The following is a 69303-nucleotide window of genomic DNA, read 5'->3' on the forward strand; positions in this document are numbered from 1 at the left end:
CCCCAGGCTCCACCTCAGCTGTCAGTTGTCCAAACGTCCCAGGGATTCTTTTTAATGGAGTTACCAAGAAGAAAGTTACCGCTCCTTCTTGTCTGCATGTGCCTTTTCACTGCCTGACTTCAAGATGTACACACCCACCTTTTTCTGCCTTGTGTCAGCTGTTTCAGATGGGTCGAAAAGCCAGAAAACCGCAATGAGGGTGTTTGCACATCTAAAAGTACAGATCAAAGTTGGAAACAAGGTTCATGTTTTAGTTATATTGCATCGTTTGATCCAGTTACTTCTGGTTTCACTGCAATTTTGGGAGTGCACTAAAGAACTTTGCCCATACATACCTATGGTCTGTCATCATCACCCACGTGTGCTTATATTTCTCATTGATTGGTTAATAGGCGGGTGCAGACACTCTCTCTTTAATCCTGCCTCAGATTTCTTGGAGTTTCTAGTTTATTAGATTTATTTGCATCAGGGACAGTGTACAAAATACACAAGTCTGAGTAAGAGAAGAGATGCTTTGTACCAGATCTAGCTACATGCTCATTTTCATCTGTAGTCCCCGAGTGGGTGTGAAAGTTCCAATCCTCCAAAACGGTGTTTTCACACTGCAAACAAATTGAACAATTGCACAAAGAATACATTCACTCATGTTTTTTTTTTCAGTGCTGTGTGGACATAGAAATCTGAATTCAGTTATGATTTTCATAGATATACTGCACATGGCCATGCAACATGAGTCAGAATGGACATATTGAAAGGTAGGCCACTTTTCTATATCTTATCTATAGCTCAAAGCTAAATAGCAATGGATGGATGAGTGTGCACATGCATGTTTAAGGGGAATTTTACTTGAGAGTCAGATGCAAGACACTTGTATGACTGTGAACAATCAAATCTAATCTGTATTGAATCAGAAGTGAATTGGAATTGGACACAATGGCAGTCCAAGACCACTGTAGTGGCAAATGTAAACTTAATTCCAAAGTCATTAGCTGTAGGCAGGTTCTGATGGGCTTGACTCGTAGGTACACGACTTTCACTTCCTCAATCACCAAGGCAAGAGAGAGTCATGTAAAGGGTTGGCACATTTTTTCCCACTTAACATTTAACAGTAACATAACGGTGACAAAAAACCTCTTTGCATAAACTTAGCGCTTAGCTTCTAACGCACACATCCATCAAAACAACTTGCTAGTACATACTGTATATCTTACCTATCCCTCGATCTATCACAGCTATCAAGGGTCTGCTCTACCCTTTATAAAATAACATCAAAGGTCCACAATACCATGTTCCTTTCCTTATAAGGATATTTACTTAAAGGCTTAAGGCCAACTGTAACTACTTGGACTGTTCACATATCACTGTAACGAGTAATTATGCATTAATCATTTAAACTAAGTCTAAACTAAATGAACTCAATACTGGCTCCTACAACCATCTTGGATCATGGTGCCAGGTAACTTTCACACCTGATATCTGAGTTCATCCAATCCAGGTCTAGACCATGCAATTGATGTGAAGGCACCACGAGTAGTAATGTGAGGTTTTGACCGAGGATACAAGTGGGAGGTCATTTAGTTCAAATTCCACAGATCACATTCTGGTTCCACTTTGTTCTGTGGGACCACACCACGAAGTACAAACAAAGTTTCACGCGATGCCCTTCATCACAACGTTCTCCTATTACTGTATCACTACGACGCTTCACAATGTTGATCTGACCCCAGTAAAGTACTCCGGTTTGATCTGCGCGGCGACTTACACGACTTGCTGTGCCGTGTAAGAATGCTTTCTGCTTTGAAGATTAATTAGTACATGGCTTTTGAGAGAGGAAGCCTAGATTGTGGCAGGGAATATTGTTTATCTATCTCAATTTTGTTATTGTATTGGCCAGAGTCTGTGCTGTCATATTACAGGAATGAATCATTGTCATACAAGATAAGACACCCCGGGGAGTTTTATGGATAATGTTTCGTTTCCTTTCAGGTCGTTCATTATTTATAATCTGAATATAGAAATGACTGTTTCTTGGCAAGATAGGAACAAAAAGCACTCATGCAAACATTCACACTCTAGCAGGCATAAGCAGAAACTGGATCACTCTGCTCAACTAGCCTCTGTATCTCTTATCTTTCCGTTGCAGATGAATACAAAACCATGCTCAGAAAGGATTGTTTATACTTCCTGCCCTCCTCCATATATCCCATTATCCCATTTCTGTTCTAACACATTAGACATGTTTTTGACCTCCCCTGTGACTGCGAGGTATGTGCTTACTCACAGAAGACGGAGCTTTAACTCTGATGTAATCCAAGAGAAACGGGGAAACGAGAAGGGGGGACTACTCTGGTGGCAGGTAATCCTATCCCTCCTGGTGCAATTAAGCAGCTCACAACAATTCTGGTCGCCCAGAAAATCACCATCAGCTGCCAGACATCAGCAATGAGGGCTCATTAGCAGACAGTGATGTGTCTAAATGATCTAAGTGTTTAGTAGGTCACTACCAAGGCCGAGCTAATCTGGATCAGGGTTTGGCAATGTTGTGTTCACTGCTCGGGCTTGAAAGCCTCCGCAGATGGCACAGTGTGGGAGACTGAAAAGCCAGGTCGGTGATTCATAAATAGTTGCTGTCAGTCCAACTGAAGGATTCACAGGCCAGAAATCTGCCAGCAAGGTGTGTTGGTGAGGCTCCTCCTCTTCCCACTCACCTCTTCCTGTTCAGACCGGGTATTATCATCTGTCCTCAGTGATCCGATCACAAACAGTCAACCCGAACTAGGACTGTTCTCTCCTGGCATCAAAATGCATCCTAGATGCTTCTCCTGTGACTCCAGTCGGCTCTCGCATCACCGCCCTGTATTCAAAAACACACTCGCATTATGATGTTTTTAATGAGTAACAGATTGTATGGATGTGTCTGCTGTCAATGTGTGTGTGTTTGTGTGTGTGTGTGTGGGTATTACTAATGTTGTGGGGACCTAAAACTGTTTACACAGTCACATTATGGGGACTTGTCTTCCTTGTGGGGACAAAAATCAAGTCCCCACAACGTAAATGACTACATTTTAAGGTGAAGATATGTCTTAAGGTTAGGTTGAGGTTAGGGTTAGGGTAAGGTTAGGGTCAGGGTTAGGATTAGGCCAGTAGTAATTGTGGTTAAGGTTAGAGTAAGTCTCCAGGAAATGAATGTAAGTCAATGCAATGTCCCCTCAAGTCATGAATGTCCAACATGTGTGTGTGTGTGTGTGTGTGCACGTCTGCATGTGCCCGTGAGTGACAGAGAGAGAAAAAAGAGACAAGAGGAGCTGGAGTGAATTAAAGCTTTACTTTACTCCACTGCTGTAACATGAAGTCAGAAGAGTTAAACCTTTAGAAAAAAAGGAATCATATGGCAATCAGCAGGCCACACGGTGGAACACATGGCTGAAGAAATGGGAACTGGCAACAGTTGCATTTTCTCCCTGTGTGTGTGTGTGTGTGTGTGTGTGTGATTTTCTCTAGACCAGCTCCGGTTTCCTCCCACAGTCCAAAATCATACAGAGTAGGTTAATTGAACGCTCTAAATTGACTGTAGGTGTGAATGTGAGCGTGAATGGTTGAATGGTTGGATGGCTCCGGCTCCCCGTGGCCCTCATGTGGAGAATAAAGCAGTAGACAATGAATGAATGAATGAATGATGCGTTAATATTGTGGCAGTGGCTGCTAATATATGAGTGCTAATTAGCGTGTAAAAAAAACCCTGAAATTGCAGCAAGTCATGGCTGCCCATGATCCGATCACTCAGGACAGATGTTAATACCAGTTCTGAATGCAGTCACTGTCACCAAACCAGAGACTGATTAAAAGGGGTTAACCTTTCCCGTGGCACGCCTCTATCTCTCTTCCTGTCCCGCAGTTGTCCTCGCTCTTGCTCAACACCCTTTGGATGCGGGTGATAGTCTGTTCCATGTCTTTGCAGTCGCTATCTTTGTTCAGTCATTGTCATCGCTTTGTTCTTTTTCTCATCCCACCTTTTTCACAGGACATTAGCTCTTTTCTGCCTGACCCTCTCACCGACAGTATCTCTATTCAGTCATCCCACTCCGACCCTTCCCATTCCTCCGTTTTTCATGTGTCATCTCTTCATCCTCGTCATCACTCTCAGCATCCTAGGAGAGCTATTGTCAGTGTTTGTTGTCTTTGTGTTAAACCTAGACCTACGTCTGTCCAGGCATCCTGTTCCATCCCCTCCCATCCCACTTGTTGTCGTCATCCCTTTCATTTCTCCCCGGTGATTGACCATGTGCCTGTTGTTTCTGGCTTTTAGTCCAGTCTGCTTTAGGGAATTTCCTTCTTATCGTTCACTGGGCCATTCCATGCATTCCTGGCATGCTTCCTGGCACTACCGGGGGTCCAGCCAGATGTGAGGGCGTCTGTAATGCAAGGCAGACACTGAGGCCAATGGCACCATACATTCATACACTGGTGACCCCTCTGATGATGATGATGGACAATGTGATTGATGAAAGAGGAGCCAAAGGGAAAAAGGGAGAAGAAGACATAAAAAGCAAAGGGGAGGTGGGGGCGTAATGACAATTTATGTGAACTCAGTGCCAAAAATAGAACATTCTGGATAGCTTTCGTTTCTAAGGCCTTGACTCACAGACTGTTATTGATAGAAGTTGAAATGTAAGGCATTTAAACATCTCCCGAAAGAGCAGTTTGTGGTTAATTGGGAACAGCAGGGGGCCAAAGAGCACATAAACATTGGGAACAAGAATAAAGAGATTAGAATAACTTCCATGTCATTCCTCTTAGTCAAAGCCTTCCAGTGATAAAGGTGGCAGAGTAACTGTGCATTTAACAAAGCCTTAGTGAGTTCCCACAATGAACAAAGGTCAAGAAAATTAAACTGAGGAGACATTTAGGTTTTGTCAGGTTGTGCAGATGCACAACCTGACAAAAAAATGATGGCTATCATACCCAGACCGGGAGATAATGATAATGGTGGTTGGGAAGAATGAAAACACATTACATCCATATCTTCCACTCACTATTCCAGAGATAAGATGTCCAAGAAGTATGAAGGATATAGATAAATCTGTTTATATAAACAGTTACAGTAAATGTTTTCTTTCTGCAACAGAGTGCAAACGAACAAACTGCATTGCCACAACAACAACTGTAGAAACTTCAGTCCCCCAAAAAAAGGAAAAGAAGCAAAAACAGTGTATCTTTTGTGCCATGTTTGCACTGATTTAAGTCAAAGTCACATCAAACCAAAGCTGACATTTCAGTGAACTTGAGGTCCACCTCCCCTCCCTCTGTGGTCAGCCTCCTGAATGTGGAGAGAAGTCTTTTGGAGTTTCAAACATTTTGTAATGCACTCTGCCTCCAGACAGTTGCACTCGGCTCCCCGATCCATGTCCGTACACTAGTTCAAAACATAAACAGTGACAACATGCGGATATGAAATTTCCTTTCCAGTGTTTGCTCTGAGTTATGATGAAATTTACACACTCCGGGGCTGACGCAAAGGAAATGGTTGATAGATCAGCAGTCGAATCAATACAGCTGGCCGTACGCTGTGTTATAGGTCGTGTTATCTGCTATCATTGTTGTGGGAGGTTGATTTATGATTGTCACTGTGAAATGAGCGTTAATTTAATGAATAGCCAGGAATGAAGGGGCCTGAAGTGCGTCAGCATTCAAAGCAACAGCCAGGCCTTGTCAGGTTAAAGGGGGTAGTAGGTTATAAATGGCTTTAAATGCTGGGGGTAAAGTGTCTTTCAGACGTAAGCATAAGTGTGTTTGTGCAAGCCGCTCGGTGTGTATGTGTGTCTATCCGTCTGCAAAAGGGCATCCTCCCACCGCTGCATGTGACTGAGGTCACATCACGTTGACAAAGTCACTCTGTAGGGCAAACTGCGACGTCACAGAAGTCCTCTTCCTTTTGTCTTCCCGCTCCCTTCACTCTTTCCCGTCCCTTCTCCACTCCCCACTGCCCCCGAACACACACACACACACGCACACACATACACTCCATCCCACACCCCCTCCCTGTTTCCCCTGGGTGTTTGTCAGCAGCTCCCAGCTTCCGTAGAATAACATGACAACGGACTCAGTGTGTGGCTGACGCAGACGCACGGCAAGTAGTGGTCAGTTCTGATACAGTACGCATCACAAACACACAGATGCAGTAACTCACTGCAAAGATATGCTGCAACACAGACAAAGAGACAGACAATACACAAGTAATGTTTCCAGGGTGACTACACTGCAAGCTGAAGAATGCACCAAAAATAGGAACTTCACTTTCACCCTCCTCTTTTTATTCTTTTTTTTTTTTGTCAGCAAAGCAGAGACACTGCAGCCAGGTGATAAAAAGTGGTTTACACTTCATGCTCAACACGCTTGATTACACCAGCTTTGATTGTTTGAAGCTTGTACTGTTTATATTTCATCGATCCTTCTGCACACAAAGCAGCCCCAGAGAAAACAGAGACGGGGCACAGGGATGTGAAGTGGAAGCCAGTGAGTGCATGTGGGAGAAAGTAAGAGAGAGCGAGAGCTGAGAGGAAGCACGTTCAAAGGAGAATGAGATGAGAAGCAAAGAGAGGGATGCAGACAGGACACACAATGACAGAGGAGGAAAGAATGTTTAGGGCGACTGAGAATGGCAGAGAGAGGAGCAGGAGGGAGCTGGGAGACAGGCCCGGGCTCTCCACTGTATTAACACCAGTCTGAGATGGAGGGAGCAAGCAGGGGAGATGGAAAGAGTGTTTGCACAGTAAAAAGTTCCTTTTGCGTGGGTAGCTTACTTCCCGCTGTACTCCCCCATGCAACACCACCCCCCCCCCCCCCCCCCCCCCCCCCCCTCTTCCTCTTCTCCTTCTCACACTCTGTCTGTGACCTATTGCTTCAACAAGTTCATTCAGAGATTTCCTCACTGGCAGACGCAAAACTGCTTGGACGTAGTGAGAGTGCGAGGGGAACGTGAGCAGGTGAGCAACACAGAGTCAGACAGGGAGAAGGTTTCGGCTGACTCTTACTCTGTTACACATGTACACACACATTACACTGTGTTTTGTCACACATCATAGACCTCGGTTTCCAAACAAAATAACCCTCGTAAATGTGTGTTTAATAAGGAGCTGATTCAAACATTTTGCTCCCCTAGTTTGTGCTGGGGGAGACTCGTGCTCTCCCTTTCATCCCTGCATCCTGCCCTTTGCACGGCTCTGTGAGCCGAGCCAGAGTTGAGGAAACCTGCTATAATGATGCTGGTTAATATCCTCCTTTTAATGGTCTAATAAAAAAGGCACAGCAACAGATGCACAACAGCCATATCTGTCTGAAGTGGGCCGCTTGCATGGAAAAGGAAGAAGGCAATTGACACGCACAATTTGTCATTTATGTCCGTGGGGAGTTTTCTCAACTGGTGGAGGGGAAATGGGGGGAGAGGGAGGGGTCGCATGTCATATATCAGTATATCAGCACATTAGCAGTGATCTGCTCTCTGACAGTGAGAAAGGAAAAAGTCAAAAACGTCACTTTATTGTCCAATGACTGCTGCCCCCTCCTGTGTCACTGCCCCCCCCCCCCAAAAAAAGAAAAAAAAACTATTAACACACTTGTTCTCTGACGTAGGTTGAAGTATAGGGGTGGCGGGGGTAACTGAGGGAGGGAGAGGGATTAAACGAAGATGGTGGTGAGAAGAGAGTTAGGGTAAGGTTACCATGGCAACCCCCCAGATAGCATACCCAAACGTTGTCACGCACTTGGAAACGAGGGGAAGAGAATGAATGGGGAAGCAGAGAGGATGCTGTGAAGGAGGTCGGGGGGAAACTTGCAAGTGCCATGTTATGGGAGAGTAAATATTAACAGTAATAGGTCGGACTTTTGGTTTTCCCTTCGAGCGTAATCTCCGCGTTTGTTTACTCGGGCCCTGCTGGAATTCCCTGGAGGAAATGAGGGTGCAACACATAAAAATGATGGATTTATTACTATTCCTTCTCCCATAATCCCTTTTTTACCATCGTGATGGCGTTGCGTCACGAGCAACATTCTCACTGTTTACATATTACACTCTGAGGTAAGCACAACATGAGACTTAACCCTAGAATCCACAAGAGTGTGTTATCATCCACCTGGACATGGAAATGAAGCCACAGCAATAAACATTTATGGGGGAAACCAACATTATCGGAATATGCTGATTTGGTATTTGTTCTTTTAATCAGACCACAACCGCAATCACGCTTAAGTAAACAGTGGACAAAAATCCCCAACTTCAAAAAATCTGTTCTTGCTCAAGCTCTCCTTTGTCAGTTAAATAAACTATGAAGAATAGTACACTAATATTTTTCAAATGACTTTGGCAAATGGTGAATGAATTGAGCAATTGTGAGAATTAACGACCCAACACAAGGTGAGCAAGGAGTGTGAGGCATTTGAATGATTCGAAGCCTACGTAATAATGTGTGAATACATGCCATGGCGCACAGGAAAGCTAGTGTAAAGCATGAGTGACTTGAGTGAAGCTTGTGTGAGTAAAGTTTGTCTGGCAGAGAGGCTGGCTGGCAGGCCGTGTCACAGGTTCCCCTTCCTCTCTGGTGTCTTTGAGGTTGTAGTCTGAGTGTCTCACTCTGTTTCTCCTCCTATGGTGGTTTACACAGATTGGTGATGTAATGGGAAGCATATGAAGGCCACACACAAACACACACAGACAGACGCACACACAAACACTGATGCTCATGCACGTTATACAGACACCGCACTTATACCACCACATACCCATAATTACACACATATACTGTACGCACACCCATTTACACAAACCCTGGATTCCCCCTTTTCCAACAGGCATGCGCCAATGTGTGCTCTCTCTCGCACACACGCAAAAACATACGTCTAAACAAAGATGCGTAACCACTGTTACTAGATGTTGCTGCACACTAGCGTCCATGCAAAAGCTGCAGTGTGTAACATGTATTCATTTCTGTTATTCTGCCTCTGTTTGGAAACGATGTAACATTACTTTTTAATCCTGCGTCCTTCAGCTAAAAGCTCTGTCAAGCAATACTATCAGACCCGAAAGAAGGTGCGTTGGTTTGTGTTCACCAGCAGTGCAGAGGTTGGTGGGAGCAAGAAGCATATTATCTGAGCGACCAGGTCATGTTGGGCTGTAGAATTCATTTATGAACATGTCCGTGGCGCCTCTGTGTGTTTTAGTGAAACACCACAAACATCACTTCCTGTGCGCAGCGCGAGAATGTCGCCAGGCGACATGAGCTTGAAGCATCACTTTACTGCGAAACACATCGCGTCGTGTGGAGCTGATGGGCTTAATCAGCGCTGTGTAAACTGTGTTCGACAATGGTGTGATGATATCAAACATTGGCTTTTATTTAAAAGTTATGCACGGCAGCTTTAAAGTGCACCTACCCAGTGTCACAGTGTGTGAGTTATCAGCTCCTCAGAACCACCCAGGAGACCCCCATCATGAGAGGCGGCCCAGAGAGGGAATGAGGGAGAGTGACTAACTTCACTCTTTCTTTTCTTCTCTCCCCAGCTGTGTCTTCAAACGACCCTTTGATGTGGGAAATTAAAAAGAGCGAGTGTGTCAATATCTCCCTATGTCCAACCGCAATCATTTATTTCTTCTCCTTCTTCTCCCACTCTCCTCGTCTCCCAGCTTTTCTTCTCTACTGTTGACCCAAGAAAACAGAGCATGACCCTTTTTTTTTTTTTTTTTTTTAAACCACAACAACTCTGCCACCCACTTGCTGCCACCAGGCCCTCATCGTTTGGAGGGTGTTTGTTTGTCTGTGTAGGCACACCACCGGACTGGCAACTCTGTGTGTATATGTGCATGAGTGTGCGAGTGTGCGCATACCACTAATTATTTTCTAACCACACCATGAGTGTATGTCTGTGAATGAGGGTCTCCTAATCTCACACCCAAACTCAAAAAGGCTTTCTTCCTTTTCCCGGGTGTCCGCACATGTACGTGTGTGTGTGGGTTTGTGTGTGACCCTTATGATAATGTCTGTGTGTACAATATGATGCACTAACTGTCCTTGTGTGATGACTGGAAACTCATTTTTGCCCTTTGCAACAGGAGCCCATGCTTCAGTGCACCTGACTGAGTGCTTCCAGGCTCTACGTGTGTGTGTGTGTGTGTGTGTGTGTGTCTACATTCATCTTTGTTACCTCTTTGGAACATTTTCTGTCATAAACAATGACCTTGTCAGGACCAGTAGTTCTCATGGAAACCGAAACCTGGTCCTAATGAGGCAGAACCTTATTTCTGAGGCTCTGGTTAGAGTTATGATTAAGATTTGAATTGTGGTTAGGTTAGGATTAAGGTTAGGCATTAACTCGTTATGGTTAAGGTCAGGGATGAGGCTTAGATTATAGGGTGCCCATATGAATGGAAGTCAACACAGTGTCTGTCGTCTGTGTGTTTCTTTTCTTTTAGAAGCTTTTATTTGCTCCATACAATATCATATACTTTTTATTTGACTTAACATACTGTGCATCGCTGCATGTGTGTCTTTGTAGTATAAATGAAGGTGTGTGTGGGTTTTGTTTGTCTTTATGTTTCTCTGTGACTGTAATAATGTGTGTGTAAGTCATGAAGGTTGAGCTTTTTGATTCAGGTAATTCATCCTTTGTTGAAATATCTATGTGACCTTAATACATAAGCTCATTGAGGCTCATGTGTTCTAAGTCATAATATGTAATCAAGCATTATCTTTATGCAGTAACTTTTTTTTTTACAAAGTTCTCATTAAGAAATGATCCTGTTCAGTATTACAGTAACATAAATCTGAGGTGGTGTCTGACTGAGAGCGGACTAAGAATAAAACATCATATTTATGAACGTACGGGTGTGTGTGTGTGTCCTATGTACATGTATGTCCACTGTGTTGACCCCATCACCTCCCTCACACCCCAATACTCCCTAAATGTGAGTCTATATTAATATGCTTTGGTGTGTACAGTGTGTTGTGTTGTGTTGTGTTTGTGTGTGTTTGTGTGTGTGTGTTTGTGTGTGTGTGTGTGTGTGTGTGTCGGCACACTGTTTCTATGCAACACTCTCTGAGGCCCCTTCTGGCCTGGACAACACCTCTCTCCTGCTCCTATCCTTCTCTCACTCCTCACTCTTTCCTTCACCCTGTAGAGGGAGAGAAGGAGTGAAAAAAAAGAGAGAGAAGGGGGTGGGTGGGAGGGTGTGTGTGTGTGTGGGGGGGGGGGTGCAGTGGAAATAACAGGCTGCTGTCTCAGGAGGGGCTCTGAAAAAAAAAGGAGCAAGGGGTGAGAAAAGGAGGGAGAATAAAAAAAAATATGAGACAGAAAAGGTGTTTGCTGCGTGTATTAACTTTAATATAGTCCATACATGGAGGACAGAGTCCTGACTTAGATTAAATAAGAGGAGCACACACACACACACACACACACACACACAGACAGACACACAATAAAACAGCAACAAGAAAAAAAAAACAGGACAGGTAAAGCTAGAGCTCTAATAGATACATGGTTACAGGAGATATGCTGATACACGTGAAAACAATGGGCTTTTTAAAAACGTCTGCAGTGACAGAGCGAGAGATAGAGGGAAGAGGGGAAGAGATTTGGAGATGAACAGATAAAAAGAGGGAGATTGGCGCAGGTAGCGGGATGCGACGGAGGAAGTGCTGGAGATAGGGACAGGACAGGACGGGAGAAAGTGATAGAAGGAAGGAAAGAAAAAAAAACAACGGAACGTTTTTTTTTTTAAAGTTTCGCAAAGGGAGACAGGCAGCAGGGAGGGGAGGAGGAAAGAGAGAGAGAGGGAGAGAGAGAGAGAGAGGGAGAGGGAGAGAGAGCGTGTCTGTGTTTTTATGAATGAAGTGAGTCACTGCCGATGTGTCATAGGCCCGACGTCTTTATAAAGGAAGTTTTAAACAAGCCTAAACACTTCACTGCGCGCAAAAATTGGACTTACAACACTCGCATCCCTCTCTCTACCTCTCTCTCTCTCTTACTCTGTCTGTTCAAACTCAATGTCTCTCTGCCTTATTCAGCACTCCATAAATACTCACAGAGGCGCATCTCAAACTTTGCTCCAGACTGAAAACTTTTTCTTTTACCTGTCTCTTCCTGACTTGTGAGTGAGTGAGTGAGTGAGTGCTCCAGTCATCACTGTGCTCTCTCATTCATTCTGTCCTGACAACTTTCCTCCTTCACTCTGACTGAAGAGCGTGAAGACGACACCGGGGCACGTGACAGTTTCCGGAGTTCAATTTATTTATTAATTTCCTATTTATTTATTTATCCACGTTCCTCTCGGACCCGAACCAATATGAAATGTAAGTGATTTGCTGTGTGTTGTGTTTTCTATTCGTAGCTATGTGTGTGTGTGTGTGTGTGTGATTGATGCGCTAATGATCTCTTGTCTTTTTCAGATGTGTCCTTTATTAATGATATCATTCATTAATAATATCATATATTTTGATTGCTGAACGCTATTTAACAGACACCAACTCACTTATTAATGTATGTATAGAATAAGTAAATAGACAATGACATACATTGGTGTCTTTATTGATTATGCTTTATCTCCTTTATAGCTGCTCTTAAAGTAACACTAGGTCAGGGAGCTGAGATGCTCCTGCATGTTATTTTGGCTGTGATTCTTGTGGTTCACCTGTAATTACCAAGCATTCATCATTTCAACACCGCTGTGGTTCCCTTTTAATACTTTACCTTGTATTTGAACTTGAAAGGAAAAGAATGAATGAGCTTACTGTTTGAGTTGACTTGGCATGGTCTATTAAATTATACCACCAACTCAGGTACCTATCCAGTTGCAGGTGTGACAATCAGCAGCATTCATTGCATCGCTGATGGTGGAAGGAGTGATGGTGATATTCAGTGTCAAAGCCTGGGCTTTTTAATGATTTAATTATTTGCATTCAGCCTGTAAAAACATGACTGTGACACTGAAGCTCCTCACGACTCCTCTGCCAAGTCTGGAGCTATTGTTTGTATTATGGTGCAATAAGTTCCCCTGGAACTGACAGCCGTGGCCTGAGGTCATTATCATTATGGCGAGATGACAGCGCCTCTCCACTAATTGCTTCCGTTATCTTCTACTCCTACAGTGCTGCTCGACTCCTCCTCATCGCTCCTCTTCTCGCTGCTATTGGCTCAGCTGCCAGTGTTCACCTCTGCCTCTCCAGTGCCACAGCGGCGGACCACTGACATGGATAAACTGTCCAATCAGACCAAACATCTGATGAAGCTCACCCAAGAACTGCTGGTAAGTGAGGATGATGCTGTCATGATGATGACCAATCTCAGCCAGTCATTGGAGCAGAGGATAATTAAGCCTCGGCTGTCCTATGCTAATTGAATTATTAGTGTGAGGGTGGAGAGGATGCTGGTCATTGCACCACAGCCTGTGATAGATCCTTCCCTAAGTGGATTTGGTGCTAATGTTAATTTGCAGTTTAGGTAAACCCACGCTCCTAACTTTGCATCATGTAGTGTGGTGGAAACGCTGCTTCACTCTGCTACAATGTTGCTCGGTGACTTCAGTGTGACTTAAGCAGCTTTCATTAATGAGAGACTGACTGAATCCATCTGCATGCTTAGATCAGGGCAGCTAAAAGCCCTGGGGGAGATTTGACTGAGTGATCTCACTTTTAATCCTCGCTGGACTCCAAAGAGAGGGCAGGGCTGACTCAGCACCTTCCTGCTCTGTCTGATCACCTGACAGGCAGCCGAAATACAAAGACTGCTGACCAGTCTACACTGACCAGACAACATGCGATGCCGTTTAACTCAAGGAGAATCAAAATCCAGTTACAGTGATGGTCAATTATGTGGTTGAAGTGACAGAGAGTTCGAGGAATCAGTGTAATATTAGCAAAGAATACACATTTAGAATGACATGTTAACGCCATACATCCAACTGAGGCTGCACTGCCAAGAACATCATCTGCAACATGACAGCAGAGTGTATGACATGCCTGTTTACACAGAAACATGTTTATGCTCTGCGGCCAGACTGTGGAAGTGCGGATAGAGTTGAAAAAATCTTTTCTTTTTTTTTTTTAAATCTTTTTTCTCTCTCTCTATAAAATATGAATCACTTGCACGTTCTCCGCCGACAATTCTGGACCAAAATGTTATTTTGTTGACAGGCAAGTGGGTAGGAAAATTAAATGTGAGGACTCAGCCAAGATTTGGCTCCAGCTGGTGATTGGAGTTCAACACTGTGTTTAAACAGGTGAGAGAAAAAAAAGGAGCCGGATCTTATCACTGGATCTCTGGTTGCACATGACTGATCTAGATTCTATTTTTGCATTATGCAAAAACTTAACGCTCTTTTGTACAAGGGATATAATTAAAAATAGCCCTGTACTCTCTCTAGTTTTAGCCAGCAGATACTGTTCAGAAAGTGTGTGTGTGTGTGTTCATGTACAGTACGTGTGTTAAAACAATGTTACAGCACATTGCCGGGTAGCAGTGCAACCCGGCGTGCACCTATGATGAAACAGTGTTATCAAATAGTGTAAGGGACAATATTAGACAGAGTTTAGTTCCATGGAAGGTTTATTTTTGATTTTTTTTTTCCCCCCCTTATTGTGTGGAATTCCACTAAAGCGAGGACACATTTAGGAAAAATAAATAAAACGTGGAAACATGGAAAGTCCCTGCAAAAGAGCAATGAAACCGAAAAGAAGACAAGTGCGTGTGTGTACACACATAGGTCTATATAAGCTTTCTGGCACGCCTGTGTATCTGTGTGAGTAAGTATTTGTGTGTGTTTGCATGCATACTGTATGGGCGAAAATGTGTCTGCATACATTTGTGTGTATGCATTTTTGTGGCTGAGTGTGTGTGCACACAGGGCTCTGTAAATAGCCATGGTTGTGTAGGTGCAGTGTTTAGTGTTTTGCTTTTGGTCGCCACAGCAAAGTGACTTGATAAAAATCAAAAAAAGATTTATCACATTCCAGTATTTGCATTCAGGAAGAAAAAAGCTGGATGCTAGGTTCTGTCAGGTGAGGTCATAATCTGCGATGGAGAGAGAGAGAGCGAGAAAAAAGGAGGATAAGAGAGTGAATTAAAGGCTGAGAAAGATGGAGCAAAAACCACAAGAGATGAAGAGATCAGAGAACCAGCTAGATGACAAGCCAGTGGTGTGTGTGTGTGTGTGTGTGTGTGTGTGTGCACATGTGCACATGAAGTTGCATGTCCTTATGCACCTGGTATGACACAGAGGGAGAGACAGAGGTGAGCCGGGTTGAGCGAGGGAAGCAAAAGGATGGAAGAGGACAAAAGAAAACAGAGACAAAACATTTGACCACAAACATAAGTGAGCTATTACGAAAGGTTGATGGAGAGACATGAGAGACAAAGCAGCACATTCATCGCTAAAAACACAACAGCACAAACATCTGGCAGCAAAGAGGAGAGCAAGGAAAACAGCATAACAGGTCAAGGAAGCATTAAGCAAACACAACCTGTTTACACAAATTATTTCTCAGCACTCAGCATAACAACATTGTCCTGGTGTTGTTATGTTACTATGCCGATTGGAAATGACGCACATCTATCAGTCATCTCTGTTTATCTCCACTCATTAGTGAAGTGGGCAACATCTTTAATAATAAATAGTACTACCAATGAGCCCAGCTGCCTCTGTGTAACAGCAGGATTCCGTAGACCTGGACACAGGTTGTTTATCCCCCCCTACTGGCCAAGGTGGGAGCTACATCCACTCTTTGGACATAGTTTACAGCACAACTCAAGCTGGGCAGCAGCACTGCGTCATTCAATCTTTTTATAGCTGTGACCCTGGAGTTTCCCTACTGTTCTGTGTTGTCTGTCCCACTTGGAGCTTTCTTAGTCACTGCATATGTTGTTATCCTCACTCTCTGTAGAAAACATCCTGTGGGTTTAGGTCATTTGCTCTTATTGTTGACATTTGGGGAGACTGAATGTGGGTGAACTCACACTGACCCGATCGACCACACTCCACTCAGTGAGAGCTACTGTCTCTAAGCACAGAAAACAGTCATCCAGTGGAGGTGCTAGACTAATACTTTCCTCGTGTTGCCGTGACTTGTCTCAGGATGAGTAAAATTGCACCGTTGCAAATAACTAATGAGCTGCTCTGTGTCTCGTTTTCTCTTTCAGAGGGAGCATGCGTTTGACTCAGACGTGGAGCCCCACAGGTTCAGGTCTCTGCCAGAAATGAGCAACAGGTCAGCCAATGACCTCAACAATCTTGAGGTAACCTCCTAATAGTGTCTGTGTGCGTAGCACGTGTATATGTGTGAGCGTGTGTGAGCGCGTGTGAGTGTGAAGGAAGAGTTTGCTGGTCTGTTTCTCTCCCAGCTGTTACATCTTGCCACACCCATGCTAAGTCTCTAAAGTATGTCTGTGTTGTTTCCAGCTGAAGCCCACACTGTCTCAGCTGCATGCCGACCTGAAGCTGTATGAACACCACTTTGAGTGGCTGAACAAAGTTTCAAAGAAGCACCATCATCCTGCAGTGCCCAAGCTGGTGGACATGATCAGGGAAATGAAATCCCTCATAAACCTGCTGCACCGTCAGGTAAATATCTCAGTTACCTTTCTCTGTCCTCACTTATCTTTAGTGTTTAATCGTAGTGGAAACAAGCAGTGACGTCACCCATACTAATCTGAACTCCTACTGTGAAGCCTCGAGATCTGTGATTTGTAACGAGATATTCTCACACATCACCTGCAACCAAGCAACTACTGAACGCCCGTCACACTGCCGTCCTTTCATATGCTGTGTCTATTCTCCTCAAAACTGGGACATCATTTATAAAATTGACTATTTTTATTATTGAAGAATTAAATCTTGCAGAAGTAGGCTAATTTTCCCATAGACAGAGTTCTTTTTGCAACCTACTGGAGCCGATTCAACATACTTTTACTTCTCAATTGGTCACATTTGGCAAATCAGGGGACTAGATCCACTTTTTATACACTTTGTGTGCGTTTTAGCAGAGTTATAGATGATGCTGATGTCTACAGCAGCTTGCTACTCCCTCCCTTTAAACAATTGTTGTATTCGTCTTTCTGTCCATAGATGCTGAGAGTGGACGCACCAAAGCTGTCCCCAGCGACCCCTTCTCTCCCCCCTCACCTCCCCTACCAGTTTGATGTCCTGCAGTCCAGCCATGAGCTTCTTCAACACTTCAAGCTCTTCTGTGACTGGGCCTACAGAGCATTCATCAGCCTCAAGCCCAAAGTCACTATAGTACAATGATGACCCACAGGCTATTTGGCTGCAGAGCCATGAGGATACATGGACTCCCGCCTCAGCCAAAGGACCCTGTCAGAGTGCAATGTAGTGGATAGCGTCCCATAAGAGGCCATAACATCAACCAGTGACATGTGTGTTGAAGAATGTGTCTTTCTCTCAGAGCCAATGAGGATGTGAGATACTGCAGCCAGATACAACCAGTAAGGTTTCCAGCAAACAGCCAGTTTAACTATGATGATGATGTAATAATCACCTAAACCTTTCTCCTGCTTGTTCATGACCATGTTATTTATGTATTTATTTATTTATTGACTGTTAGTAATTTATTTAATTGTATTTATTTGACATTGTCGTGTGTCAGACTCATCTTTATCTCTGTTTCAACGTGAATTTACTTGCCCACGTCTTTGTAATCTTTCTTTTATGTCGTGTGTGTTTCATTGAGAAAAAAAAAAACAAAAAAAACAAAAAAAACAAAAAAACAACAACACAGTAGCACTTCCTGAAACTTTAGCTCTGATCATTACTGTTGTTCACACTAACTAAATTTACTTTTGCATTTGTGTACTTCTTCTTCAGCCAATAATTCTTCCAGTAGATGTAGCATACGTTCCAGTTAGCCAAGGTTTTGCCTCACTTACAGTGCCCTTAATATAAAGATTTTAGAAGATGTCATTTTCATCTTCTAAATGAGTTAAACGTGTCACATATCAACATTATCAATTGGTGGCCTATGAAATTGTTATAATTGGTAAATGTCCGGATGGTAGTCAAAGAGAATACTATCTTTTGTACCACAGGTAGAGCTTCTATTTTTAATGATGTCCCGCATGAAGGGGCATATTTAACATTGTGGTAAAGATGTATGAATGTGCCCTGTTGCTGAGCACTGATGGACCTGATTAGATTCTTTGCACAAACTTGTTAGGATTAGCCTCTTGGATGAGTGAGATGGCTGATTTTGATCCTGTGCTTTGGGGTAGAAAAGTTTGTTTGTTTGTTTGTTAGTATTTTTTTTTTTTTTTTGTTAGACACCCAAAGCCTTAAAATACTATGTATTGTGACACTATGTACAGGTGTACATAAATTTACAAGAATGTAAATTGTTGTATACAGTGCTTTGTGTATTATGTTGTTTTCTAAAATATAATGTAGATTACTTTACTGATTTTAATACCATAATTTTTGTTCATTCCTATTCTAGTATTTGTTACAGTATTGACTATTTATTTAAATAACTTGGTGGAACTATTTATTTTGTGCTGCAGCGGAGCAAGACTCCCATCTTTTTGTACTTTTATACTGTTTTTATTCCTATTTACTATTATTATATTACCATCATGTTTAAATTATTGTTGTAACATCAAGTTGCCTCTTCCACACACTGATTGGCCTCAATGTGAAATATGTGCCTTGGTGAAATAAATGTTAAAGAATGTGCACAATGAATCAGAGACTTTTGTTTGTCGCCAAATTACATTTGCTATATTTCTTCTAGGCTTTTACTTCAGATATAAGAGTGTGACTTTTGAATATAAAAAAGTCCATTACATTCAAAGCATTGTCAAATGACTTTACACAATATGAATAAGTCTTTCAATGCCACATGGCTTTCAGCGTTTCTCAGTCTGGCTCTGTTTATAGATTGTGACGCCCGGCAACATTCTTGTGCTGCACACAGGAAGTGGTTTGTATTTAGGCAACAGCAACATTGTGCAGTGAAATGATTACCAACAGGTTGGAGTATGACTGACAACACTAACAAGCCCCCACAAAAAGCTTCAGAAGTGAATTGCGCTGCTCAAAAAACCTGCTCGTTGAACTGTTTGACAGAATAATGATGATGATGCCTCAGTCAAGTTAGTCACACTCCTCATCTTCAGGAGTTAGCTTTAGCTTAAAGCCTGCCCCACATGAGAGATAATTGGGCACATTTTGGTCCCAATCTGGCCGTTCCGACAATCGTGGGTGATTCCGATTTTAGGCTGATTTGAACATATTATCTGGCCAAATGATCCTGTAGTTTGACGGAATAAGAATTTGAATTTTAACGTCACCGGACACATCAGAGTCTTCCCCATTTGAAATTGTAAGTATTAAACATGTTTGAGTACAACTGAACAGTGATTGGTAGAGCAGAACCCCGCAATAACCAATGAGAGCGAGTTGACCGGGCTGCCCACAGTGTGACAAGGATGAATGTGAAGACTGTCTCCCGAGCCCAGTGGATGACAGCGAAAGAAGACAAACTTGTGGATTTATGGCAAGATTATCGATCGCAACCGACCGGAGACAGTCCACCTCCATGTGTATTCTGAAGTCACGTTAAATCACGCAAGTTTCTGTGAAATCCCAAATCCCAGGAATCTCCTCCCTGAAATTGTTTGATTAAACGCAGAGTGTGTGGTCCTGCGTCTTGACTGGATCGTCTAGTCTGTGGTTTCTCAGGATTAGAACATAGAAAATCGGTTACAAAGTTTGTTGTGTCTGTGGTCTCCCATGTTTTTAAATTCAAGTCAGATTTGAAAATCCTCTAGAGTGGGACAGGCTTAAGTTGAAGACATTTCACCTCTCATCCAAGAGGCTTCTTTAGTTCTGACTGTCGGTTCGGTACACTTGAGCTGAGCCGATACTATGCGTGACGTCGTCAGACTGCCGGTCACAGGAAGAGTCATCAGCAAGACCTCCAACACAACAATCAAGCTGAACAACGCCGAACTGTAGATCAGTTAAACAGACTTAACAATCCTGAAAATGTGGGTTAATCTCCAACATTTAGCAAGGACATGTCTAAAGTCTCATCATTGAACAGAGGAGTCTGGTGTTGCCACTGTCTTTCAGTTCAGTGACTGTGTTAGACGGAGTCTATGATCCGCTCATGGAGGAAGTACTGAACAAATCGTTTTAAGTAACTGATACTAATGATTTAGTACACTGAAAACATCTGCTTTACAAGCCACTAGTTTGTGGGTGTCGTGTGTAAAAAAAAGTCACGTCAGTTTCAAGCAGCTGTGCTGTGGTGACTCCGCCCACGTTGAGGAGGTACTATTTTGTAATGGAAACACAACCAATTCATGTACAAAACCATAGTCAGAACTGAAGAAGCCTCTTGGACGAGAGGTGAAATGACTTCAACTTAACTCAAGCAAAAGCAGTTGCCTACAGTTTATTCCTGAAGATAACTATGACCTGAATGAATGAGAACCTTCACAGACAAGTCGGATAGTATTGCTTGACAGAGCTCACTTTAAGATTGACAAAACATACCAATTTTAGATTGTTTCTGTTCACACCAAGATGAGGACAGTTGAGCACTGATGAGCACAGTTAGTATGTATACAAATACAGACATGAGTCAAAGTAGTGGACATGACCTGTGTAGCATCCAGGATATGCTCATCGTTTATGTTCCCAGTCAAGTTTTTTGCTGGCGAAGCCATATAACTGTCAGTCATCTACCGCTTTATCCTCCAACAGAGGGTCGCGGGGGGTGCTGTGCCAATCTCAGCTAAATCAGGCGATAGGCGGGGTACACCCTGGACAGTTCGCCAGTCCATCTGGACTGTGGGAGGAAGCCGGAGAACCCAGAGAGAACCCACGCACACACGGGGAGAACATGCAAACTCCATGCAGAAAGGCCCTTGTTCCACCCGGGGCTCGCACCCGGGTCTTCTCGCTGCAAGGCGAGAATGCACCACCGTGTGACCCTGCCATATAACTGGTTAAATAAAAAAACATAACTTAACCTGTTGCAGCCTTTATTTTTCAACTATTAAATAGTGTTTGTAGAACTTTTATATAAAAGCAATATCACACTTGCTTTGCACTGAATATGAGCACTCTAATGTGACTGTGCTTAAATAGCACATGCATGAAATTAAGTTATTTTTATTAGATTAATTTATTGTATATCAGTCAGTCAGTCATCATCTACCACTTTATCCTCTGCCAGAGGGTCGCGGGGGGTGCTGTGCCAATCTCAGCTACATCGGGCGATAGGCGGGGTACACCCTGGACAGTTCGCCAGTCCATCGCAGGGCCACACACAGATAGAGACGAACAACCATTCACTCTCTCACTCACTCACTCCTATGGTCAATTTAGAGTGTCCAATTTACCTATCCCCACATTGCATGTTTTTGGACTGTGGGAGGAAGCTGGAGAACCCGGAGAGAACCCACGCACACACGGGGAGAACATGCAAACTCCATGCAGAAAGGCCCTTGTTCTAACCCGGGGCTCGAACCCGGGTCTTCTCGCTGCAAGGCGAGAGTGCACCACCGTGTGACCCTGCCATATAACTGGTTAAATAAAAAAAACATAACTTAATCTGTTGCAGCCTTTATTTTTCAACTATTAAATAGTGTTTGTAGAACTTTTATATAAAAGCAATATCACACTTGCTTTGCACTGAATATGAGCACTCTAATGTGACTGTGCTTAAATAGCACATGCATGAAATTAAGTTATTTTTATTAGATTAATTTATTGTATATATATATATATATATATATATATATATATATATCTTTTGGAAATGGCTGTTTTGTCTATTCAAAATATTATAAAATGGAAAGATATGTTATATAATGCATAACTTTACTCACAGTTTACATTGTGTATTAAGTTGCTATGGTTTGCCATCTTTAAAAAGTGGGCCACTGATCATCTCTTTGATATGCAACACGTGGTCCACCAAACCTGAGTCGTAAACTGTGTCAAGTGGAGGGTTTTAGGTAAACTCATAGATACTACATTACCCAGAAGTCTGTGCGCCGGAGTCGTACTGTAAATTAAAATATGTGATAATAGAAAATAGAGAATAACGCTTTATAAATTATTTTTGAAAATCCTGGAGTCTTTTTATATAAGTGAAAAGTGCTTTCTCTCACATTTGTGAGTGACAGAATATTTTTTAAATGCGATTTAAAAACGTCAATCTCCCTGTCGAAGCCGCTGGCCAATGGTAGAGCCTCTTCTATTGTAGCAAGCAGCCAATCAGCGTCTCTGTTCTTAGTAGGCGGCGTCGGGTGGAGAACTGCTGTTAGTTTGAGCTGTGTTGTTTATTGTTAAGGTTGTGTGGATTAGCACTGCGGTACCCGGTTCATTTTCACAATAGCAACAGTATATCTGAATAATGAGTTAAAGATGTGAGGTGAGTAGTGCGGACGCCTGTATTTACATATACATCCTCGCCGGACTGTTTATGAAGCTATTCCGCATTGACGGGGCTACATTAGCTGTAAATGCAGGCCAGTGACTGTTTTTGGTCAGGGTGAAAAATGATGTCTGTGGTTGTTGCTTAGTAAAAACATGGGGATACACGTATGAAGCACCTTCGTGCGAAGCTTGGCTACTGCTCTCTCTCCCTCTCTCTGTCTCAGTGTGTGTGTGTTGATAGTAAGCACTGCACTGCGGGGACGCACAGAAAAGGTCTGACGGCCGGAGGAGAGACAGCATAGGGGGGTGGGGTGGGGGTTTTGCTTCTTGACAGGGGGGTGGGAGGAATTAAAGGGGACATGTTTCCCATTATTAGTTACTTACGAATAACACGTGGGATGTAACTATGTGGAAATATCACAATACAATATTGTAATATCGTGATAGTATCCACAGTATGATATTTATTGCAACATATTCACTGTAATATATCCCTAAGTAGCCTTTGCAGTATACCCATCCATGATGACCCCGTTCAGACCTGGTGTTTCCATTTTGCCTGAATGATCATCCGATCATCAGCAGATTGCAGTCTGATGTCCTCAGATCTGATCACAAAAACTACATTTGGAGGCTGTTTGAAGATCTAGTGTGGTCAGTTGGGAAAAAGCGACTGTTCAGTAGAGGGTGGGCAATATGATCTTAAAATATCACAATATTAGTGAGTATTAGTAATACAAGTTTAAAACATAATTATGATGCAAAACCAATCTATTCATAAAAATATATATATATATATATAACTCATTGATATTATGTGGGGGGCCAAATGACGTGCATCAAGTTTTTTTTTAATCAGAGCTAATACATTGATGACACAATATTAACACTGACTGCCATACAATTTCATGTTACAGCAGAGGAAGTAGTGCTTTGATTCACGCCGATTCTCTTGACTTCTCTCTCTCTCTCTCTCTGTCACTCGCACAGACAGACGTACACACCTAGCACACACAAACACTTAGACAATGAACAGTCTAATTTAGCACTATCGACATGTGATCACATCGCTGAGGATGGATGTTAATATTGGGTCTGAATGTGGCCTCTGATTGCTTCAAGCTCTGTGTGTAAGCATTTGTCTCTTTGTAAACAGCTGGTATTATTGTTTGACTATTATTCTCCAGCCTGTTTACTGTCCTTGTCCACATCAGAAAATAGCTGTAGGTCTTTTGTTATATATTCACCAATACATCTTGAGATTTCTTGAACTCCTGCGCACGTTGTAAATGCTTCCTTTTAAGTCTTTTGGCTTGGCTGGATTTTTTTCCTTGCATCTTTTCAATTTTTTACGATTTGCCAAGTAGTGTCTCATATTACTCATATTCCCCAATGTGTAAGTGATCACAGTCTGGCAGTGTCTGTGTATTGCTTTATGTTTGTCCATCCAATTTTCGCCTTTCCCATTTCACAGAGGGGAAAAGGGAAACCAAAATGCTTAAGCATCCACAAATTCAAGAGAATTCTCCGGCGGCTGCCATTTTCACTAGTTTAAATCTTTAGAGGCAAACTACTGTTATGCCCCATTGCTCATTACCCTCATAGGTCCTGTATCAAGACACTTTTGTTCTCAGAATATTGTGGAATTGATAATACATTATATCTATATATGATTATTTATTCATTTCCTTTTTCCTCTATGCCAGACTTCTGCTGAGCTGTATACTTGTGATGACAGCTGGTGTTTCCAGTGGGTGATGGGAAAGGAATTTATGAAACACTCTGAAGAAATGAAGGAAAAATTTAAGAAAAACCATGACGTTGCATCATAACTGATCCGCACCAGTTTCTTAGGAGTACCTTCATTTGCCATCAGCTTGCCCTGCTAATGGCTAACTCAGTGGCTTTAGTGGTCCAAGCTGAACTGTTGCCACCTCAGTCCACTGCCTCGCTCTCTCCTTTCCCATCCCTGCTCAGCTCAGGAGAAGATGGCGAGGATGATAGGGAGAGAGGGGACCTTGTGGAAGGAGAAAAGGCAGCAGCAGACGGTGGAGAGGAGGTGGTTCTGGACATGGTGACATCATCGGCGTCGGGCCAAGCCCAGCAACCCAAGCAGTCGGACCATCCATTCCAGTGTCTGGACTGTGGCAAGAGCTTCAGATGGTCGTCTAGGCTGACTCACCACCTGCGGAGCCACAATAATGAGAGGCCCTACCGTTGCAACATCTGCCCCAAGGCCTTCAAAGGTTCCTCTGCTCTACTCTACCACCAACGGTATACTGTGACCTACTATTAGAGTATTGCTGTAATGAAAACATGGTCATTTACCAACCACACATTTCTCATTTAATTGGGTTCATACACATTTTAAGGTGCTTGGAATTAAAGTATTTTAATACACATTAATATGTACCAACACTATTAAGCAGCTATCATTTAGCTAAAGGCTTAATGTACAGAAAGGTAGCTTTGCACAAATCCTCTCAACAGTCAACATTGAAAGAGCAAATGATATCTAGGTACCAGTGTGACCATTAATTAAATATTAAGGCAGGTGATCTTTAACTGTAAGTGCTGCACAGGATTGATTTTACAGTTTATAGTCTGTTAGTGTAATGGATCACAACAATCAAAAAAACGACTTCTAAGTGAAGTGAATGGGAGAGGAGTTGAATGTTGGCACAGCAGAAGTGTAATCTGACCATATCTTCAACAGCTGGGGAACAGTAGGTTGTCAAAACAAATATCTGAGGCAAAGACTGGATCCACCTCAGCTTTACTAAGAAGTTGTTCAGTCAGTTCAAAGTTGGGTTACCACAAAAGTAAAGGAAGTATATTACTATCTTAAATCCATTATAACTTTGATAAATGCATCTAGACTTGTGATGGTGTATAAAAGTATCACAAAGTGCCATTCATTTCTTAAATGTATTATTATCTGTCACACCTTTATGATTGTGCATAATTAATTGTCATGTCTTTCTAAATAGTTACTTTTCCTTTGCAGGTCTCACTCAGGGGAGAAACCTTACAAATGTCAGGACTGTGGCAAAGCCTTCAAACGCTCCTCACTGCTCCAGGTGAAATCTCAAACAAATTTCAGATAAAAGTAAATACAAGGTTCAATTTTACATTTTACAAAGAGCTCACATGTCTGTTTATTGCCAGGTTCATCAGAGTGTCCACACTGGAGTGCGTACCTTCTTGTGCCCCTATTGCCCCCTGACCTTTAAATGGAGTTCTCACTACCAGTATCACCTGCGCCAGCACACTGGGGAATGCCCGTATCCCTGTGACACTTGCCCCAAGGCCTTCAAGAACTCAAGCAGTCTACGGAGACACAAGAATGTCCATCTTGGTCTCAAGCCTTACACCTGCACAGTGTGTAGCAAATCCTTCACTCAGTCCACAAACCTAAGGCAGCACATGAGGATTCATACAGGCGAGAGGCCATACATCTGTGGCGAGTGTGGACGCAGCTTTACACACTCATCAAACCTGGCCCTACACAAGAACTCTCACTCTAACCACAACTCGGGAGGGAAGGAGGGAAAGAGGGGAGAGGTCGCAAGGAAGGCAAATATGGAGGTGGTGGTAGGGGCAGAGCAAATTACGTCATCCATGTTGACGGACATGGTAGGGTTTGTAAGCCAAGAAGCAACTGATGGAGTGGGGGTGGGGATGGAAGAAGTGTTCCTGTCAACCACCCCGTCCGGACACAATCCCAGCCTACTCCCGCAGCTGACCCTCACCCAATCTGGCGAGGACGTGTGTGTATCGAGGGCCATTGGGACAGAGGTTCACCTGAGCACGGACACCGGGGCCAGTGTTCTACTTTACAGCTGTGGCAGCTGCAGCCACACCTTTGGCACCCAAACAGACCTGGAGGAGCACCAGTCCATCCACATGGCTCCAGAGGAGCACAGGGCCAATGGGGAGGCGGGGCCTGGGACAGGGATGGAGGTTGGGGATGGACTTGTGGGAGCTGGACACCTGCTGGCTGACTTTGAGGAGGTGGTGGAGACTACCCCGGTAGTAGAAAATGGACACACGACAGAGGTGCTCCTTGGTCTGACAGAGGTAGCAGATAACAGCAATGCAGTAAGTGGTGCAGTCTATTGTAACAATAAAACGCTTACACATTTGAGTAAATGGTTTAAAAACTGGAGTGAATCAAAGTTTTATGTAGTTGGATTCCAGACCTCTGTATCACATTTCATCCTCTCATTTGTTAAAGAATTTAAATAAGGGTCCAGTGGCCTCAGTGGTCCTCAGTGTTTTAGAATCTTGAAATGGAGACCTTTGAAAATGACACAGTTTCGCACATTCACTTAACAATTTGAATATCGGCTGTGTATAAAAGGCTCTATTTAGCTCATTGTCAATCTCATGATCCTAGCTCTTGCTTTTCATTATTGTTGTTTCTCATTAGTACTACTTTCTGAAATTAAACAGATTGCTGTTTACACTGGCTTAGTGTATCTGAATGGTCATGTAATAGACGTTTTTAGATGTGTTAGGATGGAGTATTAATGAAACAGAGCTGAATTCCTCACCTTTCAAATGAATGTTTTCAAATGAACACATCAGTATAGATGTAGCCTCATATACATGTTAGCCATTCAAACAATGACTATATAATGTAATTGATTTCAAACTGAAAATATGCATTTATGTATATATGACATCCTTTGGTTCGTCTTCAGAATGTGGGCACCACCCAGGCCCAGTTTGACCTGCTGCAGAGCTTCACCGAGGTGACTCAGAGCTCTGAGAGCGCTCAGCCAGAGGCTAGAACCACATGGGCAGGGCTGTCATGTGGCTACTGCAATAAGACCTTCAAGACCAGTGGAGGCCTCAACAGACATGTGTCACTGGTGAAAATTACTGTTGTAATTTCTCTACCACCACGCTGTAAATGTTGTCCTTCTCTTGCAATAACCGTACTATCCTCTGTGCACCCCCCCCTTTTTTTGTTGATCCAGATGCACTCTCTTTCATCACAGTCCCGCTCTCAGTTCAGCTGCTCCGCCTGTGACCGCTCCTTTCCCCTTCTCTCCTCACTCCTCACCCACCAGCACTCCCATACTCCTGAGCAGCGTCTTCTGGCTGAGGCAGAAGCTGAGATAGTGTGCCCTCCATCCCTGTCTCTGTCTCTCCCTTTGCCCTCCTCTCCCAGCCAGGCTGATAAGCACCAGGAGGGCCAGAGGCAAATCCACGTAAACATCATCACAGTTGGTGAAGAGCATGAGGATCAGCCGACAAAACTGGCCAAAGCCCTCAAAAAGACAGGAGGCAACAAGAGTGCTCCTGCTGGAGGTAACAGAATATTAACAGAACTCTATAATATTTGTTTTTCACCTGTACTGGTAACACTATTAATTTAATGCCAGTCATGCTGTGTTCAGAATCAAAGTGGTTGTAGTAACACATATGGCAACCAGAGAAGTTGATCTTTTTTTATCCACAAATATACGTACTTAAGCACACAAGCGGTTGCTTTTTACTGTGATAATTATTACAATGTTTTTTACAAGTATGACACAGTTTCCCACACTGTCACACAGAGAGGCCGTACCGCTGTTCAGAGTGTGGAAAAGCTTTCAAAGGTTCATCAGGCCTAAAGTACCACATGAGGGATCATACTGGGGAAAGGCCCTACCGCTGCACTGAGTGTGGAAAGAGCTTCAAAAGGTCGTCACTACTTTCCATCCATCAAAGGGTAAGGCTCATTCTTCTGCTGTAATAAATTTTCACTCAAGCTGAAGCTCCAAGTGAGAGATCTGTCATTTGGGACAATTCCATTATTTAGTCATTTTGGAACTCCAGATTTCTCTAGTTTACTGGGGTTTGGCTCTCCAGTAAAGTACATCCCTGCACGTGAATGCACTTTACAAAAGAAAAATCCAAACAGCGATTTAAAAAAAAAAAACCTCTGCAATTACAGTACTCTTGGGGCTATATTTTAATGTTGCGTGTGCTAGCTGCCACTCTTTGGCTGCATTTAGTTCATAATGGGAGGTCGTAAAACAATCAATTCTTCAGTTTCAAAGCATTCCTTATTAAGTGTCTAAGCAGCAGGTTATTTGCTGTAAGTACATTTTTGTATTGCATGATTGCCTAAATCTTTTTTTTACGGAATACTGCTCTTAGTAGGAGGCTAATACCAAACTTTTATAATAATCACCAGTAATAATAATTAACTGGCCATGTGATAGGCCAGGGTGTATTTTGTCCAATGTCAGCTGAAATTGGCTCCAGCTCCCCCCCACGACCCTAGAAAATGAATGAATGATTATTAATCATAATAATAATAATAATAATGATAATTTCTTTCTTATCTACAATTTACCCAGGTACATACAGGTGTACGGGCATTTCAGTGCCCTCACTGCCCTCTCACTTTCAAATGGAGCTCTCATTACCAGTACCATTTGCGGCAGCACACGGGTGAGAGGCCGTATGTGTGTAAGGAGTGCGGCAAGTCCTTCAAGAATACCAGCTGCCTTCGCCGACACAGTCAGATGCACTCAGGACTGAGGCCTCATATCTGCTCCATCTGCTCAAAGTCTTTCTCCCAAACATCAAACCTCAAACAGGTCAGTGTCGTCAGTAAAGATTTCACACCAAACGTGTGTCGATTCTTAACCATTTGTAATAAATGGATTTGTCTTATCTTAATAATGGTTTTCTCAATTTTTTCTTCTCTTCAGCATGAACGCACCCATTCTGGTGAGAGACCCTTTCAGTGCACACAGTGCAATAAAAGCTTTACACACTCCTCCAACCTTCAGCTCCATCTTCGCACACACTCCTCACATAAGGATTTCAAATGCCCGTACTGCTCGAAGGAGTTTGTCATGCACTCTTACTTACAGAGGCACATCCGTACTCATGGCAGTGGTGTTCCATTGCCCTGCCCTGGTGATCGAGTTAAAGATGGTGTTGCTGTGAAAGCCAATGTCGGAGGAGTAACAACCACCACAACCCTGCTCAACCCCATTACCCTGGAAACCTCAGGAAACAATAGCAGCTTGATTGTGTCCCAACCAGCACTTAATATTCCCCCCAATACCTCCCAGAACTACTTTATGATTCAGACAGCCAGCGGCCTGCAGCTTATTCCTCTGTCATCCCCTACACCAGTCCCTCCACCTCCTCCACCACCACCACCTCTATCCCAGCCCCAGAACTTCCTCCTCTTGCAGTGCCCCTCCAATAACGGCAGCCAGCCCAGCTTAATTCTTGTTCCCACAACAAACAACCCTCCACCATCGCTGGAGCCTCAGACATTGCCTGTACTCCAGACTGTTCAAGCACTTCAAACTGTCCTAAACCAAACACAGCCCCAGATACCCCAGTTTTCAGCTGTGTCACAACAACGACAGCAAACCAGGATCATAATCTCCAACAACAATAACAATGCAAACACTCCTGTTGCCACACCAACAAACACCCTGTCATCTAACTCGCTACTGACTAAGCCCATATTAGGGAAAAGTACACGGACAGCACGGAGCAGACGGGGACGCAAACCAAAAGCTACTCTCCAGGCATCTGCAACAGCTGCCGTCAGTGAAACTACAGGTGGATTATTGTCACAAACAAACTGTAGTGTGTCACAAAGTGTCACTAACACTGCCACAGGGTCATCACCGTCATCTGTAGCCACCATTTCCTTGTCAACATCTTGCACTACTATCCCAACATTTTCTTCTTCCACCTCTGTAGTCCCCACAGTGGACACCTCAGGGCCTGCATCAGCTGTTACCGTGGTTACACCAGCAACCACAGTAGCCACGGCATCCGTTTCTTCTCATATCCCTGCTACTCCAGAAAGGAAACCTCATACCACTGTTGGTCAATTGAGGACAAGGGAGACCATTACAGGGAAACAGTTTGTGTTATGCTTTGAAAACGAAGAAAAGGCAAAGGAGGGGATAAATAATGAGGAGGGTGGCGAGTCATATGTTTTACAGTTTGAAGGGGATGCATCAGCTGAGACAGTTGATGGGGGGGAGGGAAAGTCACTTGTGCTTCAGTTTAAGACAAATGGGCAAGATGAAGGAGAAGCAGGCAGGAATAAGGAAGCGATGATGTCATTTTTGCACAACTGGGGTGGAGAAAAGCAGGGTGAGACACATGCAAGACATGAAAGCAGTCAGGGAGAATCTTATGTCCTTCATTTCCACACTGAGGCACAGGACAGTGGGTCGTCCACTGCAAACTTCACCCAAGGACAAGACAACAGCCTGCAGCTGTCCTGTTCATCAACGCAAGGTTTGGTGCCACTTGATGGGCAGGAGGTGGTCTTTGAACTGGGCGGTGAGACCAAAATTGAGCAAGAAAATGAGGGAATGCAGATGATAGCCCTGATAGAAGGTGAAGGGGGTATGATGAGAGAAGCCGGGGCGGGTTGCAGTGCTTCAAGTGGTAGTGTTGGTGAGGGTGGAGGGGCCATGGAAAATATATTTCAGCTGGAAAATGGAGAGGAAATTGTCATAATTGAGGTCAGCACTAGTAGCTTAAGGGAAGGGCGAATGGAGCAAGGAGAGGATGGAGGCATCTCTCAAAGTAGTGAGGTAAAATGTGAGACTGTTGCTGCAGAGGCAAACAAAAAGTCTGTAAAGGAACACCACCCTGCAGCCAGTACAGAGACACAGCCATCCGCTGAAGACGCAACAAGAAACGGACCTATATCTAATTCTGAAGAGATGCACTTCTCTAACTAAAACCTGTGTGTGAGTGAGTGAGAGGACAAGACAGACGGTGAAGGAACGCTCAGCCTGTTAGCACTTTCAGTGAGTTCTCCTGGAGCAGAGAGAACCTGAAATTAGATGAGGATTGTGTTGTAATGCCATGGTGCCACATACTAGAAATGTTATACATTCAAATAGGCTGTACATGGCCCTCAGTATATTCCTAAATATTATGAAATCTAATATTAGTTTAAATGATGCTATCTTTGGCAGTTTGTTTATGAAGTAAAATACGTTTGTGAATAAGTGTTGTAAATGGCCTTTCTTCCCGATGGTAATAAAACATAACTAATTATTAATAAATGTGTTTTTTGCCTTTTGTCATTGAACTTGTTGATGTCCTTCCAATACTGTGATATCTTTATATATTTTAATTAAAGGATCTTAAGTCATCGCATTTGTGTTGTTTTGCTGCATTTAATGACGTCACGCGACGTAACGTTTGCTCAATACGAGTAGTACGTACGCCACTGACGTAGGTCGCCATATTGGAAACGCAATCGGAGCAGCGCACATTTGGATTCAGAATTCCTCTTTCTGGAAGCAAGAAACGACTGTATGGTCATTTGTTCCAGCAAACGTGCCAAACCTGCATGGGCTCGGCTACAAACAGAGACTCTCCCTGTTTGTGTTTTACGTCTGTCAGCTGTATTTCTGAGCTGTGTTGTGCAGAAGGTAAGCGGGAGCGGGGGTCTGGAGCAGAAACGAGGGCTCTGCATGTGTCAGGGGACCGTAGCACTTCATAATAACCATATAAGGAGGTGAACGAGGTCGACTTTAGCTCTGACGATCACTGTTTAACGTGAACACACACACGGTGAAATGGTGTGCATTGCACAAACAATCAAGGATGGAGAAACAGGCACGTTTCAAATCCACCACAATCCCCATCTGTCTTTGTTGTTTTGAGGACAGCGTGGGTGTGATGTCACGGTTCACCACCGCCTCACTCGCTATATGCAAAGACAAGTGCACAGCATAATGTCAATGTTTCCATTTGGGCTGAATTATATGGCGCAAAATTTTTATAAATCAGTCAATACTGTCAGATTATTAAAAATTGAGTTTTGCCCCTCAGTCGAAGTTGAAGAAATCAGTTACGAGTTAATAATATATATTGAACTGTTGTGATATTGCTATTGAATAAAATTATATTGCAATATACTGTATATTGTTATTGAATTATTGCCCACATGGAGTCACACCTATAAAAAGTCCAGCGGATAAGAATTAGTGACATCTAATGATGAGACTGCAGATTGTAACAACTGCAAACTACAGTGGATACCAGACAGGATATTCACACTGGCTGATTTGTCAATTCATGCTGCTGTAGAAATGTGGCGACACAATATGCAAAACGATTTTACACTTATGTGTATACATCCTAAATGTTACACACTAGACCTTTAATAAGCCTGATTTAGACCCAATAAATGAATGGATGAACAGCACAACTGCATCAGTATCAAACATCCCAAAGCTACATGTACTCTTCTTTACACGTGTGTTTTCAGGCTCCCTGTGCAGCTGGTGTGGATGTTTGAGTTTGCAACATAACTTAGTGGAGAACCAGCAGGCCACCTGTTTGAGTACGTAGTCTAAACATGGTGAGGGTGGAGCTGGATCAGGTGGTGATGAGGAGGATGAAGGAGGACGACATAGAGGTGGTCAAAGCCCTCATCAAGGTTGGTACAACATAATCAGTTTAAGTTTTGGACAGACGACTTGGGTCTGGATTTCTGTGGAAAATGTAAACATGTGCGTTATTTTTAACCGGCATCACTTTCTTTCCAGGAGGGCTGTGAGGGCACAGAAAACCGCATCATCCTTCACATCCTCACTCGTCCAATGTGCCTCTTCATCTTGGCTGTTCTCTCCTCAGTCCTACGCTGCCTTGTCCACTCCTTTATCCTGGCTCTCACTATCCCCGTCTTCCTCCTCATTGTCTTTCTCAAAATTACCATGCCACGGTCCATGGGTGTTCTGGGCAGCAGCCGTCCCTACTGGGACTATGTTGGCAGCAGTTATCGGGGAACACAGGATGAAACGCTGCAGAATCCCTACTGTAGAGTCAGTGGCCGAACACCAATGAAAAAAAGGGTGAGTCTTTATTCAGACTAATGCTATATATTTTTTTCTTTTTGAGTAGTGTACTTACATTTGACAAAACATTTCCACCATTCTTTAAATCCATAGAAATACATATTTAAATTAAAGGTAACAGACTCAATTTTCATTTTGGTTGCCTTTTAATGGCGTCATCGGCTTTACCTGTATCCACTCTTTGTGAACCATGGAGTCTTTACGGATATTTAAGGAGCGTCAGAACAGACACAGCTTACACAGACTCCACAGCTAACTGCATGACTTCCTGTTACTTCCATGGCTACCGTAAAGCACATAGCAAATGTGCAACTTCAGTTGTAAGTGACTGTATGTGACAACTATAACTTAAGGGGCTATAACAAATGCTCTATGAACTAGTAGATTACTAAGACTAGTAGTTAGCCACTGTGTTGTCTTTTGGTTTTACAGTTTCTTGTTTATGTTTGACATGACATTTCCATTTGTATTATGCATTTTACTGCTGAATCTCTTCCGACAACACTTCCCAGGATTCCGTGCTGCTTCACAACATCATCAAATGATGTCTTGTGTTATTGTTTTGATTGCGAGACCACAGTGGTGGAATTGACATACTGTGTGTTTAATTGTTGTTTCTTTGTCTTCAGCCAAGATCCAAAATAGCATCCAAAGACAAGGACAAGGAGTCGTCAACAGAGAAAATCAGCCCAGAGAGGGAACAGGCAGCCGGACATGTTTGGTTGGCAGAGTGCGAGGGGGAGATCCTAGGCTGCATCTTCCGAGAGAGTGAAACAGAAGCGGGCATCAGGAGGATCTGCAGGCTGGTGACGAGCTGCTGGTACCGTAAGGAGGGACTGGGTCGGCTGCTTGTCCAGAGTCTGGAGCAGAGAGAGATGGGGACGGGGGCACATAGGGTGTATGCTCATGTACCCTACCCTTCTAAAGTGGGGGAGGTTTTCTTCAAGAAAATTGGCTACAGGCAGCTGGGGGTAGAGACTGTTGAAGAAGAAGAAGACGACGACATTGAGATGAAGCTTGAGACTCCAGAGAGAGGTTTTCTGGGATACCCCCTCACTAAAGTGTTTTACAAAAACCTGTGACTGAGTGACAGTAGACTTATGAAGTGGAAAATAGCCAAAGAATGGCTAAAGATAAAGAAGTTGATAACACCAATGCATCTTTGCTGAAGGTGTCATTACTACAGTGTTTGTTTGTTTAAGTTAATAATTTATTGAATATTTTATTTATGCCAGTATTTATTTGCTCTTATTTGCTTTGTTCTGTTTGTTTGTTTTTAAGTTTTGTTGTTTTTGTTTTCATGTAAATCTCCATTTATCTTACGTGATATTTCTCAATCACATTCAATGGAGTAAAATAAAATAAAAAACTATATACTATGTAATATGCAGAGATAATTTTATTTGTTAAACTGCAGGTATTTGTGGTTGTGCGACTTCACAGATGTGTAGGAGGGTGTTCATTTACTGTATAGGAAGTGTGTGTGGTTGACATGAATCTGCAAAATTTCTGCTTTTATCTTCCTGAGCAACTTCTCACCTTCATGTACAGTATATGGGTCCATGAGTCTGCAAGCAATGCTCCCTCCCTTTAACTTTCTCTGTCTTTCAATTTGGTTTTCTCTGTCAAATTCAAATGTTAATTCATTGGCAGAAACATCAGTGACTGATAATTAAAAATTCTGCATTCATTATTGCTGACAATGATTATCTATGTTAGTCATTAACCAACTTTTTTATGCTTTAGCAGTTGAATGATTGGTTTGTAGAAGATCAATCAGGTTCTGAAATTGTATTTCATACAACATAATAATTTTTATTCCCTTTATTTGTCTTGAAAATTAGACACTTTCTGGTTCATTTGCATTGCAGATGTATGCTCAGGCACATTAATCATGTGAGAATGTGTGTGGTTTGCAGGTGATTGGCAGTTTGTGTTTGTTAGTGGGGAAATGCACACAGCCCCATTCTGAGGCTAACCTTAATTTGCGAAGCAAACCTCAAACGATGTCAGTACAGCATCAACGTGCCACAGATAAACACCACAGGATGTTTGTACAACATTAATGTGTGTGGGAAGGAAGCATATCTCACCTGATCCGAGAACAAATACATGCTTTAATGTGACTGCTAACCCATGATCAAGCAAAACTCTAGTGGAAAATAACTGTCCTTTAATTAACTTGAATGAAAAAGCTGAGCAGTAAAACATCACTGTTGATACATGTTCGACTAAGTGTGTGGTCAGGCCATTTTCACCTTGTCAAGGCTGTATTTTTACTTGTAACACCTCTTGGTCATCAGTTTTGTTTCTCCATGACTGTCAAAAGAGCAGACACCTGTTAGCTGGGCCTCTACCCGCCTGATCTGTATCTATTATTGTTGTCAGGAAACAGATGTGAGTTCACACACTGGAAAGAAAGTCTGTTTGTGACTGTGGTCATGTGTGTCTGCACGGTATGGCTGTGTGTAAGTGTGTGTTGAACGCACGTTTGCAGGGTGTGGGCGGGTGGGTTTCGGAAAGTATGACTTGGCATTTCCTACACCCGGTTCTGCCCCTGACTATGGGTTAAATGCACGGCCATGTCTGGCCATACTGAATGACACCACGTACACACAAACTGCGGTAGTGCACGTGAGTATACATGTGTGACTGTGAGATGACCTTGGTAAACTGTGGTCAAACCCAGAGAGCTGGGTGGGAAGTGGTTTCTTATAGTTTGGCATTTGATCAGACTCTTGAAGTTGGGAAAAGACATGCACACAAGATCAAATGTGCAGAGACATTAGGCTTAGTGCACTGTCAGAGTAATGCAATATGATGTGAGGTTGCTCTGGACATGCACACACACACACACATGAATCACAACATTTTGTGTCACCACACAATCGTAGGATAAATTAAATGAATTCGTTCCAGATGATGTAAAACATATAGACTGTGTTAATGTGATGCTCGTACAGCTGGCTAACGCACATGTGTACTGCACATTCACGAACTGATGAGCGCCAAAAACAGCCACCCTGGGAAACGGTGAATTCCCCAAACCGCAGAGTGCATGAGAGGGTGAGGGGAGTCATGGGAAAGCAGAATGCCTGCATGCAGTAGCAGTGAGCAAGCAGACAGACCTAAAACGGACAGAGAAAAGACAAGGGCAAAGAAATAGACATCCTGATTTGGAGAGGGTGGATGAAAACATCTGATGGTTCAAAGGCTTATGAGTGAGATTTATCCACACGCTGTGGTCGGTCAGCTGGCCTTCCCAGTCTAACAGGGAAGTTGATGACACTTCTACTCCCTGCCTGACACAGTTTGGGAAAACCCAGATCAGAGGACAAAGTAGGTGTCGGGGCCTTCAAGGTCTGTGAATGAATTTGGCTCTCCCAAATGTTGGGGCCAAAAGGGTTTGGGAAGAAGAAAGGGTGAACAGCATGGGCAGAAAGTGGTGATCCCTCTGGATCAAGGAGAGAAGGTATCTGGAAGTTCTTACTTTATGATGTGGGAAAACTAAAGTGAAGACTGGATGACTCGTAAGTGTTTGGAAAGTTTCAGCCAGTTGGCACAGTTTGCTGACGTCTGTGAAAAACCATAAAGGTCAGAAATCACGCCACACTACTCTGGTGTGTGGTCACTCAGATTACCATGTAAAATCTGTGCTGTATCATATTTCTTCCAATATAAAATGCCTTTTAAGGCTTTCCATTAAAAATAGTTTTACTTTAACCACTATGTGAAACAACATTGTAAAGAAGAAAAAAACACCTGCACCATAAAAATACATTTAAAGCATTAATTGTTTGCAGCAAGACAAGACAATAAAAGCTGCTTTCAAACGTACACATCTCCATTGTATCACGCCCGTTGAGCTTACTTTGAAAAATTGATCTGTCCAACCAGAAGCTGCTCTGTTGTATGCAGGATGTTTGTTTAGATGTATAGGTTCTCAGTTCCCTCCATTTAACCCCTCATCTCACACACACTCACTTTCTACCTCTCTCACTCTCTCTCTCTCTCTCTCTCTCTCTCTCTCTCTCTCACACACACACACACACTTTCATTTTTTTTTATTAACTCCATTCGTTACCCACGTCTGCTGAGTGAAAGCGAAGCACTTCTTTCGAAATGATTACAAAGCTAGACAGGTGAGCAAAAACAAATGTGTTCTATTCATATGTTGCGTATGACATGATGCACGTTATTATTGTATGCATGTGCACTCTGCACATGCATACAATATGGGGAAATATTTTTTTTTTCATTTAATTCTAATATCTGATAATCATCAGCGCAAATTAGAGTAACACTGTAAGTCCTTAGAAGCGTGACTTTAGGTTTGTGATTTAATTGATGTTGAACTGTCCTGGTTTCACTGAAATTAGTGAAAGCGAGAGTGAGAAAAGTGAATGTTAGCCATGTTCTGACTGTCCATTGCTCACATTTGGTTAACCACAGGTTTTACATGTGTTTGCCATTGTTAGTTATTAGAATTAAACTTGAAGCCACATGTGAGTCACCTGAATACAAACACGTTACTGAGTTAGTTTCATGCGTTTCGTTATGTTTGTCGAAGAAAAAAAGATAATCCCCTAATACCTCCCGCTAAAATTGTTGGTATTTTGATGATGATGATGATGATGGTAATTTCTGTAAAATTTAAATATTCATAAATACTGTTCTTCCTGCACTACAGCCTTATAAGTCAAAAAAGAACATAATTTCTCTATTTGTCTCAGTGTACTTATGCCTCAAAAAAAGTTCATCTTCCATTACAAGAATGTGCGCTGGGCAAAGGGGCGACATGAGACCTACCTCTGCTTTGTAGTGAAGAGGCGAGTGGGCCCCGACTCCATGACCTTTGACTTTGGACACCTCCGCAATCGCACTGGCTGCCATGTAGAGGTGAGTAATGAAGGTGGAAATAGGAATGCATATTCTGTGGGATAGGTGTGTTCAGGGGAGAAAATAACAAATTAATTTATAGTATGTTCACAATAATGTAAATGTGTCCTGTTTCTCCATAGATGCTGTTTCTGCGCTATCTGGGAGCCTTGTGCCCCGGTCTGTGGGGAAATGGAATTGCTGGAGAGAGAAGGCTAAGTTACTCCATCACCTGGTTCTGCTCCTGGTCTCCCTGTGCCAACTGCTCCATCAAATTGGCCCAGTTCCTCAGCCAGATGCCCAACCTCCGCCTCAGGATCTTTGTGTCTCGTCTTTATTTCTGTGACATGGAGGACAGCCAGGAGAGAGAGGGTCTGAGATTACTGAAAAAAGCTGGAGTGCAGATCACAATCATGAGTTACAAAGGTGGAGGCATTAATCTGTGTACATGTGGAATAAATATAAAGATCGTGCAGACATGTAATACAGTATATGACCTTGAGAGACAGCAAGGAACGGAAGATTCCTCTAGCCAAATTCCACGTAAAAGCCTTTTTTCCTCCATTATTAAGTTGAATATTCTTTTCTTTTTTTCTCTTCAGATTTCTTTTACTGCTGGCAAACATTTGTGGCTAAGAGGCAGAGCCGCTTCAAGGTCTGGGATGAGCTGCACCAGAACTCTGTTCGCCTTGCCAGAAAACTTCACCGCATCCTCCAGGTACAATATTTACCATATCGCATATTTTCATCAGCCAACATGATTTGATTAAATGATGTGCTTAAAATTCTAATTATTTCTTTCTTTCTCAGCCATGTGAAACTGAAGATTTGAGAGATGCCTTCAAACTCCTGGGACTGTGAAACATACCACACCTGTGACATTCTGTTGTCATATGACCAGATTTGTTCTTATGTCTGTTAAGAACAAACATGTTGGTCCATCACTACAACTGCTATACTGAGTTCAAAAGCAAAAAATAACTGAGACAAAAAGTGTTCATGGGGCAAGGGCATTTTAAATGGACTTTGAGGGCCTCAGGCAAAAGGTAACTGGGGGATCCTATAATGACCATATTAACAAAGTTGGTAAATGGCATTTGGCTGAGTTATGGTGTAGTTAAAGAAAACAAAACAAGGTTTAAATGGGTTTTCACAAAATTGCTGTCGCTATGGTCTAATGTAGTCAGCTGTTCTCAGCGAAGAACTCCAGGAAGATGCCTGCTTTGCTTAACCTGTTGCAATGTCCATGAAGTAATAGCAAGGCTTTGAGTGCTGGATAGCTGCTGCTTACTGTTTCTGTAGCATTACTGTTTTTAAATATATGAATATACAAAATGATGTATTGTGTTGTGTCCATGATTGTAGCTTGAAAGTAGTTAGCCCAGATACTTAAGAACTCTTTATCTTAATGCTGGTAATAAAACTTCACCGTAGTGCATCACACATAGTCCAGTGATTAAGTGGGGAACAGTGGTTCATAATTAACCAGCAGAAGCAGAGATATCCTGGATTTATATATTGTAATAGCCTACAAGCCAAACCCTATTTGTTTTGTGTCCCCTCTAGGCTGGCAAATACTTAGCCTCAGTTTGTGCTTCTTAAATGTTAGCACATATTTGGATCTGCTTTAAACTCTGCAAATTCAAGTGCAGGTAGGTAAGAATTAGTGACATCACTGGCGAGTGGCGACACTGCAGACTCCAACAAATGGAGGACTTCTTCACTCATCCCTCCCTTGGCCGAGAAATGGAATCTAATAGACTTTGCATGCATAAATACTCTTTCACAACTTCCATTTTAGTCGTCCACTCCTTCTTCTTGGTTGGTATACAGTGGCCTTATGGGGCAGTGCTGTGCTTTGTTTTTTGTGTAATAAGCCTGTTTCAAAATCAGAAACACACACTCTGGTTGGTTTGTACATTCAGGATGCTGTAGAAACATAGCAAACAAGATGGAAGACTTCCTTTTACAGCCCAATTCTTGCCTAAAGCGGGGAATACACGACACAACTTTCACAGTCATTACTGATTTAGAATAGACGGGGAGTACACACTAACTACTGGTTTCAGCAGATGTTTTTTGACTGAAAGACTGACTATTGTGCCTCATGAGGGATCACAGACTACATGATTTGTCAAACCAACTGAATGCATCAAACTCAAATAGTTGTTTTGATATTCTGACTACTTCTCGTCGTCTTCATCTTCTGATGCTATTTCCTGTGTCCGACTCCTACGTGCTCTTTTTCTTTGGCTGTTGCCGACATGTGTTTGGAGTTGGGTCCTGGTTGCGCTCAGAGTCAGCTCAAAAAGATTCAAACATGTTTGACTGACTGCAACTGAGGTCGGGTCAGGTCTGTTACCTTCTTACATTTGCAGATTTGAGTCTTTACCCCTTACACATTAACAGATTTCTGTGCCAACTAGCCATGACAACTGTCCCCAACTGATTGGTGCAGCCCAACTGTGAATCATGGGTAAAATTAGGCAAAATAATAGTGTGTCTCCAGGTTAAATTACACAAAAGCCTTATTCTAATGCTAAGAAACCCAAAGAAGTCTTATTTTAAAACAATAATACTTATGTATGGAGTAGTATATAAAAGTGTTATCAATAAAAAAAAATGACTACCTTTTTGCACAGATGGTTTGAAGCTTCAGAACAGGGTCAAATGTTTTAGGACCTTGGGTCCAATGTCTATCCAACCCAGTCCAAAAACTTTGAAATGACCTAAATAACCAACAACAAAACAGACAATAAAACAATAAAATAATGTAGAGAATATAAAATATATACATATGTAAACAACACAAATAAACAAGCCGTTTATTGTTTAAACAATAAACGGCTTGTTTATTGTCAAATCAACGTCTCATACTAGGTCGAAAGAGTGAAGAGTTTATAAATAATAAATGCTAATAAATGAGCAGCACAAACCTGGCCCTCTAAATGGTCACTTATTTTTGTTTTTAAGTTAAAATGTTGTAATTTCTGAGCACACGCCCAAAACAGGTGTTTTCTTGGACACAGCTACAGCTACAGCTAGTGTCCTTTAAGCTAGTTCATGTGTAGTTCATAGTGGAAGTGAAGCCTAGCACTGTTGCCCTGACACATGTAAGTCAACAATGTGTGCGACTAGAATCCTTACAACTGTACCGTTGGCAAAAAAAGAGGTGGAATGCCTCTTTAAAGACGTCACTGATGCTGGCGGTGTAAACGGCTTGTGCGCGAATACGCCGTCTTTTACGGTCCCGCCGCCGTTAACGCCGCGCGTGAACGTTACTCTCGCCGTCACCACCAGCGGCGTACACCGACCGAGTAAAAGTCAAGATGGCGACCGAGGGTCAAAGCGAGTACGAGTCTGTCCTCTGTGTCAAACCTGATGTGAACGTTTACCGAATCCCACCGAGAGCCTCCAACCGTGCCATCAGGTGAGGCGAAGGTGATGGAGGGATGGAGGGAGGGAGGCAAGGAGGGCAGCGAGCGGCCTGACAGCGAGCTTTCTGACCCAGCTGCATCCGCGAGCCGCGCCGTTGCCTCGGCGACTCTATTAGCCGAGCTCATCCCTTAATCACGCAGCCTCACGACATTGCGGTCACTGTTTGTGTACGCGGTGTATTTTATTTGACAAGGTCGTGATGGGGAAGTAATGCAGCTCAATATTAGGGTTTGTACCTGCACCACACGGACTGTACACATTGGTTACATCCCTGTCAGTGTCCGTGTGTTTGTATTCTTTCCTCCAATGGTTCGTCAGAGGAAAAAAAAACTAGTGCTAACACTGATTAAAGTCCAAGCAATTGAGAGAGAAATGTGTATGGAATTATACAAGAGGGAAGGCACGCTTTTTCATATAATTCAATGAAAAATCGATGAGGAGAGGAGCTGGGGACAGTGATGGCAGATGAAGAGTGGAGGCAGATGTGTGTGCAGGTACACGAGATAACCAACTCCTTATTTTGGAGAGAATTCTCATGGAAAACAATTGCAAGAAACTTTCAGACACTAGAAAAAAGGCTCTAAGGTTGGAACAGGACAGGGTATCACACTGCTGGAGGAATAGATGGAAAAATAATGCAGGTTATTCGCATGTGTTTTGTTCACATGGAGCAGTAAATGTGATTAGGGCAGGGGTGAGGAGGTCATTGGAAGGCCTTCATAATTCCAGCAGGCTGAATAATGAAGAGAACAAAGACGCACCTGTGTTGAATTCTAAGAATCGCAGCATTGAAACAAGTTGCAACGGGTTGAAAGAATCCAAGATACAGTTAAATGGAAGGAAACAATTCAAGAAGTGCAAAAATATGGAGATGATCACTCTCAGAATAAGCAATTTGAATGAAAGTGGAATATGGTTGATGGTGAATTAAAGTGAATCAAAACTGTATTCTGTTTTATATTGTATTTCTGTAGAGGAAACATGAATGGTAAACTTGAAACGTTAAGTGTGTCTTTAAGTAAAATAAAGGGAATTATACTTTATTTTACTCAAGAGATTCTCATTTGGTTTTTGTTTGTCCCTTTATTTGGCAGAAAATCTTTCCGCGAGCTGTGAAGACGAGCCAATGACTCTGTCTTTTATTCAGCCTTTTATTAATTAACTGCAGGAGATCTGTTCTTTTTTAAAAAGGTTTAGTTCATTTTTGCATTTTAGCCTGATCCACTGCAGCTGCATCTGAGTGAACATGGCTCTAACAAATCAGTAGCACGGGGCCGACTCCCCCATGAGGCACGTGATTGGTTAACCAGTGTCCATACGCACAGTGGGTCAGGGTGATGATGTAATATTTCAGCCTAAGGTCAAGGTGAGTGATGCCGTAGTCATGTTTGGTTGACACAGAGTGTAGCTAACCGCGTGTCTGTGCGTGAGACAAACCATAACAGTGACACACACACACACGCAAACAAAACATTTTCTTTTCCCTGTGGTCTGTTTTTGTTGCCTGTCTTTGTCTTCCATGTCGACATCAGTCTCAGTAAACTGTTGTCACCAACCCTCCTACATCATACCGTCTTGCTGACTCTGTGTATACGTGTGTGTGTGTGTGTGTGTGTGTGTGTTCCAGGGCAGCCGATTGGAAGCTGGATGCTCCTGACTGGACGGGACGCATGCGTGTGACGGCCCGGGGGAAAGTGGCCTATGTGAAATTGGAAGACAAAATCTCTGGTGAGGGAGCAGCAGACGGGACAGCTCCTTTGTTTACTGGCACTGTCGCTGCTGTAAATTATTTCACTGTGTAGTCTCGTGCTCACCGTCACCCTCTCTGTTACTCATCTCTTCCAAGGTGACCCAGCCCACATTCAAGCATGCAATTCTTTTATTTTTTTTGTTAAAAAGCAAACAGCTTGATAATCTCTGTCTGTCTGTGTTGGAGTACTGAAAGGACTTCTCCTCAGACTAAACTTGACATTTGCACATTTCGCACATGTGACTGTTTACAAGAAGTTCATTTTATTTTATCGTCCACATAAAATATGAAATGGCACATCCTATTTCAAACTTTATGCTTTCCTACTTACGGACACATGTTTATTGGCACAAACTGGAACGTACTTCCCTGAACTGAACTGTTGGTGTTAGAGCTCTGACATTAAAGCTCAAAAATAGTCGTAAAATGTAGAGTAATGTGCAAAATCTTGTAGCAATGCTAAATGTGTAATTATATCTGAAGCCCTTTATTAGAATGCAACCACAGAATACAGGAAATATGTATGAAAAAACAAACTTTACAAACTTAAGTGTCAAATATATAGTGTGACCCACCGTACACTTGAACAAAAGCAGAAGCATGTCTCTCTCTTAATCCTGACTTGGAACTCTAATTAATGTCATAGTTAAAACCTGTGTTTGTGCCACTATTTCATGTAAAAAATACCTGCTGTGAAAAAGCTCTATTACACCAGGATATTCAAGACACGTTTGAGCATTACATATACACATGTTATATGAGTCTAACTCATTGGAAGCTTGTTGATGTTTGACTTTCAGTCACATCGTTCTATTCAAAAAGTCCAAGATCTTTTGTACAATCACAATATTTGTCAGACATAAAATCAGAAAGGCCAACAATGGCCTATCTTAGGTGTGGGGTTTGATAAATCCATGTCCTCAGACGTTCACTGCAGGCGTCTAATGAAAAACTGCTTCTTTCACCTCAGGAACATTTGAAAGCTGGAGACCTTGGTAACAAAACCTGAGCTTGAAATGGTCCTACATTCTCTTCATGCTTTTTACTAAAGACAGTAGTCGACCGTCTTCAGAGCGCTGCAGCAAGGCTTTTAACTGGGACAAAGCGCCAATCGATTTTAGAATTCAGTTTAAGTTAACTTTTAGAGCTTTGCATGGCCAAGCCCCACCTTTTATATTTCCAATCTTCTTAGGCAACACGTTCCCTGAGGTCATCAGAACAATGACTTTTGATGTGCACGTACTTCCCTTTCCCCTGTGCTGTATGGACTCTGTTGATTCTTTTAAGAAGGTGTTGAAAACTTATCTTTTTAGGCAGGCTTTTACTTTAGGGTTGATTTTAATTTGTGTATGACAACTGTGCATAGTATGCTATAGTATGTGTTCTTATTTGTCCTTGTGTAGTATTATATTTATGATTGTAGAGCACTTGATTAGTTTTATCTGTGAAAAGTGCTACACAAATGTGCTTTACTTAGTCAGTTACTAAGATTTTTGCACGTTACTGTAAATGCTTGTTACCTCTGAACCATTATCCAAATGGTTGATGATACATGTTATTATCTATTTTGATCTGTTCTGCAGGGGAATTGTTTGCACAGGCACCAATAGAAGAATATCCTGGGATCACAGTGGAAACAGTTAGTGACTCCAGTCGTTACTTTGTGCTCCGCATCCAGGATGAAAGTGGTGGGTGACTGGTTTGATGCTAAGCCTTCATTGTTCAGTAAATATGCTGAGAATACATAGGGTATGTGTTTGATGGGGCAGTGATGCAGGTCTATTAATAAGCTTGTTTTTTCTGCTTCATGTCACTCATAGGCCGCAGTGCATTCATAGGCATTGGATTTAATGATCGATGCGATGCCTTTGACTTCAACGTTGCAATTCAGGACCACTTTAAGTATGCAGCTGTTCCCTCGTGAATCATAAACTCATTCAACAGTGAATAGGTTCTGCTCACTTTGGTTATCTTTAATCTTTTTGCATATTTGTCTTTCTTCCTGTTTTTCTTAGGTGGGTGAAACAGGAAGATGAGTTCAGTAAGCAAGCGCAGGCTCCAGACTTGACTCCCAAACTGGACCTGGGCTTCAAAGAAGGACAGACCATAACGCTCAATATTGGGGTGACTTTTATTTTTATAATATTACATTTTTTAATTTCCATTTTATCTGTATGGAGCCCAATCATAAGCTACATTTACATAATAGGTAAGGTTGAAACTATGGATATAGCAATACCACTTTTTCATGTCCAATACTGTATGATATCACTGCCTTGAATGAGGTGTACTCAATGTTTTAACTAATGAAATCATACCAAGTGACCATGATGAGGTTCTTACTTTTAATCTGAAGTCATAAAGGGATAGTTCATGTTCTTTGTATTGTGGTTTTATGAGGTATTAGCTGAATGCACTGCACGGCCTGTTAACCATGCTTCTACTGCACGTCTGCTGATTACATGGATGTCATTGGATAGAGAATGAAATACAGATGATTTTAACCCTCATAAAAACTACACCTTTTTAGCTGGAAACTCAAGTTTGTAGTAGTTATTTTGTATTTTCTACTGCCTCCTCATTGTTTGTCATGTAAATCTAAATTAATGACTTAAAGCTCCAAAATCACAATGTAATATAAATGATAATAAATTTGCTGATGGTGGCAGCAGTGGATTAACAACTTCTGTGTGATGTGATATAAAATGATGTGAACTGATGTGCAGGAGAGTGAGCCTTTTAGGTCCGTGTTGATATTATATGTATCTTCAAATTCAAACTCACGCAGGGTCACCCACTTCTGTTTTCTCATGTTGATTATTTTCTATAGCAATCCAAAAAGAAGGACAGGTCTCGTCCTCAGAGTTCAGGTGGCTTCGGGCTCCTTCCTCCTCCGCCTGGGGGAAAACTAGCACCACCGCCTTCATCCAGATCTACTAATCACAACACACAACCGTCTGCAGGAGTGAGCGACACTGGTAGGCGACTATATAAAGAGTTCATTACATTCTGTCTCGGATGTTTTTCTACATATACATGAGCTTTTATGTGGGATGTAGATAGCTAAAAGTGTCTATTTAGGAACAAATAGATTAGAAAAGTAACAAAAGCTTCAGTTTTCTTATGTTCTAAAATCACATCCATCACCATCCAACACCAATAATAAACAATGTATATCTATATTTTAATCACTGGTCATTCTGGTCATAAAAATCAACAGTAGCTATGTTTTACATTTGCAAAATTCTTCATTCCGAAAGGTTTTGTTCCAATTGAATCTACAATTCCATCGTGTTGTCTAATTCTCTGAAAGTAGAAGAAGAAGTTTCACTTCCACTTCTGTAGTAAACAAACGCTGCACGTGTCTCCTCGTCCCCTTCGCTGTCCACTATCCGTCTCATTGACTTTCGTGTCTGTTCATTATTCTGTTTTTGGAATGAAAATGCAGCAGTAACAAAACACAAATACGTCTCGTTGACGTGGATCAGACACGTGATGGCGCCAAACCAGGAAGTCATGATCGGATCGGCGTTCATACAAACAGTCGATCCGAATGACGATCGGCATGTACCAGCACTCTTGTTCGGAATAAAATGTCTTTCCGAAATGGGCTGTATCGGAGCGGATTGGCACGTCGCATGATGATATTTTTATTCCGATGACTTGTGTCCATGCGAACATAGTTACTGAGAATTTGAGGTCATGAAGGTTTTTCCATGTGATCATATAAACTCCACATCAAACTCAAATTATACTTTTTGGCACATGCATGCGTCACATCCGTGATAAGCATAACACTGTACTCACACCTGAGGGCAACGCCGGCAGTCACAGGCAGGTTTTGGGAAGTGTAAACAAAAAGGGAGCATTTAACTTCGTTATCCCACTAATTCACAGCTTTATTTCCGTTTTGGTTGTGGAGAGACACAACAGTTTGAATTCTCACTGGGGCATAGAGTGTGACCTGACGGTGGCCACTTAGAGGTCTCGCGTTATGAAGGCTCATGTAAATGGTGAATATGAAGCAAAGGAAAGTTATGTGTTTGATGAGAGCTTTTATTTCCTTGGCCCCTTCGTGGTCAGCTATAAAGCTGTTTCCAATGGAGCGCTTGTATCCACAGTCTTTACAGTGAAGGTGGTGCGTGCAGTGTTATGCTGACCTGTAGTAATTCTAGCCAAAACTATGGCAGGTACACTCCCCTTGTAAAACACTGTTTGAATTCCATTTTTAAAAATATGGTTGCCCCTTTGTAAAAGACTGTGGATCACGTTGATTTATTTTACAACATGAGAATGTCATGTAGGTGTGCACGGCGTTTCATTTTCATGTGCTGAGGTTAGGAGATGTCTATCAGAGACACTTCTGAATACAGGTGAGGTTTTGTTCAGGAGTAATTTGTCTGCACAGATCAGGTCCTGATTTCTCAGGATGCTACAGGTTTTTATGGGAGTTCCTTCCTGCAGTTTAGTAGAAAATTGAGTAATAAGTTGTGTGGGTTTCTTTTGGCTTCTTAGTGGTTTATGGAACAAAAAGAAGTTGACTTCTTTAAACCTCAATACCTCATGTTTCTTCATTACTGCGTGAACTGAACCCCTTTAGGCAAGACGGCTTTATTTATAGAGCACATTTCATCACGTAGAAACACAGGCCACATCCACACAGCAAGAGAATTTTCCCTATATGTTGTTTTTCTTTTTCATTCTTAAAAGGTTTTCCGTCAACATGGCGTTGTTTCAAGAAATGTCTTGAGAAACACACAGAGGTGGCAGAGGCTCCCAGGACGCTGGTTCAGTGTGGATATAAAGCAGATATGATAAAAAATACTTTTTTAAATTCTCCTAAACTCACTCTCGTGTGTCCGGACCCTTAATGTGCTTTACATAGAAGAATAAAAGACGTAAAACAACTTGAGGTCAGCTCAGGGTCCAGGATCACAGCCAGGCTTGGTGATGCAATAAGTCAATACTTGTAGGTTACATTTCAGTCTTCACATCAGTTGGAGGGACGTGTATGGTTGTGTTTACCAGTGGACTTGACCAGACACAGCAAAATGTCAATTATCTGTTATTGTTTTAACCAGCAGGTTGTTTGCTAAACCTGGACTCCAGTAACTCCAACTCAGTGGCTCCGTCCACCACCACCACAGCCAGCTCTGACCTGTGGGGAGACTTTGACTCTGTTTCCTCAAAGTGAGACGACACACGACCCTTCTACTGTCTCTGTGTGCAAAGCTATACGGCACATTTTGCAGCCATTATGGGGTCCTGTATCTGACCTTACGTGAGTTTCTTGTTTGTTTGTTTTGTTTTTGTTCACTTTCTCATGTCCTTTGTTCTGTCTGAGAAAACGCCCGGATCTCAGAGCACATTTAGAATTGTTGCTCATTAACCATGTGTCCTACTTGTGTCATTCTTACTAAAGGTTCTTCTCTCCCTCTGTCTGTCCTAGTCTAACGTTCTAGTTTCCATTTTTGAATCCTACCTTTGCCCCCTTTCCTCACTGTTCCAGTGGTTTATTTGCTAATTTATATTGTAGAATTGAAATAAAAGAACTATGATAGAAGGGTTAGAAACATCTGATGAGGGGGAACTAATTAAATACAATAATGAATGAATTTTATGTACAGAGAATATTTATTCTAAATGTATATATTATCAGCAGTTTGTAAGTATTGCCATCGCTGTTGTCACCTGTATGTACTGTAGCTTCTTTTTCTTCAAGTCTCCAGCAGTGGGACTGAAAATATGCACTGACAGTCTGCTCTGTCTTTGTAGTTAGTGATGTATAATCCATATTTAACACAGGGATCATCGAATAATAGATTCTAGGTTCATGTGAAGTTTACCACGAAATGATTTTACTTGAAAGAAACCAGTTGAGCTGTAACTGATTTATGGGGTAGATGTGCTCTCTAGCACTCTCTAGTGGGCCTTTGTGGGTTTAGAGCATTAACTTTGAGGATTTATCATATCAAGATGCAGCTTTTGATCACATGTTTTGTTTCAACAGTTTTTAAGTGTAAAATCATGACAGAGAGATAGTCGAGTAGGAGTGTTAGGTCATGCAATAGGATCTTAACAAATAGAAGCGAGGCATTAAGTGCTTTTATCGTCGCCTCAAGGGTAAATAAAGATGATTTAGTTCATGTTATGTCATAACTACTCAGCACAGCTGTTAAAAGCTGCGACTGGTGAGTCATCTGTGTCACGACCTGTTTCCTCCTCAATGAATGGGTCTGTGTTTCTGCACTGGGATGGGCCTAACCTCCTTAATACTTCCTGAGAAGGTGAGCAGGTTGCAGACCTCAGCCGCAGCATGTTGTACTGTACAAACAAGCTTTTGACTGTGAATTTAAATTCCACGTTAAGATCTAATGTTGTTCAATTTATGATTCCAATGCAGACAAATGCAAAAGTGTGGGGGGGGGGGAACGAGTCAGTCCGTGTTTGACGTTGTGTTTTTGTTATGTACCAAGAGATGGTCTCGTGTTACACCGATATCACATGCGCATGTGTTGTGACAGGTATGCGGTGAGGAGTGGTGTTGTGGTGGCGGATTGACACGCACAGAGTGTGTGAGTGCGAGTGCTTAACAGTGTTTTGTCAGTGTTTGTTTACTGTTCAAATGATATGCATTTCTCCCAAACGTTACGTGATATTAAGACTGTATATGTGTATGGAGATGTATATGGAATTGAATATGCAAAGAAAAACATAAAGATATAATTTAACGACCATAACGTTCATTTGTTTTTACTCATTCATTTAAAAAAAAAAAAGAGGAGCCGATCATGAACAGATGTATCTTTATTTGAACGTATACTATAGTGCATTTAATTGTAGATTGTCAGTAAGCGTCGTACAGTTCCTCACTACAGAGTAGGTCTGTCTTTGGTCAATGAAATGACTCAGTGCTGCTATAGGTCCATTACTACAGTACCATAAATGTGTCGTAAACCATCAAAGACATGATCTGTGTCCAACACATGACATGAGCACACCTTCAGTGTTCACACACAGTTAAAAGACAAATACACAGTAGAATGCAGAATATATAGTGTTATGGGCTGTTTTTATGACAACGCCCCTTCTCGGGCTCTCCATCCTCACCGGTGGTCAAACCATCATCCCTGTCCCCGTCAGGCCTTGTTTGCCCAGGTTTTGCTGTTGCTACGGCGATTGCGACAGCGTTTCCTGTTAGTTGACCTCTGAAAACGCTTGGGCCACCCAGACAATTCTCTGCACTGCTCAGCTGCAGCATCCAAAAGACAGACAGACAGAGACAGATGTATGAGCGTGCACCCAGATATCGTGGCTGTGCGTGTAGAGTCGAGTGTCTCACCTTTCAGATACTCGTCCTGCTGGCACACCGTCCTCGTGCAGATCTCTTTGTTGATCACGTAGACACGAGGGACGCTGGATCAGAAACAGGACCCAACATGAGCAATCAGTGTCGTCTGGACCGACTGACCTGGTACAGCTACACTGACACAAACCTGCTTTGCCGGCAGTTTTATGTAAACAAATTCTGTACATGTACACATGCAACAAACACACTGTTTTATTTAACAATGATTGTTTTGTCTCCACTTAATTTATATTTCTATATTACACTCGGCTGCATTTATAAAGTAGTCGTCTCATGAACATGCGTATGACATGTTTGTGCAGTCGTTGCTGTTGAAAAGCACAATTTACCGCTGACATGGGATGTTTCTACGTTAAGTTTAACCTTAAAAAAGCTCCCTCAAACTTAGTGGAACTTAAGTGGAGCTGTTAAGTCCAGTATATTGTGTATTTAACGTATGTTATTATTCCGCCTCGGAGTGATGTAACATTATTTGTATGCTGTCCTTCATCTGAAAACAGGCTCTGTCAAGCAAAACTATCAGACCTGACTGAGGGAACATTTGTGCCAAGAAACGGCTGTGTTTTCTTTTTTCAGCAGTAGAATTAACTTCTGAAACTTATGGACGCTTCTTTGTGTTTTCAGTCGTCTATACTTCACTAGCTTAATGTTGCTGTTGCCTCAATTTTTCTCGACATAAAAGAAACCCACTTCCTTTGTGCAGCAGAGAGTCATGTGGAGCTGACAGGCTTCAGCTGCATTGAGGGAACTCTTGAATGCAACAGACATGGGTTTAAATGTAAAAGTGCTGTGACGTTTTCTTCTGAAAGTCCCACAGCTCACCTGTAGAAACAAACACTGCCAATGCATCTCTTGACAGGCTTGTGAACCGAGTACATCCTGGTGCAAGTATACATCTCCTCCCTACAGTCTGCAGAGACAGAGGAAACATGTCGTGAGACTGCGTGACTTACAAGTACAAAATGAAGTGTACAAAACTTGGGTGAGTATTTGTGCTCGAGAGCTCATGGGGCCCTCCTCAGAGGTCATGTTCAGTCTGCAGTCACTCACTGGTTGGCAGGGTGCCTCCCGGTGCCTCAATGGTCTCTAGAAACAAGGAGAGAAAACATTTCGGCGTTGACCCACGTCAGTGACTCACAGACTGACAGATGTCATGAAACACAACTTGTCCTGATCTAAACTGTGACTTGTGAGGAGAAGAGCGTTACCAGACTCCGGGGTTTGGGCTACAGCTGTGAGCACTGTGGAACAGAAACCACATGAGGGGAGTGTTTCACAGCATAAAAACAAACACACAGCGACTCAACCGTAATTAAACAAGATGATTTGTGTGTTCTGTTTGGCAGCGTTACCGTGGAAACTGCAGAGGAGCAGGGCCACTGGAAGGCTGCCCATTCCTTCAACTTGTAAGAGGCGCACGCTTTTACGAGCTGGAGGAAACCAAAGAGGAAAAGAGTCAGGATGATTTCACAAAGTGGAACTGTTCAATTTTCTCTCTTGGGATTTTTGTGCTGTTTATGTTTCCTTTAATCCTCGTGCATATAAATGCTCCCAACATTCCAGCTCACTGTAATGTTTTCCCTGCAGCTTTGCTCCAGCTAAAAACACAGAGAGCACTGCTATGTTTTTGGGTAACAGACAAGTTGTCATCGTTATAGAAAAGTGCAGCCTGATGTCATTTTGCTGTGGAATAATATTTTCTACTGTACTGGAATTATTAGACAGCATGTAAACAGCTGCATAAGGGGGCTAGTGGAGCAACTTAAACACAGATTAGTCCGGAATCATTTCACTCTCTGCTTCTGAAAATGTCCTCTCTCCTTAAGCCCCTGTCTTTCTCCTTCTTGTCCTTCCCTCTCCCCACTCCCACTGTGCATCATTCCTCTTGTGATGTGTCAGTGCAACATTAGAGTCCAAGATGTGACTTCTCACAAAAGAATGTGTTGTTTTTTTTATGAGAGCAACCACCCCCTCCACCTCTCCATTGTTACAGTCGCACATTGTTTAATAGCTTTCTTTTCATAGAAAATATCAGTGGACGACCATCACGTCAATGTGAACACGGCACCTTTGACACAAGTTGTGTCTCATCTCATCACACATTCGTAATTACTGAAAATCAAAGCCTGAATTGTTCTGCTGTAGCGCTGTTGGCTTGTGCGTGACATGTTTTCCACTGTGTGCTGAAGTCTGCATGCCACAAAAAAAAGAGCAATATTCTGAAGTGCACCCGTTAATCACGACTCAATTTCACGTTTTCATCGCAGATATCATTCCAGGAATGTCTTTGGATGCAAGCTATGTTTTAATCTGCAGGTGTTCCATGTGGCTCGCTCCTACACAGTACGTGTCAAATTAAGGTGAAAAGAAGAAGAAGCATAATTTACTTGTACTCACAAGTTTTGCTGTCGTCCACAACTGCTTTAGTTTTATGACTCTTTTGTCTTCTTCTCTTTCCCCTCCCTCCCAATTCTCATCCCTCCTCCTCCTCCTGTCCTTCCAAACATATCTTGCTTTTTTTTTCTCATCCTGCTCCAGCCTGTTAGAAATAATGTCTTTTTTCTCTCTTTTTATGGTCACTTAAAACAGTGTATTATGCAATTATTCATTATTCAGATGAAAACAAATAGGTTTTTTTACAACAACAAAATAGATCAGAAGTGCAGGTATCATTTGCATAAATGTCTAACCATTATTATTTGAATGAATGAATGAATAATGAAGCTGCTAATGAACACAAATGAACAGAGGTGTCCAGTCACTCCACTGTGGGGCCTCACATCTCTCTTTCTGCACTACTGAATATGACCAGCAGGTGGAGCGGTGCTCCTCTGTCTCCAACAATAATTGTTGGACAGATCAAGTCAATGAAACAACTGAGGTTTCTGGCTGTGATTTGTTCTCAGAGTGATGTAAGGTCAGTTGTACAGAAATGACCAGAGTTTGTGCCAAGACAAACACAAGGTCAGGCTAATTGTGCATTAAATCAGTAATAACAGTGTAATGTAATGAGTTTGACCTGGTTTCACCTGCCCTCTGTGTGTGTGTGTGTGTGTGTGTGTGTGTGTGTGCTGCACATCCTGAGCGTATATGGTTCAATTTAATGTCATTACAACATCTACAAATGTATTTGCTGATTCATTTTTTACTTGATTGATAAAAAATTAAAAAATACATGTCATTTTCAAAATGAATAAACATTCCTTATTCCAGCAACTTAGATATGAGGAGTGACTTCTGCTGTTTGTGTTGCACTCTTATAAAAGTTTACTATTTGAAAATGCATTGCATTCACACGGTTGAGCAGTGGCTAGCACTGTTGCCTTGCAGCAAAAAGACCTGGGTTTGTGACACGGATCAAACGAGGGCCTTTTCTACTTGGAGTTTTGTTTTCCTCCAGGTACTGTGTCAGCGACCTGTGACCCTCATGTGGAGGATAAAGCAATAGACAATGAATGAATGAATGAATGAACAACTTCATTGTTTCATTTTCTTTTCCTTTTGACCAGACAGACAGACTTGATAAATCACCTTATGAAGGGAATTATAATCGGTATGTTTAACTATTTTCTGACAAGAAAGAAAATAAAACATCAGAAAAAAATGATCATATTTTGTCTCAGTCCTAGTATAATTGGTTTCTGATTACATGTTTTTTTTAAATATGAATAATTTTCACTCAAAATAGGAGCCTATTCCAATCATTTTCTTTATGTATGTACTGTATGTATTCCTGTGCTGTGAGTGCTTTTAGCTGATTCTACATTCTCAGGTGATGCATTCATCAACATGCTTGCAAAATACAATGGCTTTATCAGCATGAATCAGTCAAACACATACAGCGGAGCATTTGTTTTCTCTTACCCACATTTCCATCATCATCTCTTTACATAAGTCGGCCTTCGAAGTGTTTATCTGCGCAAAGACAAAAGTCGTCTTTAAGGCCACAGTTCCTGACCCTTTGTATCAGAGTCTCTTTGTGTTGGAAATATCCTTTTTATGACTGTTGAAGCTGCACAGGGAGCGGAAACCTGACTCTGCACCGGCTTCCATGAGCTTGACTAATATAAATGTTGCTACACATACTCTCAAAGTCACACATAACAAAACTCTCGAAGCTGGCCCTCGTCCTACAGTAGGCTCACGCAGTTCAGGAGGGACACTCATCATCCCCTTGACATATCGGGGCTACAGGGACTGCAGAGCCGCCGGTGCCTGTGGGGTGGCCCTAACAAGGTCGCCTGGGCGAAGCTGATGACAGCTTGACAGATGGAGGCAATGCGAGCGAAAGAGAAGAGGAGAGCAGCCAAGAGCCATCAATGTGTAGACACCAACCTGCCATTCTAACCCATGCTATACCAGTGCTGGGAATCTATTACACAAGTAAAGGAGTCATGTGTTCATGAAGCAATGCAGAATAGTAGTAATGCAGAAAGGCAAACATGCCTGATAGTAAACACATGATAATCTCCCAAGTTGTTTATTAGCTGGAAGTGGCTGCATGAGGCATTCCAACGCTGCATGTTCGCTCCGTCTACAACCTCATTCTCACCCCAACACGCTTCTCCCTCAGTCTCAGTCCTCAGTGCTCAGTGCTCGTCTCTGCATTTCAAGCAGCTGGTGCATTTGTATGTCCCGCTGTGTTTCCTGTGCATGTAAACAAACACACACTCTCACAGAACCAGCTGAGCTCTCCCATTTGCACATTGTAAATCTTGGTAAATGCGAACTCATGGTGTATTTATATGTCAGTGTTGGTCTTGAGTGCGTCTTGCTGGGCTAAAGTAATAAGCCACATGTTGTTCCAGTGAACAGTTAAAGCATTTCAATGAGTTGAAGCAGTGGGGGGAATATTAGGCCACGGTGACCCGAGTGTTTGGAGATATGTTTCAGACCTTTGGCCAGATGTACCCTGACCATTAATCCGGCTCTTATGTCAGTGTCTGCTTTTGCAGCTATCATTATCATGGCATGTGAGGTCTTTTGCCAGGTATGAGTCGAAATATCTGTTTCAACTATAATGCAATTTTATGGCTCAGTATCGTCTGTGTAAAAAGATCGCCAGAGTTTAAAAAACAAAACAAAAAAACACAAACACATTACACACTGACTTATGCAGACAGCAAATGTAAACTTTGATAAAAGACAGAAGACATTTTGTCACAGTAAATGTGAATCTTTGGACCGGTTGTTGTGCTTCAGTGAGCTTAATTCAATAGCTTACTGGTCGCATGAAATCTGAATCTTGTTGCCATCACAGTTCTTTATCGAGTTTGTTGAGTTGCTCAATTAGAGGGTTTGTGTTTCGTATTCACATTTTCGAGGAGCCGTGTGTGAGATTTACTGACATCTGACATTTAATGGTCAGATTTACTGACACAAACTCTTCTGATTTGTCTATTAAAGGCAATAATGCTGTTAAAACATGGCGACCCTTGACGAAAGTACATATAAAAGACTGGTTTATACTTTGTTACATGACACGTTTTAAAAATGATTACTGGCTAAAACTTAATGAGTTGCACAAAGTTTTCAATTCATGCACCGGTTTAAAGTTGTCTCCATGGTAACCAACCACACTCTGTCCTCTAGCCAGCTCGTCCTGATCAGTTTATGGAGGAATTGCCTTTTACATATACAATTACCAGTCTTGTAATGTAACAAAGTACAAATACTTAGTTACTTTACTTAAGTACGAAAGTCACGTATCTGTACTTTACTTTGTTATTTGTATTTCTAGCAACTTTTACTTTTACTCCACTACATTTCCTCTATCTTTGTTACTCGTTACTGCCAAATAAAATCAGAAGAAGAAGAGTTGGTATTATGGTCTGTATTTATATAGAACTTTTCTAGCCTTGATGAACTGCTTTACACTTCAGTTTTCACCCATTCACATGCTGCAGTTAAGTGTTTTGCTCAGGGACACCTATAGACTAGAAGAGCCAGGAATTGAACCCACAACCGTCAAATTGAAAGACAACTTGCCCTAATACTGAGCCACCATGGCTCAATCCTAACTCCTCACTTTTTGATACTTTTACTTCTAAAACTTAAGTACATTTTATATTAGAAAAGGACTTTTGATACTTAGGTCCAGTAAATGTCATAAACTAAACATAAAGTAAAAGACTTTTACTTAAGTAATATTATAAATAGTGACTTTAACGTCTACCAAAGTCATTTTCTAGTAACATATTTGCACTTTTACTCAAGTATCACTTTTAAGTACTTTATATAAGACTGACTATTACTCAGGAAACGCAGGTGGTCAGTGCTACGGATGAAGTCATTTAGAGAGCGACAGGGAGATGTATGGTCCGACAGTTGGGGATCGACTGATATGACAGTGTCAATCAGTCACACTGCTCAACAAAATATGATGCTGTCCACAACCTCCAGATGCACGACAGGAAAGGACAGTGTCCAATGACATTTTTTGGCTCACGCAATAAAGTGTAGGTCAACATTTCTCATTTCAAAGTGATCATAAACTCATGCAAGGGTACTCGGGTAACTAGGGTACTCTCCTAAATGTTACACTCTGTCTGGACCTTTAAGGCCGATGAGATCATTCATGATGCGAAAGTACAAGGAGCTGCATCTCCATGGCATTGCATTTGTTTGTCTCTGTCCCTGTTTCTCCTGTTTCCATCATCACTGCTGTCTGTCCTCATGCCCCTTAGACAGATTTGCACCTCGACCAGCTTCTTTGTGTTTGGCACTCTATTGTCTCTGTGGCCCACACCATGTGTTTCCATTTTGTCATTTGAGGACTGGGGTCCTCCATTAATGCAGGCAGGGAGTGTCACATGAGCCATGTTTCTCTGTTTCTTGGAAACTAGCATCCCAACTGGCTGTTAGTAAAGGAGATCTCAAATGTTTTAATGTAAACACACTGTGGGGCGTGGGCTGGATGAGACCACCAATTCATATAGCTCTTGGAAGCGATGACCTGAGAAGAAGGAGTTGCAGGGAGTGAGGGAATGAATAGAAGACAGGCCGCCAGGGGTGTGCAGAGTAGAAGTGACCACAGAAGATGAAAGGGAGTGAGGCTCAAGTGGCATGAGAGGAGAGAGGGAGAAATAATCAGCAAGAGGGCCACAGATAAAAAAGAGATCAGAGTTGAAGTAGTTTACAGGCAAGATGGGTCACAGTGTTCCATCAGACTGTGCGGTTTGAGGCCTGCAGGCGCCAAGACACCCTGACTTTTGCATTTGGAGGACTGTGGAGAGCAGATAGTCAGAGAGAGGTGATGATGTGCGTGGTTTGTAAATAGATGGACCTGGGGTCTATTTATAAGTCCATCTGGAGTGGTCCTTAGCAGGGGTTAGCGCAGACCCCACTGACATACGCCCACTTGCACAGCACATTAGCAGCTCACTACCGACAGGGAACCACTCCAAATTGAAACTGAAATATTGTGCGTGCCTGATTTATTTTGGTGTCATACCTTCTTTGCATTTACCGACCATGGTCGACGTGAACCCACGCGGTTGCTAATAGAGCATGATGTTCAAAGTGGCCATTAGCAATCCCAGTGCATTACTTAGGGGGCATGAACTGGACGCAGGAACGCAGGTGATTTTTCAACCAGCAATTGCCCTCCCTGACAGATGTAGGACAAGCGTCCCCACAAACAGTGTTGAGGTGACCCTGTCATGTGTGCACATTTCATGTGAGGTTTATTTTACCATTAGTGCAGCAATAAATCTTGTCCAAGTACATTAGAATGCATTTGAATTGAAATGTATTGGTTTTTCTTCATGTCAGAGTGTGAGGGTGAACATAATATCTGTGTTTGGCTGCAGGTGTGATGTACCTGGACATTTGCACACAGACTTGTCAGCGTATCACGCTGGTATCACTATCAGGATGTATTGTTCAGTCCAATTTTAGATGTGCTTCTGCTGCTCTGCACCACCTGTTGCTTCACTACATCAACGATGTCACTTTTTCCACGCGTATGTTTTTCTAATGCCTCATTTAAAGGTTTCATATCTTGTCAGGGATTATACTTGAGTTTCCACTTCAGTTATTTTACTGTTTAAAAAACTGGTAACGTTTTTTGTTTTATTTCGCAGTTGCAAATGTTTGCAGATGGTCGAGGGTCGCATGTCGTCTCCAACCCAATGTGAGACACTCAAATGTGACCTTTGAAACCATTAATTCATCATAGGTCACACATGGTGAATCAATTTAGTTCTCTGTGATCATTTTGTAGATAGCTTTGTTATTAAAGACACTGCAAACTAATCTATCTAAACCTAATATTATTTATTTTTCTGCTGCTTTAAATTGAATATCTCCTGATGACCCCTGTGTTGCGTCAGTAATGCTGAGGCAAGATATACTTTGCAGTCGTGCCGTCTGATAATGGATTGTAGATTAGTGTTTATTTTGTGTGAAACAAGTTACCTGATTTTTCAGCAAATAATAATCTAAATGCAAATATTTTCTGAAACAAAAAACATTGAATTAAAATTAAATTAAAGTTTTGGGAAATACTTGATTTTCACATAAAATGGTCTTTTCTGGGCTACTGTATAAATCTACTTGACTTGATTTCATATGTACACATGTCGCAAGAGGATAATGTTAATATTTTTTCCTTTTATTTAAACAATTACAGCACATATGTATATTAAAATCATAATACATCTCAATGTTAAAAAACATCTACATAATCATCTATAGACTCCTGTAACATAAGTATACACAACACACACGCACACATTGGAATACATGTATCACTGGAAGTGACTAAACTCTTTTTTTTATAAAAAAAATATGAAAAATACAGCACCTCATAGTTTTCATTTGAAATGTTGTGAAATCTATATTTACATGCAGAAAGGGACAGTGTTTTTCTCATCATCAGAAATGCTACATTCATTTAAAAAAAATCTAATTTTTTGTGTAAAGACTTTAAAAAGACTTAAAAAAAATGTAAAAAGACAAAGCTTATCTCTCCCCCCGTCCCTCCCTCACCAGTTTCCCCTCCACCCCTGCTCCCTCTCGTATTTTTTTGGCCTCCTTCTCTGCCTCCTCTGCTTTCCTCCTCTCCTCTCTCTCTGTCGCCATCAGCCACGGTCCTCCCAGGTAGCTCAGGATCTCCTCCGGGCTTCCGCGCTTTTTGGGCTCAGGGTGGAGCAGCTCCTTGAGAAGTGTCATCACAAGAGGGCTGAGGCCTTCAAACTGTGAAGGCAGAGGGTTGTCTCTTGGGTTTCCCTTCATAATTATGTAACTGTCCTCCTCACTCTCCCACTCAGCGTGTCTGATCTTCTCCTTCTGCTCTGTGTCTCTGATAAACCACTCCTTGAACCGGGAATAGCCCCGGTCATCATGGGTGCTCTCCTCCCAGGGGAAGCAGCCAGTTAACAGGCAGTAGACGAGTACACCAAGGGCCCAACTGTCAATACAAGGCTCCACTGTTACCCAAATGTCCTCCATCTCCTCTTCAGTCCCTTCCCTCAGCCTTCTCTCCACCTCCTTCTCAGCTTTCTTTGCTGGCTCCACCTCTGGGGTGCAGAACGGCGACTCGTACCAGACGGCTCGGACACAGGTCCCAATGGCCCGGGCGAGGCCAAAATCACCCAGTTTGACCCAGCGACAGGAACTGTCGCACAGAAAGATGTTCTCGGGTTTGATGTCACGGTGAACAAAACCCAGGGAGTGGAGGTGCGAAACAGCACTGCTGAGCTGGGCCATCACCCTCTGGACACACTCTTCATCCACCCCAACCTGCAACAGAGACACAGGCTATCACACTTCAACACTTTTGTTCTTTGTTAGATTGAACAGAGAACCATGATCACAGGGGGAACATTTTTAAACTGTAAAAAAACTGGTATTGAAGCCCAGATATCAACATTGATACCCTATCAAAGGTATTTAATCAATACACAGCCCTCCAGGTGCTTCAAGGTGGAAAATACATTCTATGAATCTGTGCAACTTTCATTTTAAACATTAGCTAAAGAATAGTTTGTACAGTGAGAACACTACATTACTGGCACAGGGACAAACCAAATCTGCGTCATCTAAATTGCTGGTGATGCTCTTGGAAATCCCTGCTCTGTGTCACATGCTCCCGCTCCATTCAGTGAGAGCGGGCTGCCCTTACTCTTATCGCTGCTCTATTATGTTACTGGCAGTGACACAATCACAGAAGTGGGTTCAGCTGAACGCTGTTTTCCAGCACGTCTCAAGCCTCCGCTGACAGGAACGAGAGCCTGAAACCACTTGGTCAGCAGTTCCACTTTCCATGGGTTTATTTCAATGACAGCCACACTGCAAACGCACACTACTGTATCTGACTGACAACATTGTCGACTTTCAGTTATACTGGGTTAGGGTTAGACAACACTGTTAGTATAGAAAATAGAGTGAATCGTCCTTTGCATGATAAACATACTTTGGTTCAGGTTAGGGAAAGATTAGAGATGAAGACAACAAGGTCAATTGAAACACTGGTTTCACTGATAATGGCACAGCCTGTAAATGTATTCATTATATTTTTATGTATTTTATGTTTGGTGTTTTGGTCTGTTATGCTAACCACCGCCAATTACCCAATACCTGAACTGTGACCTGCAGCTAGAGGTCGGAAACACTGAACCTTATCAAACCATAAAAAGCCTCACTGCCCTAAAAACTCCACATGAAAATGAATCAAATAAGTTCCATGTTTAAGGTAGCTCCTGTACATATTTTTATACATCTCTTAGATAATGAATGGCAATGATCATTTAAATTGTGCTTTCCCTCACTTATTAAAGTACTGTTAAATCTATAATCTATAATTTGACAGGAATTGTGATCGTGATATCGTAAATTTTACATCATTATTCTCATTTTCATTTGAAAAACATGTTTAAAATGATTACTGTGTGATCTTTGTGCAGATCTGTGGGAAACAAAGACGTTCTCTTCAGTCTGTAGAATAAGATGTGCATAGATCAAAACAATAATTCATCTAAAATTATGTTTTGACACACATTTTGGCTTGAAAATTGAAAATTGCAGTAGGCCGTAGTGCAATTTTTAAAGATTTTGATTAACTGTTCAGCCCTACTGTTAACGTAACCTTAAAAAACTTTTTTTGCTCGTTTTAGTTGCCACATAAAAGTATTACATCGCAAAGGTAAACTAGAGTAAAAAGAAATAAGTTCTCATTTCATCTGCTGTTGCATAACATTTGCATTTGTTTGTCGTTTCTGCTGAAACTTCCTGCTTCATAGCATGTTAGGCTGGTCACAACATACGAGGCATTGACAACACATTTCATGCCACAGATTAGCAGCTGAACTGACCTCTGACACTATTACACTGTAGAGGTCACCGTACAGTCCGGCCTGCTGTGCAAACACATAGTAGGTTGGTGTGGAAAAGAAGATGCCCAGAGCCCGAGTCAGAGAAGGATGGGTGCAGTAAGAAAGGGAGAGGTTGTATTCACGCAGGAAAGAGTGGAGGGAGGTAGACTGACGAGGGAAGAGCTTCAGAGCCATAGGAGTTCCTGAGAGGGATGAAGCAACATCACATCAGCCTTTAGTCACATTCTAAAGTGAAACTGGATTGAACTGATGGAATGTCCATCAGTGACACTGTGAACAAATATAACTTCCCCTTTGGGAAGACTTTATTTCCTGGTATAGTGCAGTTGCAGCAACTCTAACCCAGAGAATGTAGTAAAGCGCTTCATTACAGAAAGAGAAGAGCAAAAGATTAGTGAACACTATCAAAAGACTGATCTGTCATCACATTACTGCAGCGCTAAGCCCACACAACATAGGCACTTTCTTCATTAGACAGAAACATGAGCCTGAGATGAATGTGCTGCACCGGAGTTATGACATTTCACGTATTTCAGAAGAGGCTGGAGGAGGTTTTAGAGCGTAATCCTAACTCTTCAAGACTTAGCACCTGGACGTTTGAATGGCGGTTTCACACATTCTAACAAACTGTCAGTTCAGTCTGACATGAGCTTTCACCTTGAGTCCTGAACTCACCTCTCTTTCTGTGCACAGCCAAAACAACCTTCCCATAGGATCCTTGTCCCAGGAGCTTGACCACCTGGAAGTGTTCGGATACTTTCAGACTGGGCATGGACTGCGCTGACAGGAAACACAGCTCATCAAGTTCCAGAGCTGCTGCAGCCTGAGGAGTGCACACACACACAAATTCATATTTAGTGTCTGCACATGATGGCGTCAAGAGAAAGGAGATCCTCATCTTGAGCGGCAAGTGGTGATCCATAACTTCACAGAATAAAAAAAGGCTTGTTGCATAATGTGAGCTTTGCAACTTAATATCCCATACATCCCATCGGTTGTACTGATCTCATCTCATACTCATCTGTTTACTCTTATTGATTTTTATTCTGATACTACAAGTTAAATAAGTCTGTGCTACCCCAGCATGCACCTGGCAGACATTCATAGAACATGGTTTATACTGCTTCACCACATTGACTTTTATATTAAATTTTATATTTTATCTTACTTTTATATTACATTTTAATATTTTAATCTACTTTTATATCACATTTTAATGTTTTATTTTACTTTTATATCCAATTTTAATATTTTATTTCTATACTTGGAAATACTTGGTTCTATCTATCTGTCTGTCTATGTCCGCCCGTCCATCTGTCCTTCCATCTGTCCGTCCATCCATCCATCTGTCTGTCTGTCTGTGTCCATCCATCTGTCTGTCTGTCTGTCTGTCTGTCAGTCATCTAAGGCATCCATATGCCTTAAACTGTAGGTGTGATCATAAGTCACATCAGTGATGACTGTCTTTGAACTATAGTATATCTCCCTCCACGTACCCCAGCACACAGCTTAACACACTAAAAAATGTTTAAAGCAATTGCCGGGGGGATCACGTATTTTTACTTTTGACCTTACATGTTGCGTAACTGAACTTAATTAGATTACCTCTGTTACATCATTGCATGTATGTACATGTCTCTTGGTTGTTGCACTAATATGAATCCAGTTGTCAGGTTTGTACCGTAAGATGATAAACTTGATTATGGTCATAAATTTTTCAATCACCAATTCATCTGTGTTGCTGATAAGAGATCAAATGACTGCTTGGGATTTATTTGTGTACGTGATTTGAGTAATGCCATGCCTGAGGTCGAGAGAAATGGCTAGATCTCAGTTGTAAGTTGACAAATGTCTGACAAATGGATCTGATGGACATCCAAAAATAACACTGCAGGTTTCAGCCAGTCCCAAAGTGCTGCTTGGCACTTGTATAACAGGATTACTCTCTAAATACAGCCGCTTCAGGATCAGTGATGCATAAAGTGATGCTGCTCTGCAGGTGCACCAATGACCTCCAGTTTTTTATCTCAATAAAGTTACCTTTTCTGAAGCTCAGATATGTATACTATGTATTTGAAACAATCCCCAAACGCACAAAGTACAACTGGAGACACAGTGTTTCTGCAGGACAGAGTCTGAAATGATGAGAATAACCGATATAGAGACTAGGAATTATGAGCAGCAAATGTTCAATTAGTTAAGAACAGATTTTGGGGGTGAGGATTACGGCCCGAGCAAGAAATGGTAAGATTCTGATGGTGATCCAGACATGAAACTGAGCCGCCTTGGTAGCAGTTTGCACCCTCTGGGTGTTTCCCCTAGTTGTCTATGCTCTTTCACCATGTTAAAATGTAGAATTCAAATCTCAGTAGGGTTTCATACACACAGTGATTAACACGGGTTCTGGTTATCACATTATTACATTCTTCTGCTGCTCCCCATTCCCCTCATGCCAACTGAATATAATTGATTACCCTCTGAATATGTCCTGCAGTTGGAGTTATCTGGGTCACAGTTTAACTTTGATTTAATGGCTCTGACTTATAAATCGTCACACAAGCATCTAAACCATTTGTTTGCAACAGAAGTGCAATGTTTTTCTTGTCCTTGCAGGCTGAGATGAGTATCATATAAACCCTTATTAGTTCACTGAGCCTTGGCAGAGGGCAACAAGTGATTTTAATAAAGGATCTAACTTCATTAACAAATTTGAAGTCCAGTAGACGCGATTAACTCCTACAAGCTGAAAATCCTGAAGAAGCATTTGCAGCCTCAGTCACTGAATAAGCACCATGTCTGCATGTCATCACATCGCATGGATGTAATATCATATAAAACCCACATAAACATTTGCACATACAGAATTGTTTCAGTTTCATGTTTTTTTTGCAGCACAATATGATGATTGTTGGTTTTTTTTGTTTTTTTTTAAATGTAGGTTGACCAATAAGATTAGATTTGATGCAATCAAAGCATAATACTTACTGTCATTTTGTGTTCGGTTGGTTGATCTCTGCTCACTGTGTCTTTACTCTTTTCAGCATCTAAAGGAAGACTTTAAACTCCTACGAAGCTGCTGTCAGGTGGAACACGCTACTGTTCTATGCTGAAGATCTACAGTATTGTTCCGTGGTTCCATGCAACAGCACTGCAACTTTATAGAGGAGGGTCATAAACGTCTGCTGGAGATCTGGATATTGACTGTGTGTGTGTGTCTCCCCATGAGACTCACACACAACTCTCTCTCTGTCTGTCTCTCTCTCTCTCTCTCTCTCTCCCTCTTTCCTACTCTTGTGCCAACTCCCTCTCGCAGCCTCTCATCTGTTATGCTGGCAAATACATGTGAACCAGCTACAAGATATTTCTCCCCCCACCCCTACCCACTCTCATGCGTGCGCCCCCTCTCTAGTGTACAACAATGTACTAGTCCACATTTTCCAGTCTGTTTAACAGCTTCACTGCAGAATCCCATATCTCTCTCCTCAGCTGTCAGTCACGCTGAACCCCCCCGCCCCCCTCCCCTTTCCATTTCTCTTTCTCACCCTCTAAGCCAGTCAGTGAATTCTCCCCACACTGCAGGAATCCTCATTTAATTAACAGGTATGCAGGAGGGATGTCTGCATTACACCTGAAACTTTCTGTAATATATGATACCCCCAATTATGTTATGTCAAATAATTTATTACCTTTACTTACCGTGACAAAGTTATTATACATTTTTTATACATTCCAGGCTCTTTCTTTTTTTCTGTTTTTTTTAAACGTGTGCTTATGTCTGTAATGGATCAAATAAAGAGAGAAAAAGGTATTTACAAAAAAATGTAAAAGAATATTGTACAAAAGGTAAAAAACCAAAACAGATTAAATCAAATAATGCCAAAGCAACAATCAAAATAAAAGGACATAATAAAGTAACAGAGAAGGAACACAACAGATTGACGATGCTACCCTCAAGCCCAAGTTATTAAGTTGTCAAAAGTTAAACTTACACGTGTCAATAATTGTCTTGCCTTATTGCGACTTCTGTCCCAATCGGTTACGTTTTTGTTTTTTTTGAAGTTGTCAGGTTAAAAAACCTGTGTGGTGCTGTGGTGTAATAATCAACTGAGAAACAGAAAACAAAGTGTATCATTGCTCTTGTTCAAAACATTTTATAATTTGAATATGTAATAGTGCAGATAAGCAGCATCTATTTAAAAACATTGGTAGACTGACTTCAAATAAGTATTTTGAGTAATATACCAAGTTTAAACAGAAAATTAAGTTACACAACTTCACCATCTCTGTTCTCAATATGTATCATCAAACAATATGTAATTAAGTAAAGTTTATTTATATAGATTCAGATAAAAATCACAAAGTGCAGTACTCTCATAAATAAAATACTACAGCAAGGAAAATAAGAGCACATACTACGCACAGTTGTCATAAACCAATTGAAATCAACCCTTAGCAAAAGCCTGTCTAAAAAGATATGTTTTCAGCTTCTCAAGAGAGTCCATGCAGAGCAGGGGAAGTGTGTTCCATATTCAGGGGGCTGTTACCTGGAAAGAACAATCTCCACTCGTCTTATAACGGGTAAAAGGGTTACAGGGGATCGTCAAGAGCAGGGGTAGGCAATTATTTTCCCCAGGGGCCACGTGAGAAACAAAGCAGTAAACTGTATCATTTTGGCTTATTCAATGGATTCAACTATAACTAAGTAACTAACTCTATTGAAAATATATACTATATAATGGATGCTATTATACTATACTATACTGTGGTGTAGTGTATAGTGAGTAATATCTGATATATCTGTATACCCTACCATTTTGTCTAACTCTCACAAATAATATTCTTCGAAATATATCAAATCCATCTCTGACACCATCTAATCCCCTGATGATGAGAGTGTCAAAGTTTTAATCTCCTATATTTCATAATCAGCAATATTTACTCCTACTCTTCCATTTTTTGGTTATTAAACACGCCTGTATCTCCTTTCATGTGCATATTATTGCCTCTCATCACACACTAACATTTAACGGCTGAAACCTGCCCGCACAAAACAGCTTCCTTCTGTACGTGGCAGCAAACATGCCAGCCCTGTTTCCGACTTAGCACCAGCTGCAGGTCTGACTGCTTCTCCAGCTCCCATAGTTTTCTCACTCTCCTCCACTTTCTGTCGAGTCAGATAGATTTCCCCTGGTACTACATACAACAGAAATATTATTGCCACACAAACAGCGGCTGCTATCACAACGACTGCTGTCACCTCTCAGATTACTGACATGGCCATGCCAAGGCTGTCAATGACCAATATAAAGTTCCATGTTTGTGCTCGCTCCATAGGGTCCCTCGGCCCCTGCTGTGACAACCAGTCCTGCCACTACACAGCACCAGAATCACTTTCATTCACAAATGCTGCTAAAAAAGATACACACATGTACAAAACACACACTAGGTACACATGAATGTACTGGTGCTGATGTACTTGCACTTTCCAGGCAGTGTTTTTCGTTACTAAAAAGCTTCTTTTTTTCAACTAACATAATTACTCAGAGCAGACTGCAAGGATTCTTTTACCATATTTTCTCCAGGGAGTATTTGTTTGTAATCTGCGAAAATGTATTTACCCTGAAGTTACACAGATGACAAAAAGTTTCTTTTTCCCTAAGAAAAGCCTCCGATTTTAAAAGAGAATGATGCATTTTCAGCATTAAAGTTTGGAAGAGATGGAAAAAGTATCATTCACTCTTTCATTCAGAGAGTTTAGAGATGTTCTTCTGCTGAAACAAGGGTTGTTTGGATCAGATTACAGAAGAAATGGCAACGAATCGTCCACACACTGACCCAGTTTCTGGGAATGATTGGAAATATTATTGAAGATCAATAGGTTTCTTCTAATCTGAAAAATACTATTGGCTTAAAGGTGAAACATCTTCAAGTATGTACAAAATGTCTTGAATAACCATGACCTAGATGGAAGAACACATCATTTCATAACACCGACCTTCAAATTACTGCACAAATGGATCTAACCTAATGGATCTAATATATTATCTCAATTTCTTATGATACGTACTGTTTATAAACAGTTTATCACAAAATAATCCTCTAGGTTAAAGAAAATTGGGTCACATGGAACGTGGTCAAAAAAAGTTGAACTCAGTGAACAGATTAGTAGAGCGCATAAAATTAGTATTTTGCAAAGTTTCTCTGTGACATAACAGAAGCACACTTGTCAAAAAGCTTTAATGTTTGTTTTTATCGCCTGTTTATTTGTTTGCTATTCAAGAGATTAGTGTTTCCAAGCAATACAACTGTGTCCATTTCAGTTATATGGTTTGCTTGAGTCATGCTGCAATATTTTCTTCAGTCCGCTTCCCTGGAGAGGAGGCAAAGATAAAAGGATAAAGTGATGCTGGATTAAATGGAGAGCTTGTAACACACATGCATGCCAGCTGTTACTGTGTTGTTCTGATCTAAAGGGCTTACTGAGTATTATTTATGGTTCCAAAAGAGAGGCACAAGTTTGCACAACGCTCCTGCCCCAGACCCCAGCACCAGTTCCTACTGGTGCTGTGGTTTGTTCAAGGATGCCTCTCTGTGGACACTGTGGGCTATAGCATTACCGGGGAAGGCAGAGAGACAGTAACTGAGGAAGCAGTAATGTGTTGATATCGAATTTTAAGATTGAATCGTTGACAGAAGTCAACTGCTGTAAAACACCAAAGAAGAAACAGTGAATTTTAAAGTGATAGTTTGCGATAGTTTTTGAAGTAGGGTTATAGAAGGTATTGACACAGTTTCAACACTGTCTTTGCCCAGCAGGGTGCCAAGTGTACCACCGTTGCTATGAACTAGCCCGGGACAGGGTTATTACCAGGGACAGAAGGAAAAACAGACTTTAGCCCTGTAAGAAAATGCTTATCTAATTCTAAGTCTGGATATCTTGACAATAAGTTTCTTGCTTCATCTCACTGTTAACCAACCTTTTCCCAGCTGGAAACTGGAGCATAAAAACAATCTACTCTCCACTCCAAAATATATTGAAAAAAAATCTACATTTTTTTTTTTTAGCTTGCAAGGACATAGGAGCTACTGGTCAACTGTTGAGCAGATTTAGCAGACACTAAGGAACATCCAATCAAAATATGTAGCAATACCATAAACACACTTTGAAAATTCTGAATTATCCTTTTAAAGTGTGATTTAAGTTTCTGTGGTTCTGTGTTTAGTCT

At 41.9% G+C, this 69303-nt stretch overlaps 7 protein-coding genes and 1 long non-coding RNA gene across 11 annotated transcripts; 5 read left to right on the top strand and 3 right to left on the bottom strand.

Annotated features, from left to right (window-relative positions):
* Window positions 1-12253: 12253 nt before the first annotated feature.
* il11a (interleukin 11a) lies at window positions 12254-17284 on the top strand. Its single transcript, XM_058648477.1, has 5 exons — window positions 12254-12338; window positions 13134-13291; window positions 16180-16275; window positions 16439-16600; window positions 17105-17284. Exons 1-5 carry the CDS (start codon window positions 12332-12334, stop codon window positions 17282-17284), a joined length of 603 nt encoding a protein of 200 aa, XP_058504460.1. The 5' UTR covers window positions 12254-12331.
* A 7045-nt stretch (window positions 17285-24329) lies between these two features.
* znf628 (zinc finger protein 628) lies at window positions 24330-31505 on the top strand. Its single transcript, XM_058648460.1, has 8 exons — window positions 24330-24715; window positions 25449-25521; window positions 25610-26542; window positions 27148-27318; window positions 27427-27760; window positions 28009-28163; window positions 28798-29040; window positions 29155-31505. The coding sequence occupies exons 1-8, from the start codon at window positions 24330-24332 to the stop codon at window positions 31171-31173; spliced, it is 4314 nt and encodes a 1437-aa protein (XP_058504443.1). The 3' UTR covers window positions 31174-31505.
* LOC131471755 (uncharacterized) lies at window positions 24492-41466 on the bottom strand. 3 transcript variants are annotated; one of them, XR_009242022.1, is made up of 5 exons: window positions 41332-41466; window positions 40815-40913; window positions 38417-38524; window positions 38116-38239; window positions 24492-24626 (listed from the first exon to the last, which is right to left on the bottom strand). It is a non-coding gene; the product is annotated as an uncharacterized LOC131471755 (long non-coding RNA). The 3 variants fall into 3 exon arrangements; XR_009242020.1 differs by lacking the exon at window positions 41332-41466 and adding an exon at window positions 41121-41310; XR_009242021.1 differs by lacking the exons at window positions 24492-24626; window positions 41332-41466 and adding exons at window positions 34147-34284; window positions 41121-41310.
* On the top strand, window positions 32752-34568 carry nat14 (N-acetyltransferase 14 (GCN5-related, putative)). The gene is made up of 3 exons (XM_058648473.1): window positions 32752-32888; window positions 32998-33303; window positions 33936-34568. Exons 1-3 carry the CDS (start codon window positions 32808-32810, stop codon window positions 34386-34388), a joined length of 840 nt encoding a protein of 279 aa, XP_058504456.1. The 5' UTR covers window positions 32752-32807; the 3' UTR covers window positions 34389-34568.
* Window positions 37429-39045, top strand: aicda (activation-induced cytidine deaminase). Its single transcript, XM_058648478.1, has 5 exons — window positions 37429-37448; window positions 38040-38205; window positions 38328-38610; window positions 38787-38902; window positions 38995-39045. Exons 1-5 carry the CDS (start codon window positions 37429-37431, stop codon window positions 39043-39045), a joined length of 636 nt encoding a protein of 211 aa, XP_058504461.1.
* On the top strand, window positions 41375-50112 carry LOC131471750 (adaptin ear-binding coat-associated protein 1-like). 2 transcript variants are annotated; one of them, XM_058648474.1, is made up of 7 exons: window positions 41375-41614; window positions 43250-43350; window positions 44956-45060; window positions 45193-45274; window positions 45388-45496; window positions 46203-46350; window positions 48454-50112. In XM_058648474.1, exons 1-7 carry the CDS (start codon window positions 41514-41516, stop codon window positions 48564-48566), a joined length of 759 nt encoding a protein of 252 aa, XP_058504457.1. In that variant the 5' UTR covers window positions 41375-41513; the 3' UTR covers window positions 48567-50112. The 2 variants fall into 2 exon arrangements, with proteins under 2 accessions (XP_058504457.1, XP_058504458.1); XM_058648475.1 differs by having other exon boundaries at window positions 48457-50112.
* Window positions 50113-50164: 52 nt separating this feature from the next.
* mfap5 (microfibril associated protein 5) lies at window positions 50165-53192 on the bottom strand. Its single transcript, XM_058648126.1, has 7 exons — window positions 53139-53192; window positions 52094-52171; window positions 51950-51982; window positions 51792-51827; window positions 51564-51651; window positions 50715-50788; window positions 50165-50624 (listed from the first exon to the last, which is right to left on the bottom strand). The coding sequence occupies exons 2-7, from the start codon at window positions 52134-52136 to the stop codon at window positions 50512-50514; spliced, it is 387 nt and encodes a 128-aa protein (XP_058504109.1). The 5' UTR covers window positions 52137-52171; window positions 53139-53192; the 3' UTR covers window positions 50165-50511.
* A 6165-nt stretch (window positions 53193-59357) lies between these two features.
* Window positions 59358-65391, bottom strand: sbk3 (SH3 domain binding kinase family, member 3). Its single transcript, XM_058648024.1, has 4 exons — window positions 65063-65391; window positions 62753-62900; window positions 62057-62259; window positions 59358-60485 (listed from the first exon to the last, which is right to left on the bottom strand). Exons 1-4 carry the CDS (start codon window positions 65066-65068, stop codon window positions 59706-59708), a joined length of 1137 nt encoding a protein of 378 aa, XP_058504007.1. The 5' UTR covers window positions 65069-65391; the 3' UTR covers window positions 59358-59705.
* Between the last annotated feature and the right edge of the window lie 3912 nt (window positions 65392-69303).

This window comes from Solea solea, chromosome 13 (assembly GCF_958295425.1).
Source record: "Solea solea chromosome 13, fSolSol10.1, whole genome shotgun sequence".
Classification (NCBI taxonomy): domain Eukaryota; kingdom Metazoa; phylum Chordata; class Actinopteri; order Pleuronectiformes; family Soleidae; genus Solea; species Solea solea.

What these genes read in the sequence shown, in the direction of transcription:
- il11a (XM_058648477.1), top strand. An exon ending in AGCTCACCCAAGAACTGCTG is followed by an intron (nt 13,292 to 16,179) that starts GTAAGTGAGGAT and finishes TTTCTCTTTCAG; the next exon opens with AGGGAGCATGCGTTTGACTC. An exon ending in TAAACCTGCTGCACCGTCAG is followed by an intron (nt 16,601 to 17,104) that starts GTAAATATCTCA and finishes TTCTGTCCATAG; the next exon opens with ATGCTGAGAGTGGACGCACC.
- LOC131471750 (XM_058648474.1), top strand. Translation starts at nt 41,514, where the DNA reads ATGGCGACCGAGGGTCAAAGCGAGTACGAGTCTGTCCTCTGTGTCAAA. An exon ending in GCCTCCAACCGTGCCATCAG is followed by an intron (nt 41,615 to 43,249) that starts GTGAGGCGAAGG and finishes TGTGTGTTCCAG; the next exon opens with GGCAGCCGATTGGAAGCTGG. An exon ending in TGCAGGAGTGAGCGACACTG is followed by an intron (nt 46,351 to 48,453) that starts GTAGGCGACTAT and finishes TGTTTTAACCAG; the next exon opens with CAGGTTGTTTGCTAAACCTG.
- nat14 (XM_058648473.1), top strand. Translation starts at nt 32,808, where the DNA reads ATGGTGAGGGTGGAGCTGGATCAGGTGGTGATGAGGAGGATGAAGGAG. An exon ending in TGGTCAAAGCCCTCATCAAG is followed by an intron (nt 32,889 to 32,997) that starts GTTGGTACAACA and finishes CTTTCTTTCCAG; the next exon opens with GAGGGCTGTGAGGGCACAGA. An exon ending in GAACACCAATGAAAAAAAGG is followed by an intron (nt 33,304 to 33,935) that starts GTGAGTCTTTAT and finishes CTTTGTCTTCAG; the next exon opens with CCAAGATCCAAAATAGCATC.
- mfap5 (XM_058648126.1), bottom strand. Translation starts at nt 52,136, where the DNA reads ATGGGCAGCCTTCCAGTGGCCCTGCTCCTCTGCAGTTTCCACG. An exon ending in GCTCCTCTGCAGTTTCCACG is followed by an intron (nt 51,983 to 52,093) that starts GTAACGCTGCCA and finishes TCTGTTCCACAG; the next exon opens with TGCTCACAGCTGTAGCCCAA. An exon ending in GGGAGGCACCCTGCCAACCA is followed by an intron (nt 51,652 to 51,791) that starts GTGAGTGACTGC and finishes CTGTCTCTGCAG; the next exon opens with ACTGTAGGGAGGAGATGTAT.
- sbk3 (XM_058648024.1), bottom strand. An exon ending in GGCTGTGCACAGAAAGAGAG is followed by an intron (nt 62,260 to 62,752) that starts GTGAGTTCAGGA and finishes CATCCCTCTCAG; the next exon opens with GAACTCCTATGGCTCTGAAG. An exon ending in ACAGTGTAATAGTGTCAGAG is followed by an intron (nt 60,486 to 62,056) that starts GTCAGTTCAGCT and finishes TCTCTGTTGCAG; the next exon opens with GTTGGGGTGGATGAAGAGTG.
- znf628 (XM_058648460.1), top strand. Translation starts at nt 24,330, where the DNA reads ATGGCTAACTCAGTGGCTTTAGTGGTCCAAGCTGAACTGTTGCCACCT. An exon ending in TAGCAGATAACAGCAATGCA is followed by an intron (nt 26,543 to 27,147) that starts GTAAGTGGTGCA and finishes GTTCGTCTTCAG; the next exon opens with AATGTGGGCACCACCCAGGC. An exon ending in TCAACAGACATGTGTCACTG is followed by an intron (nt 27,319 to 27,426) that starts GTGAAAATTACT and finishes TTGTTGATCCAG; the next exon opens with ATGCACTCTCTTTCATCACA.
- aicda (XM_058648478.1), top strand. Translation starts at nt 37,429, where the DNA reads ATGATTACAAAGCTAGACAG. An exon ending in GCACTGGCTGCCATGTAGAG is followed by an intron (nt 38,206 to 38,327) that starts GTGAGTAATGAA and finishes GTTTCTCCATAG; the next exon opens with ATGCTGTTTCTGCGCTATCT. An exon ending in AACTTCACCGCATCCTCCAG is followed by an intron (nt 38,903 to 38,994) that starts GTACAATATTTA and finishes TTTCTTTCTCAG; the next exon opens with CCATGTGAAACTGAAGATTT.